Here is a 60,948-nt window from a genome sequence, read left to right on the forward strand (position 1 = left end):
AATAATGTTTACAATCAATGTATAAGAACTTTTTAGAACTTTTCTATTTTATACTTGTTGAACATTTACATTTAATTGTTTTGGATTAGCTATTAGATGGTTTAACTTGTATAACATTATCGCTTAGGTGTTGTACACGATCGTTTAAAGTAATTATCGTTCTCGAAAAGATGTCATAAACGATTGTTTAAATCAAATTAGTAGATCGTCCACGTACATTTGAGACGATCTTTTACGGTAACAACAATATCGTTTACGATTTAAGATCTAATGTTTTTCATTTTCACGTATTCATAGATCTTTTTTTGACTTAAATCAACAATTGTGTCGATTAATTACTATGATCATTTTGAAATTATTGGGTTTACTTAACTAACGATCTTTTACTTTTAGCAAAATGATCGTTTAGAGTAATCGATTAAGGGAAATAATCCTATCCTTTACACTTATCGTTTATAGAAACACGTTGACATATGAATGAAAGTGATTTCAGTTACAAAAATAAGGGATTAAGCCACATGGCGACCATGTGAAAAGTTTAAGCTTTGTGGGGGAAAAGGGTAAATATGTATGTCGTACGATTACGTAGCTGGACAATCGTTTAACATTTATCACCATCATGTAAAACATATAATATGATCATTTACATTTATTAGCACGATCATGTAGGTTTATCGACACGATTGTTTATATTTAAATAAGATATCTTGTAGATTACAGTATCGTGTAGATTATTGCATAATCTTAATGGATCATTTACACTCATCGTGAAATTAATGAAACTAATTTAAGTTATAAGATTAAGGGATTAGTGACACGTGGCGATCATGTTTGAGTTTAGGGTTTGTGGGTGATATTGGTCAATAAGCGTGTTGAAAATAATCAATTCGCATTTATTAAGACGAAAAACTCTTCCTTTTCCGTCCTTTCATCTTCATTTAAAACCCTTATCGCAAACCATTAGATTTAGGGTTTCTAAACTTTTCATTTCAAACTTTTTTCTCTCAAACTTTTCTTCATTTTAAAAAAATAAGGGTTTAAATGTTGCGACAAGATGCTGCTATTTGGACAAAGATCTATAAAATCAAGAAGAAAAAGGAAAAGACGTGCAAGGTGCTTCCAAAAATGTCTATAAAATATTATGGTATGCTCTTATCAACTTTCCTAGATTTCGAAGCATTGTCCTACCCAAGTTGAAAGTGGGCGAAATTCATAAAGGAATCATCAGCTCTGTTTAGCTCAAGAAGGGTTAGGATATTCAAATCCACGTACCCTTTTTTTCTTCTGCAGTGCCTTGAGGAGACAATCCTTTAATTTGACTGTTAGAAACGGTTATGGTGAAGTCATCCAGCCATTGAAGAAGAAGGAGTACAAGAAGCCCCTATAAAAAGAAGAAGAAGAAGCAACCATTGAGGCGGTGTGGTGTATGCTAGTGTGCCACAAGTGACAACTTCTAGTATTCTTAGATATGGTGAATCAAATTTGCAATCATCGTCTTAATTATTACTCTTCAGTTGTTACAAGTCTAAGTTATAGGTAAGTGAGCCAACCAACGTCAGTCTGAATTTAGTTCAAACAAAAAATATGTGTATTCATCGTCTTAATTCCATGTAATGAGAAGACTTGTTAAATGTAAAGACCTTCCTTTGGAATCCTTTGAGTTTCTTAAGAAGGGAAAGAATGTGTAAATGTTTATTGAAATGAATGCAAGCTTATGAAGCTTTGTGAAAATAATGTATAAGAACTTTTCAGAATTTCTCTGTTTTATACTTTTTTAACTTGTATAACATTGTCGCTTAGATGTTGTAAAACGATCGTTTAATATAATTAACATTATTTCTTATATGTTCTAAACGATGGTTTAAAGTAATTAACATTATCGCTTGGATTTTATTAAACGAATGTTTACATCAAGTTACTACATCGTGCACCTTAATGAACAACAATCGTTTACGGAACGACAAGATCATTTACGATTGAGGGTCTAAAGTTTACTGAAATCTCCCTTAATGTTTAGGATCAAGTTAATTGGAAGGCTCTCAACCGTCAACTAGAAAATAATTGTTTTAGCTAATCTCGAGGTAAGAGATTCTACTACTAGACATTCGAACTGAAGTTAAGAGAGACTGCATGTATTTACGATTATGCATTGATTGTAGATGCATAATGTGATGTTATTGATGATGATTGATATTATGTTGATGATGATAAACGTTATTATGTTGATGATGATGACGGATATGTTTATGATGTTATGATGTTTATGATACATGATATATAATCACATGCTTAAGGATGATGTGTAACATACATGTCATGTTTATGATGTTTATGGTGATGTTACATGCTTTTGGATTGTGGTGCGTCTGTTAACTTTTTCTGATAAATTTCTTACCCTATATGTATTGTGATCTTATATACGGGACCACTCACACGATTTAGGGGTGTACCTATGGGTCACATGCATGGTTAGGGGACAGTTATATTGTGTATATGGGATCACTCCCACGACTAGGGGTGTTCCGACGGGACCACTCGCACGATTGGGGTGTACCTACATATTATAGATATGTTTATGAATACTTGCGGTCACTTGCACGACTAGGGGTGTTTCCACAAAATCACTCACACGATTTAGGGGTGTTGGTACGGTCTCACTCACCCAGATGTGCTCCATTAGACACACAATGTTATGATTATGTTTCTAATGGAAAGTTAACAAATCACCTAGCGAGACTAGTAGTGGGTCTCTCATTGGGTATATTTATATACTCACTTTTTTCTATGTTTAATATTTCAGGCTAAGGTAGAGAACTTAAGAAGCTGGCGAGTGACAAAAAAGGATCCATGGCATGCCATATGGGGACATGTTAGCTTCCACATCTATTTATATGTTTTTTAATATTTTAAATTTTAGACATTTTACTTAAGATTTTGTCCTTTTTTTTTCTTTAAAATTGTTAGAATCCGCAGGTCACGTTTAAAAATTATTTTTGTTAGTTTTGATAGTCTTATATTTTGTAAAGATCTTGATTTTATAAGAATTTTAGTCGTATGTCTCTTGGAGAAAGTTTAAATTGTTATTCGTCTTTTAAGTAATGACCTTAACTTAATTTAAAAGTTCAGGACGTTACAATTCTTATCGTTTAAAAAGAACTACACAATCTGTGGATATGATCTAAACAATCGCTTACCTAGTCAACGTGATCGTTTAGATTTGAAACCTTTTTTTCCATCGTTTAAAAAGAACCACATGATCGTGTGGATATGATCTAAACGATCACGTACCATAGTAAACCCAATCATTTATGGTGGTCAACGTGATCATTTAGATTTGAATTATTTTTCCACCGTTAAAAAGAACTACACGATTGTGTTGATACTACCTACACGATCGTGTATCATTTTCTACACTAGCGCGTATCATGGCGTTTAAAAGAAGAGTTACATGTGTACGTGTGGTCGATTAATCGCATGTTGACTGAGGTATTTTTTATATTTCCCATTGTAGGCCTGTGGGCTTTTTTCGTTTTCAAAATTATTCTATACAGTAAATATTTTGTTGATTTGTTATATTTTTTAAAAAATCCCTCAAAGTAATAATTAATTTAATTTAATTATTTATTTTAATATTAATATAATATAATATAATATAATATAATATAATTTGACTTAATTTAATTTAATTTAATTTAATAACTCCCTTACGTAAGGGAGTTATTTGACAGTCTTAAAGAGATGGACACATAATTTTGTGGATAAGAGAAAACTTGGCTTTCGTTGATATATTTTTGAATTGGTATTAAATCCAAATATATAAACAAAAGCAGGGATGAAAAACCCTTATTCCAAACACACCTACACTATATAAAACTCTATGTAACAAACTGATTCTAGAAGCACATGATGGGCTTTACAATAATGGGTCATAAGAAGAGATAAAAGAGAAATAAAACAGGCTTGATGGGCTGAACTAGTGGGCTCTCTTAACACCCCCTACAAACCAATGATTGTGGAATCAACAATAGTGAGCTTATTGTTTAGCTTTTGAAAGTTTGTAGCATACGTTGGTTTGGTACGAACATTAGTTATCTGTTCTGAAGCTGAAAGGTAACGAACTATGATCTTCTTCTTTTGTATCAAATCTCGAACAAAGTACATATCAAGCTCTACATGTTTTATTTTGGAATGTAATATTGGGTTTTCACTTAAGTGGACTGCACTTAGATTATCACACCATAGAAAAGGAGAACGAGGTATATTAATACATAAATCAAATAACAGTGAGCAAATCCATACCAGTTCAATAGCAAGAAGTGCAAGACACCGATACTCTACTGCAATGCTAGATCTGAAAATAATTGACTGTTTCTTTGATCCCCAAGAGACTAAATTGTTGTCAAAATAAACACAAAAGCCTGAAGATGACTTTCTATCAACGAGGTCAGATGCCTAGTCGACATCAACAAAACCAACAAGAGATAAGTTGTTAGAATGTTTAAGCCGCAATCCATGAGATAAAACACCTTTAAGATACCTCAGAATGTGTTTCACAAGTTGCCAATGAGTAAGTTTAGGAGAATGCATGAATTGACATGCTTTGTTTACACTATAGGATTTCTCAGGATGAGTAAGAGTTGCATATTGTAAAGCTCCAACTGCACCACGATACATGCAAGTGTCATGAAAAGATTTACCTTGATGAGCAGATAGTAAAAGGCCACTTACCATTGGTGTTGAGATTGATTTTGCTTCAAGTATTTTGGTCTTATGCAGTAAATCAGTACTGTTTATTGATTGAGATAGAAACAAACATCCATTTGTACGGTATGATACCTCCACTCCGAGAAAGTTGCTAAGTTTGCCCAAGCTTAAAGAGCAAAGTTGTTGTTTAAAGATTTAATCAATTCATCCAAGTCCTTTTCAGAATCTCCCATAACAACCAAATCATCAACATAAATCGGAATATAGCAGCATGAAGAGGGAGTTATTCATATTAAAAGAGATAAGTCAGCTTTAGATGTTCTAAAGCCTAAGGAATGTAAACTAGAACTCAGTTTTTCATACCATGCATAAGGGGCTTGTTTTAGTCCATAAAGAGCCTTTTTTAAATGACAAATCTGTGAATGAGATTCTTTAACTTCAAAACCATAAGGTTGTTCCATGTAGATATTCTCTTCCAACTCACCATGAAGAAAGACATTATTAACAACAAGTTGCCTTATAACCTATCCTTTCATGATAGTTATTCTTAAAAGCATACAAATAGTATCTGGTTTCATAACAGGACTAAAAGTTTCATTATAGTTAATATTAGGTGTTTGATGAAAATATTTTGCAACGAAGCGAGCTTTATACCTATCAATTGATCCATTTAAGTTTCTTTTAATTTTAAAAACCCATTAACATCCAACAATTTTCTGATTAGACCTTCTTGAAGTAAGTCTCCATGTATCATTTTGTTTAAAGCTTGAAATTCTTCTTCCTAGCTTTCCTCCGGTAAGGATGCTTTAATGCTTATTTAGCATCATTAGGTTCATTCTGAGTATAATCAATTAAGATAACTTTAGATTTGAAAATACCATGTTTGCTTTCGAGTCATTATTGGATGAGTACCAAGTATTGATGGTTAAGTGTAATTGTCTAGTCCATCTTGGTGTTGTAATGATGTTTTCCTGCTGCAGCTCTCTTGAGTTATTGATTCTTCCCGAGAGCTCTCTTGAGTACCTGTCTCTACAGGAAACACAATACTAGGATTCAGATGACCAGTGTTATAAAAAACGGTGTCCATGTGTTGCCTCTCTTCATTATGATTCATGGTTGGACTATGAATTATAGATTTGATTGGAGGAGACATGACACTTTAAGTTGGTGTAGGAATGTAATGGGAGGAGAAAGAAGAGTAAGGAAAGAAATTTTCATCAAATAAGATAGTCTAGATCTGTAAATACGACCATCTTGAGATAAAGATTTATATCTTTTATGAGATGAATTGTATCCTAAAAAAGTGTATGGTATGGATTTGTCAGACAATTTGTGGGTTAATAGGGTCTTATGAATGGATAACCTTTATAGCCAAAGGTTTTTAGAGAAGGATAGTTGGGTTTTCAGCCAAAAAAACTTCTCTAATGGACAAAGTTAATTAAGAACAAGTGTAGGTAGACGATTTATGAGATACAAACTTATGGAGAAGGCTTCATCCTAAAAGGATAAGGGTAAGGTGGCTTGGGAAAGAAGGGTACATAAGACCCATGCGTCCATAATATGCCTATGCTTTCTCTTAACTGTTCCATTTTGTTCTGAAGTGTGTGGGCAAGTTATTCTATGCCATGATTATTGAGATAAGGTATGAATGTTATGAACTCACTACCCTCATCAGTTTGAAGGCTTATGATAGATTGGCCTAGATGTTTCTCAATGAGTGTTTTGAATTTTTAAAAGGCTAAGAATGCATCAAATTTGGATTGAAGAAAATAAATCCATATATACCTACTGTAAGCATTAACAAAGTTAATGTAATATCTAAAACCATTTTGAGAGATTTTAAAGGTAGGGCCCCACAGATCATACACAACAAGTTGCAATGGATATGAGTATTGAGTATTGGAATAAGAAAAAGGAAGGGTATGATGCTTACCTAATGCACAAGCTTTACAAAAGTACATTTTTTTTTTATGTTTGCATTGGCATTATGAACAATTTTTATAACAGTTGGGTGGAGGTGGCCTGTCATGCCCCACCCCAAATGTCACACCACGTGACTAGATGGAGACATGCCGCCTAGACATCTATTGTGTATCTCTCCGCGAGATGATGTGTCAAACGCTTAGTAAGCGGAACAACTCTTCTTCTTGTCTCTTCAAAAAGCACTTCCAATGAGCCTTAAAGACCTTCACAAATTTTGCAGCAGAAAACAACTCTTCAACTTAGCTTCATTGCCAAACACTTTTTCAAGTATCACTTAACTTTAACTCTTAGGCGACAAACTCAAAGAGATCAACAAAACAACGAAATAACTTAACTTCTTCTCTTTATTAACTTAACACTTACAAAATTCATACAAGATACAAATTACAACTCTTAAACTTTCTTTTTTGCATAAAGTAAAACCATGTTTGATCTTTTCACATCCTTCTTCTTTCCACCAAGGTGTTGTTCTTCGCATCAAGGTGTTTAGGAGTATTAGACTCCGATCTCCGTCCTTTTCCCTTTTTGTCATCTTCAATCCAACCCAAGGATATCCTTCGAGGTCTTTCTTTTCTTTCTTTGCCGCTAAAGCTGCTTTTTGTGGTAGGTACCTAGAGGTGTAAAGGTGCAACTTCGTCCTTTGCCTTGATCGCCCAACCACCTCTCTTAACATACCGTGTTTGGAGTTATCCTCTCCCTAACTCGGCTCTTTGGCTCTCTAGCTCATCGGGTTTGGCTTCACCAACCTAGGTATTGTTCTTGCCTTCCATTTTTTGTTTGGTTTTAGATATACCAAAATGGTATAGATAAATGATACACAGTGATAGAAGTCTATCATTGTTTATCAGTGATAGATTGTGATAGAAAACAATCAATATTCATCTTTGGTATATTTGTAGATGTTGATTTCTTTTTGCATTTTCATTTATTAGGTTCATCCAATCAACAACACTGAATACAACGTAATGGCTGGTGATAAACCATTCATAGTTAAGTTGAACTTGGGATATTATAGCTGTCAAGTATGTGATCATGAAATTCCCTATTCTCATGCATTTGTTGTCAACATATATGGATTGCATTTGACTTGTTGGAGTTTATTCAAATTGGAGAGTTGTTGATGATGGTGTTATAGCATTACCTCCTATTTTTAAACGTTCAGTAAAAAGACCTAAAAAACTAAGGATTCCATTGATTTGTGAAGTTGAAGGTAGCTCATCAAGATGTAGTATTTGTCATGGCAAAAGTCAAAATTCCAGGACATGCAAACTTTGTAAAATTAATCAATGATGTAATCATTATTGCTGCATTTTTCCTTTGTATTTTCAATTGGATTGATATTATTAGAATTTATGAATGATATTTTTTTCATTTCATTGGTTCTAGTATTGAGTTTGTAAATGAATAGAACAATATCCTTATATCAATAAAATTTTCAATATTTTTGTTTATATTCATCCTTGAATTGAAACATATGATATACAAACTTATATACGTTGATAGATACTAACACCTTTTTATCACTGATGAAACTGATAAAAAGATATTATTGTCTATCAATGATACATGGAGATTATCTATCTTATATTGTAAAATCAACCTTCACTTAGATTATAATTTGTAACATTCATATAATGTAGTTCTTTGTCACTATTGTCTTTGATATACATTAATTTACATCTTTTTATCAGTGTCCATGATTGATAGATAATGATATGTTTTTATCAGTTTTTATCACTAATAGAAATTGATAGAAAGATATCAATGTTTATCAAGTATCTAAAAACACAATGTATTTGAAAAAAGATATTTTGAACATATACTTCAACATATATATTTTAACCCTAATAAGATCACAGTGGATGTATTATATACTTGAAAATTTTGATTAACATCCTTAGTATGAATTCACACACATGTAAAATCAACTTATTGTCACTAGAATTTACATTTTTTCCATGGCCTGAATGTACTTCACTTTCACCATAAACATAATTTTTAAAGTCTAGCTAGAAGCAAGTTTCAAAATATTACATTCACAAAATATATAGTTAACTTCCATCATAAGCAAGATTTTTCATTCTAAAAGCAAGTTTGATGGAAGCAAGATTTTTCATTCTAAAAGCAAGTTAAAAATGGTAACATTCACAAAAGTTTCAAGATCAAGGTTGCGATGGAGATGTTGTTGTTTTTTTAGGAGGAGAGGCAAAAAGTCATGTGTTGGTATGCGTTGGAGGGAAGTTGTGAGGCTAAATCGACAATGAAAAAGAGTAATCGTGGGTCATTTACGTTTTCTTGCATTTTTGGGTAGGCTTCTTGTATTTCACATACCTTGTTAGGCTTGTATTACGTGGCTAAAAAAATTTCTATGAGTTGTAAATATTTTGTCAAATTCTTCTATCTTTTAAAATCCCCTTTGATTACTAGGCTATATGTGTAAGAATCCTAAATTTTGTTTAATAACATTTTCGTTTTTTTCGTTGATGAATTTAACTAGCTCGAAGAGTTAGAATTATCGTTTAAACTTAAAAGATTACATTGTTGAATAATACTCAGTGGCCAAACAAAAATTAAAATTCAAACTTTATGATTTTTTTAATCCTAGAACTTTATGAATTTATTGTTCCTCATATATGATTTGATAAAAAATATAGTTTTTGAATAATTAAATTCAAGATTAAAATTGTCACCTCCATCCCAAATGTCATCTCTTGTGACCAGATGGGGGCGTGCCACCTAGATACCCATCACGTACCTCGCCGTGAGATGATGCGTTGAACGCCTAATAAGCGAAACAACTCACTTCAATAAGGCAAAGCTTTTACTTTGGGCTTTAGAGACTTCCACAACTCATCGCAGTGGAAATACTTAACCTTTATATTTTACTCTGTCACTTAGTTTTCAATACTTAACTCAAATTCAACTACTAAGCGATAAGTACAAATAATAATGTGACGAAATAAACATATCTTCTCTTTATTAACTTAACATTTTACACCAGAATTTGTGCTTAACAATTACATTCCTTTCTTGCAAGGTATAAAATTAAAACCTAAGTTCTAATTCGCACGCCTCCATCCACTAGGGTGCTATTATTCACGTCAAGGTGTTTATGAGTATAAGAACCTCTTTCTCATCCTTCTCCTTGATTGCCTAACAACCCACCTCAAGGACAACCTTTAGGCTTTTCATGTTCGGCTCAGTTCTTTCACTCATTGTCTTGGGTCTCAAAAAATTGCGATGCAGCCCTCGGCACCTCTTTAGAACTAAGTTGTAGCCCTTAGCTTTAAGGAATGAAGTACTTACCTACTGACTCCTTAAACGCGATATGGAAAGACACGACTTGCTCGCCGCACAAGTTTACATAACAACCCATCTTACCCTCCTTTACTTGGCTTCTACGCCTGACATCCTTTCTTTACTTAACTTCAACGCCTGACAACCTGCGCAAGGGAAACTTAAAACATAAGTCAAAGGCTTAGTAAGTGATGGATTTAGGAAATAACGTTTTGGGGAATACAACATTTTCAATAATAAGAACAATCTTAATCTCATGAACACAAGTTCTCAGTGCATCAACACAAATTGTCATTACATCGATTTACGATCACAACAATCACAAACAATCCCACTCGTTTCATTTCATCAAGACATTCACCATTCATCGATCCACATGTAATCACCTAAACTTAGGTTTCACCTCACTAACGTCTCGCGATAGACTTGGGATTTCTATCAACGTCTTATAGTACTCATTCTCTTTTCAGACTTGGGATTCGCTTTCACCAGAATCTCATCGCCTGGACCTGGGATTCACTTCCACCAGCATCTCGAGATAGAACTAGGATTCACTTTCACCAGCATCTCACAATTCATTCCTCACTTAGATTTGGGATTCACTTTACCAGCATCTAGCTATCCAGCACACAACTCATTCTCGCTCAGACCTGGGATTCCCTTCACTAGTATTTACCCACCTAGACTTGGGATTCACTTCACCGGTGTCTCGCGCTAAATCTGGAATTTCCACCGACGTCTTGTGATAGATCAATAACACTACATATCACACAAACATCCCAATCAATAAATGAGATGTGTTAGCGCAACATCTTACTTTCGACGCATAAGCTCACAATAATAACAATATCATACAATAAGCATAAAAAAAAGGTTACGAAGGAATTCTCATTTACAAGGATCATAAATGCAAACATTTCTATTAAAAACAACCATTCATTCATATCATTTGTTTTAACTTTTAAATCACTTACAAACATTGATTCATTTATAAATATCACTCACAGAAATACTTAGCCTCAACTCTTTATCCCTTTTGCTTTCGACTTTCTCTCCTTGCATAGTGGTTCCCTCAATCGTCCTTTTCAACGCACAAAACATTCTTTTAATTCAATTTGTCAGAGTGTTTAGCATCTTATGCCCTTTTCTTCCGGCCTTTGGTCCTATATCATAGTGACCATTTGTCATGTCCTGCCCCAAAAGTCACTTCTCGCAACTAGTGGAGGCGTGCCACCTAGACCTTCAACGCTTACCACACCGTGTAGTAAACGAAACAACTCCTCTTTTTCAAATTTTATTTATTTTTTTACTTCAACGCAGTGCTTAAACGCCAAGCTTTCTTAACACATCAACGGGGTACATCAACTTAAATTTCATTAGCTTAGTCTTAATGCTTAGTTCACTTTTACTTTTCAACCACTACGTGACAAACACAAGATAATACAACAGAATGAATATAAAACTCCTCTTTATTAACTTAACACTTCTACAAAGTTTAGAAATTACAAATATAACTCTTTAAATACTCGATTTGCTCTATCAAGACCACAACTGACTTCTTGTCATCCTTCTTCTTTTACCAAGGTGCAACTCTTCATGCTAATGTCTTTAAGAATCTAGGGCCCCTTTTCTTCAACCCTTCCCCTCGAGTCATCAACATCCTAACTCGAGAGTAGATCTCAGTGACCTTTTCTCTCTACACTGTCAAACGCTGCTCTTGTTGGTGGTACTTAGAGGTGTACAAAGGTGACACTTTATCCTTCACCTCGGCCGCCTATCCACCATCAACCTTGTGGACAACATTTAGGCTTCTTTCCCCTGATTCAGCTCTCTGGCTTCCCTGACTTAGCCTTACCAACCTGTGTATTGCACTTGCTTTCCATATAAGCTGGGTCATCTGCACTAAGGAGCGATGCGCTTACCAACCAGCTCCTTAGACTCGAGATAAGATGACACGGATATCATGTCGCATAAGGCTACAGAGTAACTATGTCTTCCGTCCTTAATTAGGCTACAACGTCTGACAACCTGGGGAGGGGAAAACTTAAAATATAAGTCAAAAGGACTTAGTTAGTAATGGGTTTGAGGAAAATCTTTTGGGAAAAACAACAAGATTCAAATAATAAATAATAATAAGATCATATCACAAACAAATAATTATCATCGCATCAAACTATAACAACCGTCACCACAAGCACAAATAAGTTCCACGCGTTCAAGCCAAGACGCATTTCAACTCATTGTCGGAACTTGTAATTCTTCCTACACTTGAACCTAGGATGTAACGACCGAACTCTTTATACTAAATTAAGATCATTACTAATAATAATACATAAAACTTGTTTGATAAAATGAAAGATAACTCTAAATTTTTTTATCGAAAAACCTCAAATTCTCATTTATAAATTATAAATAGAAGTATGTAGAAATAAATCTCTAAGAATAAAATTATAGTTTGGGCTCTATCTAATTTTAAAAGAGAAATAATCACAGAATACAAAAATATTGAAATCAAAACTGTAAAGTAAAAGCGGAAGCAAAAAGTTTCTCTATGGCCAGTCGCTGTTACTTCTTGTCATTTACCAGTTTTCCTTTACCTCTACCTTTATCCCTACTTGAAAAATTAAATATAGAAAGAGTGAGTATAAACATATACTCAGTAAGGGACCTACTACTAGTCTCACTAGGTATCTGTTAACTTTCCATTATAATCCTGTAAAGAAGTACCCTTAAACTGGCGTACTCCCAAACACATGCAATCTAATGATCTAGTAAGAACATATCTAGTCTTCAGTAATCCTAAAGGAACCCCTAGGACAAAACTGGTCTTTGATGGATACGAAGGAACACTTAGGACAAACTGGTCTTCAGTGAACCTGAAAAAACACTTAAAACAATTGAGTTGTAAGTGACCCCGTCGGACAACTCCTAATACATAACATTTCATGATAGACTGATAACCCCGTCGGACCACACAGATATAAAAAGGTGGTGATCCCGAGGGACATCCATATGGGTATGACCCTAATAGATAAAGTTAACAGAACACCTAATCTATAGCATGTAACACATCATAACATCATAAATATGACATGAATATTAATCATAACGTCCTTAATCATGTGATTAACATTTCATGCATTATCATTAACACAAATCAGTCATCGTCAACATAAATCAGTCATAACTATCAGTCATAAACCTAAGTCATCAACATCAACACATTATGCATCTTAGCTACATTAATGCATAATGGAAAATTTACATGTAAGCTCTTGACTTCAATTCAAATGTCTAGTAGGAGAATCTCTTACCTCGAGATTAGCAAACAGATAATTATGCCTAATAGCAACAGTTAGAACTTTCCAAACAAACAAGTCATAAACATATATTAAACTAAATTAATAAATTCCTCAGCTGGCTAAAAGCCCAAAAAATTCAATTAATTCAACTTACCCAAAGTTGAAGTAGAATTCAAATTATCCTTAATATGGGAAAATTCTACAACACAAAACTTCCAATTTAATCTAGCCAAACCTTCATGAAAAAAACCCCAACTTAAATCCAAAATTAAATTATTTAGAATCAAAATTAACACCTCATGAGTATTATCCAAAACCCACTAAAACTTACCAAAATAGGTGGAAAAAGGACCCTAAACTAGGTTGACAGTTCGACTAAAGGGAATCGACTCTAGTGGCTAGAGACTAGCACGCGCGGCTTAGTAAGGAAGAGGGCAAACGCATGCTACTTGGCTGAAAAGGGAAATCGTCTGAATGGGAATGGATGGGTGGCTCGCATGTGCGGCTTGGATGATAAGGAGGCTAGTAGCAGCTTCGATAGATGGCTTCCACAGCTAATGAAAGAATCGACCCTGTTGATGCAACTCAACTTTGTCGCTTGCAAAATGTGACGATTAGCGATTGATGACGGCTTATCGATGGCGATGTTGCACGGCGAAACGACGCAGTGAAAGACGATGCGTGACGATCAGGAAACACCCTTCTGCGGTGGACGGAGGCTTACGAATGGCTTACGTGCGACTAGGCTTCAACGACAACTTGAATGGACGGGCTTCATGGTGATTGACGATTGGAAGGAGGGAGATGACGAGCGATAGAGACATTCAGAGACGGTTGATGCGCGACGGAAGGTGGAGGAAGCAAGGGCGACGTTGGAGCTAGGGTTTTGACTTGAGGAAGAAGATGAATAAATAGCTTTGCACGAGAAACGAGGTCTTATTTAATAACAATAATATATTATTATTATTATTATTATTATTATTATTATTATTTACAAACTTACTTTTTCTCTTTTTAAATTAATCCAAAATAAAACTCTCTCTTCATTAACTACCCATCAAATCTTCTTTTTCTCTTCTCCCCAAAATATAACATATTCTTTAATTAATTATATTGTTCCTATAATATAATTATTCTTATCTTCAACAACTTATTATATATACACACATATATAATTATGCATAGTTCTGTACACTTTACCAATATAATTAACCAATAACATTCAACTTAAATCAAATCTTTCATAACACCAAAATCTCATCCAATAATTAATTAATTCTAATTTCCACAAAGTCAAACAATTCCAACATAATCAAAATTTAAACCAAGATAATTAAAATTAAAATTACCTTACTTTGGGGTGTTACATGGTATTCACATTCAACCAGGGTCATGCGAGTTGCCTGGGATTTCCACCAACGTCTCGTAATATTCAACCTTTTCCCAGACCTGAAATTCACCTTCAATTAGTGTCTCATACATCATTCCTCTCCAAGACCTGAGATTCACACTCGACCAATGTCATGTGATAAGTCTTATCTTCTCTCGATACGCACCCATTACAAACAATAAACAGAAACGTTAGTTTCCCAACTTACTTTTCTTCTATGATATTACAGTAGTGACAATATCATACAATAAGCATTGATGAAAGAATACTTTCAGATGATCGTCAACAGAATACCTTTTTCACTTATCAAATTTACAAACATAACATTAACTTTTTATAGAAGTCATTCATAAAATCTTTCTTCCATTGATGGAAGATTTATAGATATTCTACTTATGAGAGATATTAAAAAGCAAACATTTGTTACAAAGATACTCGTTTTGTTTATGACGAATTACTTGTAACCTTTATTCATAATTCATAAACAAACACAAAAAAGAATCATCAATAAATGACAACTTATAAATGACGTCGAATCTTTTTTTGTCACTCATGAATATACTTAGCCTCAACTCCTTCCTTTTCTGCTCTTGGATTCCTTTTCTTGCCCAATGGTTCCTTCCACCAGTCGTTTAACATTCAAAATCCCCCTTTCTCATTTTCATCCGAAAATCTAACTCTTTCGAACAAAACTCTCCTTTTCCTTTTTTGTCTTTGGCCTTTTTTTTATAGTGACATCTCACATCCAAGGGTCACTTCAACACTTTACACATGTCACCTTGCCGATTCACCATGCCATGTAACTAACCCAAACTCAACACGTAGGCTAAAATGCCCGTGACGATTGGACGCAACCTTATCTCCTTGGAAAGTCAAACTCTTTAAAATGCCTGACTATCTTTATCTTTTCAAGAAGCAACATACATTTATTTTTCCTCATTAGAGTTGTCTAGTCTTGTTAACATAGCACCTACTTTTTGCCAAATTCCCTTAAGCATAAGTACTTCTTCTCACATTATTGCATTAAACGCCTAACTCTTGACGTCCAGCACAGGCTTCTTCCTCATTATTTATTTTTCTTGCGTCGTTGACGTTCGTGGATAACTTATGATAGGTATTCCTCTTTGTGTCACCTTTTCTTCTTTTTGCGTGCTTCCTCGCGGGATGTCCTATACTTTTATCTGAAATGACTTCTCAGTAAGAATTCTCCTCAACCGGACTTCCTTTCTTCGGGTTAGAACCTCATGCATACTTCTTTTGCGGAACATATTCTACGATCATAAATCTCTTTGTTTAGTATCCGTGTTAGGGTCTTTATCGCGTTGGTGGTATGCGATCAGAGCCTTACACCCTTTCACATCAATGGGTCATTTCCACGCTTTACACGTGTCATTTTACCACTTTGTCACTTCGTGATTAGACATTTTCCTTGAAACGCTAACCTTATCTCCTTGGAATGCTCAATCTTTTGTTGTCTGACTCTCTTATCCAGAAACAACAGACATTCACTTTCTCTCGGAGGGTCGTTAGTCCTTTCAACAAAACACCTACTTCATTGCAACATACTTAGCCGTAGGTACTTCTTCCCGCATTACCATCTCAACGCCTAGTTCCTAGCATCAAATGCATGCTTCTTCTTTGCCAATCAATCTCATTGCATCGCTTACTCTAACGTGAATATTTCTCTTCACATCACCTTTTGATCTCCCATCACATTCTTCTTCGCAGAATACCTCTTATCTACACTTGTCAAATAATCCTATCTAATGAGGCTCCTCTTCGACATGACTCCCTTTTTAGATCAGGGCCTCACATAAATACTATTTTATTTTAAAATGAAGTTAACATATTATGATGAAAAAATCATGATTTTTTTTTCAAATGAGTTAACAATAGTACAAAAAAAAATATATACAGGGTCTAAAATAACCTATTTTTAATTTATATACTATCACTATAATAATTTGCACTCAAAACACTTGCTATTATAATACAGACTAAAAGAATCAACACCCCAACACATAGACTATTACAAATCAGAACATAATAGTAAGCATCCAAACACACAACTTATTATAACCACAACTAAAATAACTCACTTTGCACTACAAATGTTCCCTAATATTGTCCCTCTTAGAGGGATAAATGAGCTCACACTTAGGGAGCCTAAGTATACTTAAGGAGGAGGCTCACATTTAAGGGGGGTCTAGATGATCAATAAGTTAAAATCTACATTAGTCACTGTAGTATAAGTATTGCAAATAAGTAATATGTTGTAAACTGCCTAATTTTCAAAATTAATAGATTATGTTTACTGGGCACACTAACCCCAAAAGTAGGTGGTATATTACTAAATGGGTTATCAACTTCTACGTCTTTTTTTTTGTTTTTAATTTCTTTTACTGGTGGTGTTTTAATTGTTGTCTATCTTCTTTGTGCAAAGAAGATATATAAGAGAGTGTGGCGAAACATTCAAAGAGTTTTTTAGTGACTTATCACACTAGATAAGAATATTAAGAATATTTTGTTATATTTATAAATATATTGTCATTTAAAATAATTTGGGTACCTCGTAAAATTTAAAAAAAAAATCCTACACTCGTCTTCTAGATTCTTTCCCTACTCATATTTCTTTTACCGTGCGTTTTCTCCCTTCTCTTCTTTGCCGCAGCCGCACGCCCCATCGGCAGCTTCCTTCTCTCCTATCAGTATCTCCATTGCTTCCCAACGCCACCACACTCATCAACCTTCCATCCCCCTGCTTCCCATCTCTCTCCCTCAGCTGCTTCCGCCGCCGGCCGCCGGCACTCCACCACACACACAACTTAATGTCGTTTTCTTGGAAAAGAATTTGATTGAATTGAATGGTTTGAATATTTTATGAATGTGAGACGGTTCAGCTGTGATTGAAGTTTAGGCTCAAAGAAATGGTGAACAAGTCGCAAGCATTTTCTTGGTCGCGTCTCCTTCTCAACCAGGTCGTTCACCAAAACCTCATCAAAACCCCACTTCATATTTCCCGCAAAATCTCCTGTCTCCAACGCTTACCTATCGATAAAATTTCGAAGATTTCGTTGACGCGGTGTTACTCCACTGCTCATTCTAGAGTTGTGCACGATCTTCTCGCTGAGGTGGAGAAGGAGAAGAAGAGAGAAAGGGAGATGAGGATAAGGGCTGGTCTTGATACCAAGGATATTGACAATGAAGATGAAGAGGATTATATGGGTGTTGGGCCATTGATAGAGAAGCTCGACAAGAAAAATTCAAGGGTCACTGGGGACTTGAACGCCTATGAAGAACCCTCTGATTCTGATAGTGATGAAGACGATGAAAGGTTTAGTACTGAATCTGTCAGAAAGAGGTTTCAAAACTTTCAGAGGAAATTCGAGAGGCACAAGGAATTGCTGAAGAACTTCACTGATGCTGGTATGACCAATGATGGAGAGTGCCTTCGTTTCCTACTTGTTTTAATTTCTTAACATTGGAAGTAGTTTTTGTTAATGCATATTGGCTCAAATTTTGGAGGACTCCGAATATAGTGGCATCTTTTAACTTCTGTTTTTCTTAATTTTTTTTGTTGTTTTTTTTCGTTATTTGATACTTTGTTGCAATGGATTAAGCGAAACATGAACAAATGTATTGAAATGTTGCAAGAGTTCAGCAGTTTTTGATGGGGTTCTTCGATCTTAACATTGGAATATGTTCTCTCTTTCTTTCTATCTTAACCAAAAGAAAATTCATTTGACCATTTTTTTCCTTTGTTCAACATTTTGGACTTGTGTTAAAATATGCCAACATCGCCAACATGTGTTTGACAGATAACATCGATGATGCTTTCAAATGGATGAGTAAAATCGACAGGTTTGAGCAAAAACACTTCCAGCTTCGTCCTGAATATCGGGTAATTGGTGAATTGATGAACCGCTTGAAAGTAGCGGAGGGCAAGGAAAAGTTCATGCTTCAGCAGAAATTAAATAGGGCTATGCGAATTGTGGAGTGGAAGGAAGCTTATGACCCAAATGATCCTGCCAACTATGGAGCCATTCAACGCAGACAAGGAGGTCCATCAGTTAATCTTGAGGAACAATCAGAATTTGCAAAACAGAAGCAAACCATACAGGGGATTGATGATGATGATGAGGAAGAGTTTGATGACATGAAAGAAAGGGATGATATACTACTGGAGAAGCTCAATGCTATAGATAAGAAACTCGAAGAGAAGCTAGCAGAGCTGGATCATACCTTTGGAAAGAAAGGAAAGGTTCTAGAAGAGGAAATCCGAGATCTTGCGGAGGAGAGAAACTCGTTAACTGAGAAGAAGAGAAGGCCACTTTATCGAAAAGTATGTTACTCCTCAGCTTGTTTGTGTGTGCCTTTTACTTTGTCGTCTTCTCTCTTCTTTTGGCAGTTGATAGTTTCCAACTAAGTTTGCAGATTCAATAGGTAATTGTTTTTTCTTGATCATCAAATTTCAATGTCGTGCTCGAGGATTCAAAGGTCTAAGATGAGGCTTTCTCTCTTACTTTTGCTTATTCTTAGGACCTGACAAATTTGTTAGAAATTAGGCATGAGCTTTTCTCTGTTTCCGTAAATCTTTATGTTGTGTGTGTGTGTGTATATATATATATTTATGTATTTATGTATTTATGTATTTATGTGTTTATGTGTATATATATGGCTTTTTGCTTAGTTTAAATGCAAAGTATTTGTAACTATAGCTCTAAAAAGAGCTTCTTTGTTTCTGATTTGCGGCCTATTGCATTTTTTTTTGACAATGTTCCTATACCATGTTTTGGAAAAGACAAGGAAAAAAAAGAACCATATGTTTCGGTATCAAATACAATTTAATACTGAAACTGATTGAATGTCTTAAATCACCAATTCAACTCAAAAGCTTAAGTTGATGGGGTGAAAGAAAATTATCTAACAAAATGTAACATTTCATTATTTGTGATTAGATTATTGCTCAACAATTTTATAATTTGGGTTCAGGAAAAACACTTTTACAATTGGGTTTATTAACACATATACGAAGTATACTTTTATTGTGATTATTCTTGGAAGTACTATTGATCCAAAAATTTGTAGGTACTTTTATCGCTGACAGGCTGAACAGATGCAATTGTGGTGCATTTTATTGTCTGTAATGTGGGCGGAGTTCACAATTTTAATTGTTATTTTCTTGAAAAGAGCATACAATATTATGTTACTGGTTTATATATCTTTATACTTCTTCTATAAATTATTATTATAGTTTAGGAAATGTTAATATTTCACTTTGGGCGCTAGTGACGAGTTCTTTTTATATTCATTAGGTCATATTTTCTAGATTAGAGACCCTTCTTCTTGGGTGGTCCTTTTGTGGGCTTGAGTTTTTTGGATGCCTAAGTATTTTTTAGTTCGCCTTTTTGTCAATAAAGAAAAGAGTGTTAATATTTGAACTTTTTAATGGAAAATATTAACTTTAATTGTTACATAATGATGGCAGGGCTTTGATGTGAAATTAATTGATGTGAACAGAACTTGTAAAGTTACAAAGGTATGCAAAACCACCCTTCTAAATATCCTATTCAAATAAATAGTTTTTGATGATTGTACACTTTGATCTAGGGAGGAAAAGTTGTCAAATACACTGCTATCTTGGCTTGTGGGAACTACCATGGCATTGTTGGTTATGCAACAGCCAAAGGACCGGCAGTCCCGATTGCTTTACAAAAGGCATGTTGCTTGTACTATTGTAGATTCCTTTTCTTTCTCGTTTGGTTTTATTGAAATTTGAGAATTTCATCAAATGCTTAAAGTTCGAGTTCTTGAATGCCACAGAGTGAATTGATTTTTAAGGTGCTCAATGAGTGTTTTGCTTGAGTTGCTTTGAAAATATTTAGCTATGTTTTATCTGAAATCAAATAGTCAATGGATCGAAGCATCTGGATTGATCTATGTAAATGAGATAGAAATTGAATATGTGGTGATGCAAAAGTGAGAGAAACAAAAATTTATAGAAATATTTTTATACTCTCAATTATTGTTATTATTGTTTTTAAAATGAAACAGAAACTGTTCATTGATATATGAAATGGGTGACAAAAGAAGTTAGTTTGAATAACATTTACAAAAGATTGTGGGGAGGAGAAGGGAGTTTATCAAGGGCCTCGAGGAATGGTAGAGTTCCACTAAAAAAATGAATTTGAAGTCTTAATTAGGACTCTAGTTTGAGACAAAGACAAAGGTTAAGTGGGCTTAAGAGGGGGATGAAAGTTCTTTTTTCCATAGTATCACTAGAGGAGGAGAAAAACGAACTTGATTGAGTTCTTGGAGCAGTGGTCGTGGAGGAAAGGGAGATTGAAGAGATTTTTTCATTTCTCTCTTGACTGAGCCCCCTCCTAGTGTGTTCCTAGACCTGTCCACAATGGTTTAGATTGGTGCCCCATCCTAGAAAGGGAGAGAGAAGAGTTGGAAGCTTCTTTCACGTTAGAGGAAATTCAAAAGGTGGTATTTGGCTTTAGGAATAAATCACTTGGTCGGGCCACTGACCTCAACTTGGAGATGGGACACAGCTCCATACTTTTGCTCAGTAAGTTGTTATCTTTTACTTCCATACCTAACTCTAATCAATTTTCTCTCTTCCAAAAAGACTTAACAATTGCCATTTAACCAAAGAGTAAACCAAATTCATCACCGGGACTAAATTGTCAATCATCACCGACCCAATCTATCTGACCACAAAGATCTCTCCATCAACCCTCTCGACCCTTTTCGTGGCTCCCCTGATACCCTTTTCTGTTCCTCCTCTCACTTGTTATCAGTCTACAAAACACAATGGTATTGATGACCTTAATCATTAATGGAAGAAAAGTGCACAAACCTTGACAATGAAACTGATGCAGAAAAAGTATCTTTAGACTGTTCTTAGTACCAATGTCATATTCTTTCTTGGCCAATGGAAAACAAATTATGTAAAGGATATTAAGGAATTAGATGGGCTTGTTTCGTCTATATGTTGAGTTTTCTTTAAGACCCAAGGATGGGTTGACCTCCATTGTATGGTCATCATCTCATAGAATTTATGAGGTTAGGGTGCTTGGAAAAAGCATGTACTTGTGAAAAACCTTATTTTAAACCATATCCTTGTTTTGGTTATCTTACAACAAACTAAGCTTCAGTTAGTTGATAGAGTCACCATTAATTCCCTCCAAAGCTGTAGGCGCATTGGTTAGACCACTATTGAAGGGTTGAGTGCCTTGGGAAGTATTGTCATCATTTGAAACGACTCTTCCCACACTTCAAGGGTGGTCATTAAAAGGTGTTATCTCCCTTACCATTTACTTCTCCCTTGCTCCTTTACCTCTTTTTTTTTTTTTTTGGACAGAAAAAACAACTTTCATTGAGAAAAAATGAAAGAATACTAGGGCATACAAAAAATAAAATAAAATAAAAACGAGTCCACCAAAATACCCCGACCAAATCAAAGGGGTCCAACTGAGTAAAATGTTACCAATGAAACAATTCCAAAAGGTCTTCGAAATCGAAGTCCAAAAGAATATATGAAATCTAATAAAAGACCAAACCTCAAAATGATCCCTTTCCATACCATGAAACACCTGATCGTACATCTCCCCCAAATGTCCCACAAAATAGCACATGTTCCTGCAAGCCATTAAAAACTCCCCATCTCTCTGAAGGGTGGATGGAAGAGAAACTCCTTGATTGTCGTACGAACACCTTGATGGCCAGCATGGCTCGCACTGAACTCCTGCAAAAAAAAAAAAAAAAAAAAAGCTCCACACATCCCCAACATACTGGCAATCCCAAGAAAAATGATTAAGGTTTTCCTTTGCCTTCTGACAAAGCATACAACAAAAAGGCACCACAAGCAAAGTCCTCCTAACAAGCCTATGAACAATGTTAACCCGACCTAGCAAAACTTGCCACTTGACTTTCTTAGGATACTTTTGTCAAGATTTCTTTGGCTCACTATTTTATAATTGAAATATTTCATCACGACAAGGATGAAAGAATTCGAGGGCGTACGAAAACCTACGCTAAACCCCTAAAGAAAGGGGTTACAAAAGGGGTTACAACTGCTTTCTTTGACTCAGCTTTTGTAGGGCTCTCCTCTGGTCTCTTTGGAATGAAAAGAACACACTCACCTTTGGGGACAAGGAACATTATTTTGATAGTTTTGTTGAAGATTTCTATTTCTAGAAGAGCATAGCTGACATTTTGGATGCTGAAATCATGGTTGAAATTGAATTTTAGTAGAGATTTTTATGAGAACTTGAAATCATAGAATAGGCCAAGTGTCTTGCATGATCTTGGAACAGGATGTGCAATCATCAATCAAGCCTAAAGCTAGGATAGTGTTAAGCCGCCATTGCTTTTCACATATAATAGAAGAAATAAGGGTAAGTTGGCACGTGAGAAGGAGGACGGAAATAAGGGAGGAGGGGACCATCATGGTGGGCCCAACAGTTAGTTAGTAGTGGGAGTTATAAGCCGTGGTGATAGGAGAGAGAAGGTGTGCAGAATTTTGGTGAAGGAAAGGGGTGCCTCACTCCTTGAGAGATAGGAGGAGCAGAAGGATCAGGTTCCATTGTTCTTTGTTATTTTGTATTTTCGTTTCTCTTGTTCTTCTTTTCTGTTTTTGTGTTAGTAGATTGTTTTGGTTAGGGAAGGAGTGTTTTCGTAGTGCTTGGATTAAGAACTATATTTGCTTTCTTATATTGTTATTACGTTCGAGATATCAATAAAGTCGAAACACCACACTGGTGTTCTATCAATTTGGTAGAGCAACTGAATCTAGGCAAGCGAGGTGAAGAAAGGAGATGATCGGCTGGATCTTGTTGAGCAAGAAATATTGGAAATGAGAACAGAGATGAAGAAGTTACCTACTATAGAGATTGAATAGACCTTTGGGTTTAATTCACATTCAAGAAGAAAATGCAAATGTTGAGATTGAAGCAGTATACCTGATTTCCCTTTTCAAAGTGGAAGGTGGTGATTTTAGTAATTTCCCTTGCTTCTCTCCAATCAAATCAGCAGAAATTTCAAAGGAATTGTTGCCCGTTATTAACGGCTGTGAAGTTGTGTTGGTTTAAGTAAGTCTGTCTCTGTGTAATTCATATGCTCAGAATTTTCACCCATGAAGATCATTTCTTGGAACACAAGAGGCCTAAAAGACCCATCCTAACATTCTGCTCTTAAGAAGTTTATAAAAAATCATCACCCAGACGTGGTACTGATTCAAGAATAAAAAATGAAAATTCTGGAATTAAATTTCATTAAAAACAATTTGGAGCTTATGGATATAGGTTGGGAATCACTAGATTCATTTGGCGCATCTAGAGGCATCCTTACTTCAAGGGATAACAGTAAAATCACAGTGATGGAAACCATATGAGGGCGATATTCTCTCTGAAGGAGGATATCCTAGGCAGAAATTGTTTTGGCAGCCAGTTGTAGACAGAGTTTACAAAAAATTGGATAGATGGAAAAGGTTTAATATATCAAGATGTGGAAGACAAATTATTTGATACTCAGTATTGGCCTGCCTCCCAACTTACGACCTATCCATCTTTGTCATTTTAGAAAAGGTAATCTTTGATTTTGAAAAGCTAATTCGAAAATTCTTTTGAGAGGGGAATTCGAGAAGCAAGATCAATCATTTGGCTTCCTGGAAAAAGGTCAAGCCTTCTAAATTAGATGGGGGCTAGGTTTGGGCGGCTTAAAAAATAAAAACAAGGCCTTCCTTGCTAAATGGGGCTGAAGGTTTCTGAAAGAAGATTCCGTGTTGTGGCAACAAGTATTAAAAGTATCCATGGCTGCAAAAAATTTGATTGGCAGACTCTAAACAAATCAGGAAACAGCCTTTGAAGTTTGTGGATCAGTATCTCTAGAGTATGGGAAAAGGTGGTTGAGTTGGCAACTTTCGAAATAGGGAACCGAAGGAGAGTAGCTTTCTGAACACATTCGTGGGTTGGTGATCTCCCTCTTAAATCTCAGTTTCCAAATCTATTCAGATTAGCTCAGCAGCCCAATGATTCAGTTGCTCCCTATGGGGACTATTTCACTAATTCTTGGGCAGATTGCTAAAAGATGAAGAAATCCAAGATTTCCAAAGGCTATTAACACTCAAATCTCTGAAAGATCTAACGGATTTGGATGATAAGCGTAGTTTGGTCATTAGAATACTCGGGCCATTTTTCAGTTAGGTCCCTTTTGAAGCACCTCTCTCCCTCCTCTCCTTTTGGAAAAAGATTGCTTTAAAGCACCTTGGAAAACCAGCAGTCCAAGGAGAATAAATCTCCTGGTTTGGATTATGGCAGTTGGTTCTCTATACTGTTCCGAGACTATGCAAAGGAAGCTTCCCAATATGTGTTTGTTGCCATCAGTGTGCCCCCTTATTCATTTTCTGTCCCTTCTCAACAATGCTCAAAACAGCACCAATGTGTTCCAATTATGAGGGGGCCTTATCAAAAAAACCTTTTCTAATTTGGGTTAATTTGACAAAAGCGCTTCTAGCTGAGATTTGGTTTGAACGCAACCAACGCATCTTCCATGACAAAAAAAAGGGTTTGGGTTGACATCGTAGACACTTCTAAAAAAAACGCTGCAACCTGGTGCTCTTCAAATGCAGAATTTGAAACTTACTCCATACAAGATATTTGCCTCAACTGGACTGCCTTCATCTGAAGAGATTCAATGCAGTTTTCCCCTGATTGCTAGTTCATATTTTGAGATTTTGTAGTTTTGAAGGGCTTTTATATATATTTCTACTGTTGAGTTATTACTTTTCAGCTTTGCTTTTGTCTACAGTAGATAGCTTATATTGTTATTTTGGTCTTTACATGACCTTAGTACTGTTTTTGTATTTTGGATATGATGAGGGTGCTAAAAGGGTGTCAACCTAGTTAAGATGTCCGGATGCACTTACTGATTCTCTCTCTCTCCCCCCATTTCTAGGCTTCTCTATTATTCTCACTGTATAATTCTCTTGTATTTTGAGTTTATTAATAATAAAGAAGTTTGTCTCCTTTAAAAAAAAAAAAAACCTCCCTCTTGAGTACTCTCACCCAAGTTCTAGATCAATCCACAAAATATTCTCCCCACTCACTTATGTTCCCTTTATTTATAACATGTAGTAACAACCCTTATTCAATGACTACCAGTAACTCCCTATTTATGTAATTACCTTATGCCCATTAACTAACACAAACTTAATATCTAGTACTTAAGGTTATCCCGTCCTTCAAATACACCTTATCCTCAATGTGTGTTTACAAACTTGATCACAAAATCATACACCTTTTTCTTACTTTTAATATAATAAAAACACAAAACCAACATCCTTCTTTTTAGTCTCCAAAATGAATTGGAGTGAAGCCCAATAAGCAATCAAACTACCGCATTTGCTTTAATTTGAATTTGAAGCTTTTCTTCTCTTTGTGTCGATTGCATGTTTATTGGTAGGTTCTTCTCTTTTTTTCTTCATGCTGTCCCATTTGACCACTCGATTGTTTTTTTTCATGTCTCCTTGCGTTGGTATTTTACTCCTTCCCTTCCTCCTCTCACTAAGATTCAACATTTTTAAAGATCGAATATTCTGACCTTCCCCTTCTGGTTGTGTTTTTGACTCTGTGTTTGCGGATTCTTCTTTCTTTTTGTCCCTCTTGCCTTGCCATTTGCTTTTCCCCAACTTTTTCAGAGGGATACTTGGGTATGATTGTCGTCTTCCTGCCACTCTTCGAACTTGACCAGATAGCTTTCGAATCAAGTTTTCTTCTTTGCTTTGATAGCTGCTAATCTTTTCTCTTCTCTTTCCGCCCATCTTTGCTGGTATCCCTGATCCTTTGTCTTATTTCTCTCATTTCTCTTTGTATCTCTAAGAATATGTTAATTCCTTGATCACGATCCATTACTAAAATTGATGTTCCAAGATGAATGGTTCTGATACCAATTTGTTAGGATACTTCCTAACAAGAACAATATTCGAAGTTAATGAAATATAACTATAAAGAAATTCAAGATAACCCTAAGTATAAGGCACTTGGAACCTCCCTCTTGAGTACTCTCTCACCCACGCCCTAGATCATTCCACAAAATAACCTCCCCTCACTCACTTGCCCTCCCTCTATTTATAACAAGTATAACGACCCTTATTCAATGACTACCAGTATCTCCCTATCTATGTGATTACCCTTATGCCCCTTAACCAACACAAACTAAATATCTAATACTTAATCCTTCAGAAATAAATCCGGTTACTTGGAAGGAGCACACTCATAGTTTACAACTACATGTTATCTCTCTATCTAAATCAAACCAGTGCATAGTACTTATAATTTCAGCTTACATTGTTAATGTGTATATGATGCTATTAAGCAGGCGTATGAGAAATGTTTCCAAAATCTTCATTACGTGGAACGGCATGAGGAGCACACAATTGCACATGCAGTACAGACGGCATACAAGAAAACAAAGGTATTCAACCATTTCTAATGTTCTTCTTTCTGCATCAAAAGTTCCCTCGACCTCTAATCATGGATTGAAGGGTCCTGCCCCCTCCAGCACCGGGAAACACTAGAGTAAAAAGTAAGGACACTAAATCATTTCGCAGTATTTACAATTGGAGGCCTAACAGATAAATACCACACCGGTGGATGCAGCTGATGGGTTGCAACCCAACAATGTATACTGACTGCTGGACGACTCTCTCTTTCTCTAGTTTTAGATGATCCATATGGAGTCCTTCCAACAAAAATTACCTTTTCTTTTATTGCTTATATTTCATTTGATGGAAATTAATGATTCCTTTCTTAAATCTCCTTGTTTTTGTTGTCTGTTAAGGTATATCTTTGGCCAGCATCAACTACCACAGGCATGAAAGCAGGGAAAACTGTTCAAACTGTTTTGAATCTGGCTGGTTTTAAAAACGTCAAATCTAAGGTAATATATTCCTGTCCTCTATTATGGAGGTTAACGTAAAATGTATTTTTTCTTCGTTCCTCTGCTGCCTCTAACTTGAGTTCAAATAACAGGTTGTTGGCTCAAGAAACCCCCTGAACACTATGAGGGCCCTCTTCAAAGCTCTAAATGCAGTAAGTAGCCATTGAATTAAGATTGTTATCTTTGCCTTCCACAAGGGACATTCTAGTTATGTTCTGATCATATGTCGTGTTTCTCCAGATTGAGACTCCGAAGGATATTCAAGAAAAGTTCGGACGGACCGTTGTTGAGAAGTACTTGCTATGATAGGAGGTTTTCTTTTTCCTCTTTCCTTTTTGTTTCTAATTCAAAAGTTGCCGATTCTCAAGTAGATATACAAAAAGGAATTTTGGTATTTAAGTTAAGACGTCGAGGCTGTAACTTCTGTTAAAGGTTTGATCGTTTCCCTTCTAAAACCCAAGGGCATTATTTTTTTAACCTGTAGGACAGATTACGTTCAAGTAAGAGCTGGTCAATCTCTTTTTACATCAATAATCAAGAGAACATCATTTTCAGCATTCTTTGTATTCTATCCCCCTTCTTTGTGATAGGGGTGTTTGTGGGTTAAACCTAATTATTTGGGTTGTATATTTCTTCAACCCAAATAACTATTATTCACCCCACCAGGTTAGGTTGGCTTGGGTTACTAGCACGTAAAAATTTTAGTTAATTATTTTTATATATTGAGTTAAGATTAACAACTCAAACTCAATCCATAAGATCTTTTATTTTTTTTCTAATCAACCCAATCCTAATGAATTGACAACCCAACTTAGGTTGCGTTGAGTTGATCAGGTTTCTTGGTTCATCAATTTTTCTTAACACTGCTATATGTAACATGCATAGGGATAGATGCATAGGGATAGATGATGTAGTTGAACCCTTTTATATGGGGTGACTAACATATTTAAAATTACTTTGGTCATTTACACCTTTTTAACTCAATTTGGATGATATAAAAGTTACATTTAAAAATGCATAGTTAAATTAAATTTAACTTAGGGTGATTTTGAATATGATAAGTTTGAATTGATTTTGAATATGATAAGTTTGATTTTAACAATTTTTAAAAAATCACTTTCGAACATGTTCTAGAATATGTTTGGAGTGATACTTGAAGTAGTGATTTCAGAATATGATATTTATAAACAACTGATTTTGTAAAAATGATTTTTTAACAATTCCAACTTGTAAACGTGATTTTTAAATACATTTTGGAATTACTATATGTTTGGCTCAAAAAGTAATTACCAAATTATATTTTATATTTAAAAACTATTTAACCATCTAATTATAATTATAATTATTTTTATTAATTTTCTTGTACATTTTATTTTTTAAAATATTTTTGTTAAAAAGTTGGTCAGCTACGGTGATTAGAGGTTGAGTAGTGGTCGTGGAAGTTGGTTAATGATGGTGATTGAAACATGATCGTTAATAGTTCGTGGAAGTTGGTTAATGATGGTGATTGAAACATGGTCAGTTAATAGTTTGGTGGAAACGATTGTCATGAATATGGTTACCCAAAGTTGGTCATTGACGGTTGTATGAAAACCAACTATCAAAGATAGTGGTTGGAGGTGGTCATCGAGAAATGGGTGGTCAGACACAACCAATGATGACCGCTAAAAACCATCACTGAATTTGATCGACGACCATATGTTGTCAAAAAACAGTTATTGGAAGTTGGTCGAAGATAATTGTCAAAAAACAATCTTCAGAGGTTGGTTGAAAGCGGCTTCTGGAAAGCAATCGCTAGAAGTTGGTCGTCGTCGATCCTTGGAAAACAGTAGACAGAAATGTGGTGGAAAGTTGTTCGACGGATGTTGTTAAAAGATGAATTTAAAAAAATTGGTAGACGGTGGCTGTAAAAAGATGATTGTCGACAACTAGGTGGCGACGATTGTCAAGAAGTGATCTATTGGAATCAGTGGTGGCCGACAACGGTTGTAGAAAAACGATCATTGAAGATTGGCTGGTGACCATTTCCCGAAAAAGGTTCATCGGAAGTATTTTGGTGGCGGTTGCTGAAATGCGATTGTAAAAAATTCCCAACCACAATGCCGTTTTGGGGAGTCGTGGTCGGAGTAGGGAAATCCCCGTTTGGAGATTGCATCCCCACGTGGAAAAGATTTTCCGAATTTTTTATCTAAAGTCATTTTTATTTAAAATAAATTTGAATTAATAATAATAAATATTTTAATTAAACGAAAATAAATAAGCCAACGTTTCAAATTTTAAAGTAAAAAATAATTTAATATAAAGTAATTGGGGCAGGGTGGTGGGGTTGAGGTTGGGGTGGGAATATATTCGAGGACCCGATTGGTGTCCCCAGTTTGACCTCGTTCTTGCTCAAATTGAGGATTACCGGATTGGAGAGGATGAAGGAAGCAAATATGAAATTAGGTACTTTAGGTATTTCAAAAACTATATAAAAAAGGTGGTGATTCTCGGATAATAATCTTTCCACAGTCACTAGAGAGACGATACTCTAAAAATCAGTTTTGAGTGAATTTTTATTTTTTTTAAATCGATTTCATTAGGTAATTGCCAAACACCATATTTTGTGCAAAAGTATTTTTGACTAGTGAAAAAGTGATTTTAAACACACCCTTAATTAGTATAGGCAATTGTTTATTGTCTCGTCTTCATTTGTTTTTACTTTTCGTCTTGGATTCTTTGTTTTGTTTTCTTAATTCAGCATAGTGAGACTTGTTTTGTTTTGTTAAAATTTCTATTGACCTCAAAACGTGCGCGAGGGCTCGCTCACTTCTTCCTCTCGCCTCTTACTTTTGGCCCCTTGTTTTTTCCTCTCGTTTTTCATTAGACACAGCCACAATTTTTTTTCTTAAATATTTTTTCCTTGCTCTTGCTCCTTCATCTCACTCTCACTTCTTCTTGCTTATTGCCGAACAAAGAAGGAAGAAAAAAATTGCAGAGGGAAGAAGGAAAAAAGTTGTATAAAGCAGAAGGATGTGTGGTAGTAAGATGAACTAGTAAAACACAAAAGATGAAAATAAATGGAAAAGGATTGTTTTACCAACAGAATAAATTGTAGATTATTTCTTTTTTCAAAAAAAAAAAAAAAAAAAAAAAGCTACAAAACAAAAACAATATTCTTTGAGTTTCTTATGATAAAAAAGGGAAGAGAGAAATAAACGAAAAAGAGAGAAGATTGAATACGTAATGTTGAACTTGAACTTGAGCTTGCTTGAAGTGTTAGGGGAATGATTAAGATTGTTTTTGTCCTTGTTACGTTTTTCAAGATTAAGTTTATAAGCACTCTAAGTTTCTATGTTTTGTTATTTTTTTTCCACTAATATTTTAAGTAATCATACTAAGATTTGAAGACTAAAAAAAAACTTGTTTGGGAATTCAAATGTTCCGGGAACAAAAATGCAGCTTTATTATTTGAAAATTTAGAGCATAAATTTGAAAAACAGAAAACAAAAATGGAAACCATTATCAAAGAAGGCTTAAACTAGTTAGTCAAATGTTCTTTGACTTATTTAAATAAGTTGTTTAAAATGAGCATAACTTAACCATGGTTGATATGCATTTTTTATTTATTTTTTTGAAATAGAGATTCTAATCCTTATTTCCTTGCTTCTACTAATATGACTTAAACTAGTCATCTAAATATTAGCTTAATCTAAATAAGCTATCAAAGTGAGCATAATTTACTCAATAATTTACATGTATTTTTGAAAGGCTGCCTCAAGTGTTGAACTTTAAATTATAAAGCAATAATCTTCAATTCAATCTTTAAAAGTAGTTTTAGTGTGGTTAAAAGTGAAAACCACTTTTTCATGACCTATTTGGAGGTGGTTTTGTAAGTGTTTTTACAAAAAGTCAAATAGCATTTAAAATGCTTTGTACGTCAGTGTAAAGTACTTTTGGGCTAAAGTAATGGTTAGGAAAAGCACTTTAAAACACTTTTTTGTGAGAATTCAGAATCAAACAACTTTAACCATAATTAGCATGTTCATTTATGTGAAGTTTTAGGCTCACATCCAAAAGTTCTACTCTTCTTGTATTAAAAAAACTAAAAACTTAAAAACATAAAAACATGGGTGACGTTCAACATTTATCAATAAAATTCTTGTAATAAAAGAAGATGGGTAAAAGTAAATAATTAATGGATAACAATTTTAAGTATAATAACCAAGCATGTAGCAACATTTTGAAAAAAAATGTAAATATAATAAAGTCTATTGGTGATAGTCTTCGACCGTTTGTAGACTTTTATGATCTATCGATAATAAATCAATGTTGTAATATAGTTTATTAGCGTTAGATTCTGACAAATTTTTCTATATTTGTGTTTTTTTAAATGTTATTATCTATGTTAATATTGTGAATCCAATTGTTATATGGGGCACTTGCAAAAATGGCAAAAACAAGTTATAATAATTAAGTACATAGCACAAAAATTTATTGTTTGCATAAATAGCAAAAACAAAGCCCAACCCATGTATACAAGATATAAAATGTCACAAATGCCTTTGTTACTAATCTACATTTGATACATGTTATACACTTGATACACACCCAATACACCTAATATCTCTTGGTACACCTAATATTCTTTGATATACATTTGATACTTCTTGATAACCTTTGGACCTTGATACACTTGATACACCATGATACTTTTTGATACACTCGATACCATTTAATATACCTAAAACACCTGATATTCATTGTTACACTTGTTTCTTCTTGATACACTTGATACCCTTTAGGCCTTGATATACTTAAAAGCTTCACTCTAAGTTTGATACATTTGATGCACTGCTAATAAACTTGTTATGTTTCATTGGTATACTCAACAAATTCGATATGTTTGATGCACGTGATATGTTTGATACACCTGATGTACTGCAGATACATTTAGTATTCTTCACTTATACATTCGATTGATTAAATCCACTTAATGTGCTTTAAGTCCTACTTATACACTTGATACAATATCGATATACACTTGTAAACTTGATCCATATACTTGATAATGATTCACTTTACTAATATGCTGATATGCTTTAATAATATTTTGTTGATATACTTGATAATGATACACTTATTTATATTATTTATATACTTAATAGTATTATAATAGTCAACTGCGTAAAATTTAAAAAAAAATGAAAATCACGTAGTAAGTATATCAACCTACTAATACATATAATGTAAGTACATTACAACATTGATATAGAAAACTAATACAAAGTAAAACCAAAACAAAATTAACCAATGTAAAAAAATAAAACAAAATCATTTGAGATCGTATTCAACTTAAAATACACATCGAAAAAAGTAGAGAAAATCACAAACAAAGTTAAATTAGTCCAACCAACAACCATTATATTTCATATTGCAATTAATGTACTATCGGTATCCTAAAATCAAGATTAAGATAGGAACAACAAATTGTTTTTCCCATTTAAGAAATAATGGATGATTATCACATTAAAAATAGGAGAATAAATAAGTTATTGAATGGTAGTTTGGGAATAATAACCAAATTTAAGATGGGGAATATTTTAAAAAGTGAGAATTTTGCGGTATTTGCAAAATTCTAAAACAACATGCTATATTTACTATATCATATTCTCATAAGGCTATCCACTGCAATTTTCGTTGGTATATTTGTAAATGTCCCTTAAAAACATCTTAAAACACATGAAGATAAAAGTCATCACTTTATGATTAGGGAGTAAGCATGTTTATTCAAGCTTGAGTTTTGGTGAGAATTGAAGTCGATTTATCTATAAAATAGGTTTTTAAAATCTTAAATCAGAATAATTTTTTTTAAGTGATTAAGAGTGTGTATGGATTGCATTGTCAAGTGATTAAGTTAAGAAATAAGTTATTTTGGAAAAAATATCATGTGTTTGCCAACTACCTAAAATAAATTTTGAAATAATGAATTTATAGAATAATGTGGTTTAGGATAAACACCTAAAACCAACTTTTAAAAAAATAAATTCTGTGTGTTTAATGGTTAATATCCTTAAGTTGGTCATTTTTTTGTGGTTGTTATTGGCTTATTTTTGTCAATTGTTTTATGATAACCATTACCAGTCAACTTTTGTCAATCGTTTTTCTATGTTTGTTATCGGCCAATCGCTTGTTATCGGCCAATCGCCAACCAACGACTATTTTATCATTTTACGGTAAATGTCTCCGACCACCTCAAACCACCATCATCAATGATCGTTGACGAATTTCTATCAAGATCTCCACGAACAAATTATATATATATATATATATATATATATATATATATATATATATATATATATATATATATATATATTACTCTATTACAAATCAAATAATTTTTTGCCTAAGAACATGTTCGGAAAAAAAAGTTGCCAAAACACATGTGCTTTTCTTTCAAAGAGTTTTTAGAAAAAATGTTTGAATGAAAATGCATTTTTTAGAAAACATTTTTCTCTTAAGTCATTCCAAACAGGGCCTTAAAGCTTAGTTCAACAAAAAATAACAAAAAATCAAATTGATTCAATAAAATCAACATTGGAGTAGATTTGGACTATAAGACATAATCGACTTTAAGTGAATCTACAAACAATCAGATCAGAAGAGGAATGAAACTCGAGCTCAAAAACCACATTCACAAGGCTTAATTGGACATGGGGAAGAAGAAAAGTTTTGGCTAAAGACCCAAATTGATATAGGCAACCTAGACGAAGGTTAAGACCGACCTCACACCTAAGAAATGGAGTTTGCATAATGCATGTGTCTCGACCTATTTGGGGTTAAAGAAGAGCAAGACTTGAATAAGACATGAAAAAGACATGTTTGACTCGAAAATTAACTTAATTTAATTTTGACATCAACACACAAAATCACCCTATAAACCTAAGGATATTTTCAAACTTTATACTTCAAAATTAAAGAAAGTGATATATATATACCTCAAATGAAATATGAGGTGTGATGATGATGTGTAAAGGGAAAAAAGAGGGATAGGAGGAATTTGATCTTAGTAGCTGTCCACTTCCTTTTGGACTTATATTTTATATGTTCATGTGGGAGTAGAGAGTATTCAAATAATCACATACCTTTAACTTTATCTTTTTATGATACTTGTGGGTTAAACATGAGTTTGGAATAACAAGCAGCTGTGTGTTCCACACTTCAACTGTGAAATGGAATCTACAACCATTTTGTATTACTCTTTGCTTCTTCTCTCTAATTCTCATTCACAAAAATAAATTGTTTTGATTATAATTTTAATAAATTTATAAACTTAAAGTTCCAGAGTTGGATTTGTACAAACTAAGTTTTTGGATCGTACACAGACTTATAAATGGTAACTTGTGGGTAATAGAAAGTTTATATTTCATTAACTGAGTCTTGTGTTTTTAATAGTTTATATTTCAACTTCTTTTTTTGTTTTTCTTTTAGTTAGATTGGTATCTATATTTGTCCTTTACTTGAAATTCAGTTGTTTTTTTTTTTTTTTTTTTTTTATAATTAAAATTATATAATTCTCATTGTATATATTAAAATGAATTAGATTCTTTATTATCATCCCAAAATCCCAAAATATGTTTTATATAAATATTACCACTTAAAGTAAATAAAATATTATTACTGATATAATCAAGGTTAACAACGTATATGTATGTGGGTATACATGGATATATAAACATGGTAAATAGTGAACTAATTTCTTGTTATATTGTGATAAGATTATTAAAAAACAATCGGTTGATCATTAAAGATGGTTTTCATTTAAGTTGTAATTTAATGTGGTTGTTAAAATTGGACGTGCAAAAGTGATTGGACGCTAAAGGACGTTGACAACAATGTTCAATAGATACAGTGATTGAAAAAATTAGAGAGATGAAGAGTTTATGGTAAAATTAAGGAGGATATTTTTGCAAATCCAACCCAATGCCATACATATCCTTGAGCCAAACATCCCAAAAATTAAATTAATTCGAACACTCGTAATATAAATGTCATTTTCTTTTTCTTTTTTTTTTTTTTTTTTTTTTTTTTTTTTTTTTTTTAAAAAGAAATGTAATTAAATAATTTAAATCGGCTTAATCCACAAGTAAAGGGGCACCGTAAAAGTGGGAAAATAAAAATATTAAAAAAAGAATGATAGTAAGAAGTTAAGAACCACCACGTGGACAAACAACAGCATCATCAGCTTCCTAAGAAGCAAGATATGAAATGACACTCTAAATCGCTACCACCACCACCACCGCCGCCACCATCTCCGCCCTCGCACCAAGTTTCCATCTTTGAAACTTCTGCCTCTTTCTTCAATTTCGGATCCAATCTTTTTTCCTATTCTCTACGATGGCCAAATCGAATTCCGATAATCCGATCCGGAAGGTTCTCGGATTGGGATATTGGGTTCAGGGTTTCCGTTGTTTCCCGTGGATGGCGGTTAACTTTTTCCTCAAGGACGGCCTCAATGTCGACCCTTCTACTCTTCAGCTTCTTCAAAATTCCGCCAATCTTCCTATGGTTGCCAAGCCTCTCTACGGGATTCTCTCTGATGCCGTTTACATTTCCGGCCAACATCGCATCCCTTACATCGCCATTGGAGGTGAGTTCTTCTGAATTGCTTTAATCTCTGTTTCGGTTATTGGAAGCTTTTTTTAAAAAAATTTTTTTAACTCCGATCGTGGCCTTTGTTCTGTGCCTGAATTCGATTGTGTTCATTATTAGGTTTATTTGTTGTTGTGGAAAATCTGGAATATGTTTATGAAACAAGTTGAATTCTCTTGTTTCTACTTTTGAAATCATTTTCGGATTACTCTTTGAATTGTTTAGAATTTTGATGAAACAACTCTGCAGTGATGGCGTGCAAGTCCTGAGGCCACTCCTCAATTACTTAGGCTTCTTTCATACCCATTAACCTTATGAACACTATTCTCACCTATCGATTTCTTTGTCCGTTGTTTCAAAACCCATGTCAAGTTATGAAAGTTAGAAGTGAAAGTAGTTTTCGTTTTGAGATCTTAGTTTAGAATCCAAATCTTTACTTGTAAAAGATGTAGACCACGATTATGAAATAGTGAGAAAAGAATGACAATTTTCAAACAGCAAAAATGAAAAACTAAGCCCTCCTTGACCGTTTGGTCTTTGATTTTCAATTTTTGAAAATGAAGTTTATAGACCCCCTTTTCATCTCTAAGTTCCTTGTTTTGTTATCTAATTTTTACCATTTTCTTAAAAACAAAACCAAGTTTTGAAAACTAAAAAAAGAGTTTTTTAAAAATGTGTTTGTTTTTAAAATTTGGCTAAGAATTCAAACTCTTTTACTTGGTAAATATCCAAATCAGAAATGAAAGAAAATATGTTTAATGTGAGTGAGGGAGTCTTATAAAAAAAATGTTCATTGTGGGAGTGCTTGTAAATAAATTACATCTAGCACAAGAGTAAATATTTGATGACATATTAACGAAGTTAGTCAACCATTTAGGCCAAAAGCACTTTACATTTGTTTTCAAGTACCTTAAGGTACTTATGACGTTTTTCAAAGCGATTTATGCTAATATCAAACGTGATGGTTTTTGTGAGGGAGATGCCTTCTGGCACACATAAAGTGATTTTCACCATGCCAAAGCCCCTTCACGTTATTGATTTATAAAACAATACTTTTACATAAATGCTACCCTTTTTGGATAAGCAAGGTTGGCGACAGAGAGGTAGACAGAAGGCAGCCTTCTTCCAGTATCGTTAAAAGTAGCTTATTAGAACTGTCAACTGAATTGCTTTTTTATTGCGTTGCCTGTTCATCAATTTCTCTATAAACTGCTTCACATGATTGCTTTTGTTAACCATAGGCTTCCTGCAAAAATGCATGATATAAATCTGTACTTCACTGCTGATTGAATGAGTTTTTGGAGAAATGAATTGGTATTGCCACTGATATGTATTGAATAGTAATTAAAAGATGGTAGGACTGCTTTTAAGGCATTAAATTATGTGCTGGAGTCTTAGGAAGCTTGGCACCAAACATTTATCATGAGTTGTAAATGTGAGTTGTTCAAGTTGCTTATCAATATGTACGAGATTTTAGCTTCTGTTTGATAACCATTTGAATTTTTGGATTTTGAAAGTTCAATTTGTTATCTTACAAAATATGTATCCTAGTTTTCATATTTCTTTTAGTAAACATTTTGATTCTTAGCCAGATTTCCATAACAAAAGCTACCTTTATAAATTTCAAAACTCAGACTTTGAACTTTGAAAACGCCCTTATTAAAGAAAGTAGAAAATATGACAAAGCAAAACCAATGAGTGGAAGTAGTGGTTACAAGCTTTATTTTCAATGACCAAAAACTAAAAACTAAATGCTTATCAAATAAAGCTTTTAATTTGTATGATATTTACTTGAAACTCTCTAATTGTTTGGTCAACTTTGAAAAATTATTGATTCCTCTTATGGTTTATGTTGATGCAGCTTTCTTACAGGCAGTGTCATGGTTACCCATAGCACTTATGCCACCATCTAGGATTTCAGTTTTCACCATTAGCATATATCTTCTACTTAGCAACCTCGGCGCTTCAATAGCTGAGGTTGCTAATGATGCCATTGTTGCAGAGGCAGGAAAACAGCCCACTTCTTCCAAGAATTCTCGAGCATCTTCCTCGGGTGAGCTCCAGGCATTTGTTTGGGTTGCATCTTCTGCTGGTGGAATTCTTGGAAATCTTCTTGGAGGCGTTGCTATTGATAGGTTCTCACCCCAAGCAATGTTCCTATTCTTTGGCCTTCTTCTTTCACTTCAATTCTTCTTAACCATCATTGTTCGTGAACGCTCTCTTAATCTCCCTCAAAGCTCAACGAATGCTGGTATCAACAAACAACTCTCAGAACTCGCAGCCGTGCTAAAAAGACCTGAAATTGCTTATTCCATAATGTGGCTTGCTGTATCTTACAGCATAACACCTGCATTGACAGGCACCATGTTTTTTTATCAGACAGAGCATTTGAAAATTGAGTCATCTGTTTTAGGCATCTCTAAAGTTTTTGGCCAAGCAGCCCTGCTGTTATGGGGCGTAATTTACAATCGCCATCTGAAGTCAATCCCGTCTAGGAAACTTATTGCAAGTATTCAGGTTTCAATGGCGGTGTTTATGATCTCAGACATGCTGTTTGTGAAGGGAGTCTATCGAGAAATGGGCGTGCCAGACTTCATATACGTTGTTTTATTCTCTGGACTTTCGGAGGTTCTGTTATTCTTCAAGATCTTGCCATTCAGTGTTTTGATTGCTCTGCTTTGCCCACCAGGATGTGAGGGCTCTCTCATGGCTTTTGTAATGTCAGCCATCGCCCTTGCGTTCATCGTGAGTGGATGTCTCGGTGTAGCGCTTGCTTCTTATGTTGGTGTAACCGCAAATGACTTTTCTGGCCTTGCTCGTGGTTTAATAATACAAGCAGTGTGCACTCTTCTGCCACTGTCTTGTTCATGGTGCATTCCTGATGATATCAAAGCCAAAGACAGAAGAAAAGACTCCAAAAAACAGCTGTAACACTGTGGAAGACTTGATAGCATGGTCAGTGAATTCAGATATACAGATATATACACTCCATTGCATATTTATTTTCCGTTTGATAACGATTATTTTCATTTTTGCTTTAAAATTTTTTATTTTTGTAGATTAAGCGCACTAAGCTTTATTCAAAACAAAGAGAGTTATCAAACGGGTGCTAGTATTCAAAAATTTAAAGTTACTTTGATGATCCTACCATTTAGCTTTTTGAGATGGGTCTAGGAATGTATAGTAATTTATCACGAACATCTCCGTTAGTTTTATATGGTGATGTAATATTTCGATATCTAAATAAACTGTCCTTTTAGTATTTTTTGTCTCCATAGAATAATGGATCGAGAACCTATAAAGTATTATAAAGTACAAAATGGTTAGAAATATTTTTAGTATAGAAAATATGTCGGTAACGATAGATATGGAAATATTTTGTCATTTTTGCTGTATCCAACATACGTAAATAAGTTTTCTATGTTACTTTTAAATCATATTTTATTATCGGGTAAAATGTAATTTTGGTCGAAGAGAATTATGGTTCATACCTATCTGGTTTTTTAAATTTCAGAACAAGCATATTAATTCTTAGGTATCAGGATAAATAATGAGTTATTAAAATAATTCGGGAATTATAATAGTTTGAGGATTATAATAGTTTGCGTTTAGGGTGCCTGTGTTTGAAATATTGAGTATTATAATCTAATCTGTGTTTGGGGTGCAAAGTTGCAGACTATGTTATTATAATATGTGTTTGAGTGGAGGTTATATGATTATTATAATCTGTGTCTTTTATTACTCTTTTTTTGTCGTATAATACACATTTTTCTTAAACTAATTTTATTAAATATTTTTAATTAGGATGTTTATTTTACAAATTTAGCTTTAACATGAATTTTTCACTACAAATCAAGAAATGAATTATCCTTTTATTCGTAATTTTATAAATATGATCAATAAACTACCAAATTTATTTTATAAATACGATCAAGAAACTACCAAAACTAGACATGCATCATACACGTAATAAGGTACTAAGTTTCGAAATTTTTACATAATTTCATTTCGTGTTTCTATCGATCATAAATCACTTCATCATAAATTAAATTATTAATTTTTATAAGTTATTATTTTTTTAAATTTTTTTCCCTTATATTTAAGCACATGGACTAACATCTCATTCTCTAATTATTTATTTTAGTACCATTCTCAAGTAATTATATTTTCTCCATATTTCGTTCGATAGAAACAAGTGAACTTAGAATTTTTTTAACAGAACGACAAATATACATTGTCATTGTTTTATGTATAAATTAATTAATACTCTAAAATATCATTTGACCTTTATTGGTTATGTTAATTAGATTTCACTTTTTAATCTTCTTATCTTTTTACACAATTACTTTTTATCGACTACAAATTCTCTCTTAAAGTGGTATAGAAAAAGTATTATACCAAAACTAGAAGATTTCTTTTTAACTTAAACTAATTTGAAATTTTTTTTAGTGCAAGATGTCGACTTCCTAACTAATTATAGAGTTTAGCATTCTTTTGTTCTTTTTTTCACAAGTTCAAATTTCTCGTTTCTAAAAATGGAACTCAATTTTAATTTATTTTTCTATTTGAGTCTTAATCTAAGCACTGTGAATACCGACATTCAAATATAATTTTTTAAATAAGCCACTGAGATTATAAAAATGTGATCGTTCAATCAAACTATATAAAAAAATCTGTAAAAAACATTTCCTCCTCCGTTTTCTTTTTTTTATTAAACGTTTTCCTTCTTGCCTCTCACGCTCAACCTCTTAGTTTTCCTTTTCCTTCATTCATTTCCTTCCCATTGGAAAAAAATCAAACTCTAAATCTGGTTAAATTATTGAATACGAAAAAACAAGAAACAAAACATTGTGGAGATCAGGTACTCGAGTGGTCTTTCGTAATGTATTTCTAGGGTGGCTTTTGCTTGTCTATTCCAGCAAAGAATTACTTAGGGGAAATTAGAAAGAGAGAAAAAATCCCCCCACATCACAACAATTCAAAAATTACAAAACAACAAAGAAATCCAATTATGTGAATTTGGCGGTGGTGAAACTCTCAACTATGTAAATCTGACGGTGGTGAAACCCAAATATGTGAATCTGAGAGAGGATGAACGGAAAAGGTTCTCGCCAATGATCGACAGCAAGTTGCGAAGGACTAAAAGACGAATCATGATGAGCATGAGGAAGCCACATGCAAAAGAAATAGAAGGAAAACTGAGAGGCTGTGAGAGGCGTGAGACACGAGAAGGAAAACTCTTATTAATTAAAAAAAAAAAGGAGAATATTGGAAGAGTTCAAAGATATAAATGACTTTCTCATTATATTTATGGTATTTATATACATACGAGAAAGAGAAATAATTAGTTACAATAGGATCAGTTATCAAACTGATTAACAAGATAAAAACAGAATGTAACTGTTTAATACTCCCCCTCAAGGTGGGGCAAATATGTCTTGAACGCCCATCTTGCCTATCAATGGAAACAAGATGCTTGCTCAGAGGCTTTGTAAACACGTCTGCAAGCTGATTGGAAGACCGGACTGGTAACAGTTTGATGGATCCACCTGTTATTCTATCTTGAACAAAATGACAATCTAGCTCGATATGTTTGGTTCTTTCATGAAACATGGGATTGTTTGCAATGTAGATGGGAGCTTGATTGTCATTAAGAAGGTTGGAGATGGAGCTTTAATTTGTAGTTCATTAAGAAGGCTGCGAAGCCATATGACTTCACATGTAGTGACGGCTAGAGCCCGATATTCATCTTCTGCAGATGATTTTGCTACTGTTTGTTGCTTCTTTGATTTCCAAGAAACAAGAGAGTTTCCAAGGAATTAAACACAGAATCCTGTGACTGAGCGACGTGTGTCTAGACATGAGCCCCAATCTGCATCAACGAAAGCATTTATTGAGAAGTCTTGAACTTTAGGTAGCATGATGCCTTTTCTTGGGGATCCTTTGAGATATTTGATCAGGTGGTTGGTTGCATTCATGTGATTTATGGTTGGTTTAGCCATAAATTGGCTTAGTTTGTGTACTGCAAAGGTTATGTTGGATCGTGATATAGTTAAGTAAAGCAGTTGACCAATAAGATGTCTATATGGAGTGGCGTCATGTGGAAAATGTCTTTATCAGAAGCATTCAATTTTGTTGTTGGATCCATAAGGACAGACGTTGGTTTTGCACCAAGAAGGCCTGTATCTTCAATAAGTTGAAGAGTATAATCTCTGTGAGAGAAAAAGGCCGGATGAGTTTCTTGCTAATTCAAGGCCAAGAAAATTTTTTAAGGGCCCCAGGTCTTTCAAGAGGAACTTTTAGTTAAGTGCTCTTTTTAATTCTTGTATGTGAAGTGCATTTGCACCGGTGATGATGATATCATCTACATAAGCAAGAAGAGCTATGAATGAGTTATTTTTGCCTCTGATGAATAGAGAGTAGTCAGCCTTTGACTGTTGAAATCCCAGAGAAATTAGAAAAGTTGAGAACTTTGTAAACCATTTCCTTGAGGCTTGTTTTAATTCATAGATGGATTTAAGGAGCTTGCATACTAGTTTCTCCCCCTGAATTTCATATTGTGGCTTTAGCCTAATGGTAGGTCCATATAAACCTCTTCAAACAGTTCTCCATGTAAGAAGGCGTTGTTTACATCAAGTTGGACTAACGACCATTCTTTTGAGACAGCTATGGTTAGTAAGGTTTTAACAGTGACCATCTTGGCAACAGGTAAGAAGGTTTCAAAGTAGTCAAGACCTTCTTGTTGAGTATATCCTTTTACCACAAGACATGCTTTATATCTTTCAATGAATCCATCAGCTTCATGTTTGATCTTGTAGAACCAACGACAACCAATGGTGTTTTTGCCTTTTGGTAAGGGAACAATGCTCCATGTTTGGTTTGTATCCATAACTTCCAGTTCTGCTCTCATAGCCTCACGCCATTCTTGGGATATTACTGCTTCATGGTAAAAACTTGGTTCTTTTTTAGTGGAGGCTTGAAGGATAGAGTATATATGTGGGGGATAAGGCTTGGTATGACAAATATTGGTTTATGGGATATTTGGTGGATTTCTGGGTAGGTGGGGATTGTGTGGTAAGTAGGCTGCAATGATATGCTTGTAGGTAGGAAGGGGGTTTGGTTATTTGTGTAGATTTTCTGATGGTGGTTTCTTCATTGGCATTGGGTTGTCTATCTTGTTGAGATATAGTAGTTCCAATGATGTCACTATTTCCAGCCATATTTTCATCGTTCATCGGCTGTTGATTTTCAAAATCATTAGATTTAGTATTACTATTATTAGGGTCTTCATCTCTTGTAGGTATGATATTGGTTTGTAGGGTTGGGGTTGGGATTAAAAGGGTATGTGAATGTAAGTTACATTCATGGAAAGGTTTTGGTAGTGAGAAGCCCGATAGGGGATCAACGGATATTTGGTTTTTGGGGATGTTATGAAAGGGAAAAGTAGTTTCATGGAAGATTACATCTCTTGAGATGAAGACTTTTTTGTGTTCAATGTCATATAATTTGTAGGCTTTCATGCCTTGGGGATAGCCAATGAAGACAAAAGGAAGAACTCTGGGTTGGGATTTAGAACGGTTGTGGGGTAGTGATGATGCATAGCATAGGGATCCAAAAACTTTCAATGAGTTGTAGTCAGGGGCGGTGTTGTTTAATTTCTGGAATGGGGATTTTCATTGTAGTAACCTGGATGGGGTTTTTTTAATCAAGTAAACAGCAGTGAGGATGCAGTCTCTCCAAAAGTTCAAGGGAACTTGGGACTGAAAGTAGAGAGCACGGGCTGTGTTCAAAATATGTTGATGTTTTCTTTCAATGATAGAATTCTGCTGTGGGCATTGAACATGTGAGTATTGATGTATCACTCCTTTTTTGTTTAAAAAGATGGTGAATTTGAGTTCAGGAGGATTATCAGATCTCACTTACTTGATTGTTTTGTCATATTGGGTCTCTATGAGTTTGACAAACTATGGTATGATGGAGATGACATCAGATTTGAGTTTGAGCATGAAGACCCAAGTGTAACGAGTGGCATCATCAACAATGGTGAGAAAATAAGAATATTCAGAATATGTTTCTGTTGAGAAAGGTCCCCAAATATCTACATGAATTAGATCAAAAGCATTTGAAGACAAATGGTTATTAGAAGTAAAAGAAAGCTTTCTTTGTTTTGCCAGAGGACAAATAGTACAATGAGACATTTTGTCTACTGTGGATGGTTTTAAAAATAAAGGAATTTATCAAGAGCTTAAGGTCTCAGTAGAAAGGTAACCCATCCGTTGGTGCCATAAGGATGCTTTATTTACAGTGATAGTACAGATGGATGGAAAACATATAGGTTGGTCAAGGATCTATAGTCCTTGGAAAAGTTTAGCACTGCCAATCTTCTTCGAAGTGTACTTGTCCTGAATGATACAAATGTCAGTGAAGAATTGAACAGAGAGTGAAGATTCCTTTGTAATTGCACTTACAGAAAGTAAGTTGAAGATGAAGTGAGGCATATAAAGAACATCTTTCAAAATAAGTGTATCAGACAGCTTTATAGCACCAATATTCTTAACTTGATAAGTATTTTTATTTGGCAGGCTAATAGAAGCAGAGCATGGTTTAATGTCAGTGAGAAATTCTTTAGAACAACATATGTAAGTGGATGCTCTAGAATCAATAATCCAGTATGAATTAGAGAGGGTACCTGCTATATGATTGGTGGAATTATTTGATGGAGTTGTAAGTTTAGACTAAAGTTGGTTAAGAAGATTTTGGCATTGTAACAAGGCTTCTGTTGGATTTGTGACGCTGTTCAAGTTTGTAGAAGCATTACTGGTTTGAGCTGTGACTGAATTTGTGTTGTTGCTCAATACAGATCTGGAGTTACTATTTCTGGTTCTCTGCTATTTTGTTTTATATCTAGGGGGATATCCATGTACCTTATAACATCTATCAACAGTGTGTCCTGGGATATTGCAGTGAGTACAAATAGGTTTTTCCTTGCGCTATTTGTGTGTAGAATTATTTCTGGGGTTATTTGAGGATATAGCAAGGGCAATGGCTGGAGTATTGATAGCAGGGGAGAAAGAACCGATAGCTCATTGTTGTTCTTCTTGAAGTAGAAGGGAAAAGGCTCGAGAGATTGATGGAATAGGTTCCATGAGGAGTAGTTAGGTGCGGGTTTGGGGCATAAGAATCATTCAATCCAATGAGAAAATCCATGAGATATTCAGTTTGAAGAAAATTTGCTACTTCTTGATTTCCTTCACAACGACAATTTTCACAGGTATAGGCAGATCTGTATGAGTTTAATTCATCAATCAAGGTTTTAAACTTGGTGAAATTCATGCTTACCGATTCTTAATTCTGAGAAAGGGTTGCAAGTGATCTCTTTAGGTAAAAAAACGAGGGGCATTCTTCCGTTGAAAACGTTCCTTGAGGTCAAGCAAAATACTTCTTGTTGAATCTGCAAAGAGAATACTAGCTGAGATTGATTTGGATACTGAATTCAAGATCCAAGAGATGACAATGTTGTTGTTTTTGATCCATGAAGGGAGAAGATCGTCATTTGGTCGGGGAAGGGTACCATCAATAAAGTCGAGTTTATTTTTTATTGATAATCCGATGATCATCGTGCGGATCCAAGAAACATAATTTTCTTCTGTTAATGGCTTGGTAACTAGTACTAAACTAGTGTTGTTGTGGTGTAGGTAATAAGGATTGATGTATCCTTGATTTGGGTTTTGATGGCCATCAGAAGTTGGAGGAGGGTTTTCTTGGGTCTGAGATGCGGTGGATGGATTCAGATTGGAAGTTTGGGAGTTTTTTGGTCGGCCATAAGTGTGTAGCAGGGGAAACTGGTTGGGAGATGGAATGAGTCGGGGAAGAATAAGAGAAAATTAATGAGAGAGTTATTGGATGGTGGGAAAAAAAGTAAAAAAAAGAAGGGAGGGGTTAAATCTCTTCTGCTACCATATTGGAAGAGTAAAAAGATATAAATGACTTTCTCATTTTATTTATGGTGTATTTAATGGTATTTATACACATATGAGAAAGAGAAATAATTAGTTACAATAGGGTCAGTTATCAAACTGATTAACAAGATAAAAACAAAATGTAACTGTTTAATAGAGAACTATAGAAAATATTTCCTCCTTCTATGGTTGAAATAAGGGAAACAATGAATGTTTTTAAGCTAGTTCCTCCTTAATTTCTTCATCTAAATTGAAAACCCTCAGACTATGGAAACCCAATTAGAGTTCCGAACTTTCTGAGGCGAATGGTACCGCAGAGGACGACATGGAGTACGTCGGAGAGAGGTGGAGTACGGAAAAGAGAGGTGGACTTTGTTGTGCTCGCCAAGGTGGAGTACGAAGGAGAGAGGAGAAGTATGGCTTGGAGTTGGAAAAGTGAGAGGAGGAGCATGGCATGAAGTTGGGGAGGAGTGAAACATTATTGTTGGAGATTATAATAACCCTAGTCCCCAATTAGACAACTTTGTAGGTCAAAGCCATACAAACCTTAATGTTTGCAAAATACGTCTATGCTCATAGTTCTTAATGTTTGCAAAATGCTTTCCAAATGGTTTCTAAGTTAATTTAAGTTAATGGAGTGTCTTTTTTAGACCATTATGTTTTTTAATTGGTTGAAAATGGTAAATTAAGAATTAATTTTTAAAACTTTAAAAACTTAAAAAATCTGAATTAACAATAATTGTATCTTGCGTGCACCCTGCATTGGCCTGACCAAATAGCTCACGCAAAGTCTCATCCTTCACTATAGCCAAAATCATCTCCATTAAGTTCAAAATCCTAAACAATGGAATTTTGTAACCATTTTGTGCATATCTTCAAAGATTTCTCTTGAAGAAGACGAACGTTGTCTGAAGGGATTTGTTGATTTGAAAAAGCCAAGTGTAGTTCTCCACGAGGTAGCAATGGTAAATTTGTATTTATAGAAAAAGAGAACTCACCTGCAAGTAATGAGAAACCTGGACACCGGTTTGTATAAGCCATGATCACTCCAACGTTTATGTCGGAAGATTGGAAGAAGAAGAGAGTTTTTTATCTAGTTGGAGTTGGAGAACTTACCTCTTCACTTCCTCTTATATATTTATTGATAGGGTTCATCTTCTTTTATAATCCTCGTATGTTTAGGACTTCTTGTTGAGTTGCACATTTCTTCCAGACCAAAGGTCGATTTACCTAGTATTCTTACCAGATGTTTTAGGGTTTAATCCTTTCTTGCCTAGCTTATACCAAGCTTTCAGCCTCTTTAGGCCTTCGATTAGGCTCGGCCTCGGCTCAGCTTCAGTCTTGTTACTCTTTCAACCCTAATTCCTTGAATATAACCTCAACAGGATTTTCTCCTAATTTGCTACTAATTATTATTATTATTATTATTATTATTATTATTATTATTATTAGTATTTTACTTATTACTTTTAAATTATGTATATTTTTTCAATTACAATAAAGATACGATTTTTAAAAATTATTCTAATTTAAAATATAATATAATTATTTAAAATAATAGTAGAAAGTTATTCGAGGAACTTTTTAAACCTGTTTCTAAGAACTTAGGAATTAAAAAAGTAAATTTTGAAAACTCAGAGACCAAATGAGTTTATTCTAAATAAATTTGAGAGCTAAAATTGTATACTTTTAAAACTCAAGGACCAAACACATTCGACCAAAAGATTAATTTTTTGAATATGAAAAAGATAACTAAAAATGAGTTGAGAGCATGTTTAGTTTTATTTTGGGTAGGAGAAGTAAAAAGTAGTAATTAATGTCTTAATGATGCTTTGAAACTTATTATTTTGTTATAATTATTTGGGGTTTTTTAAATATAAGAAACTGATACATTTTATAGAACAATTTCGAAAACAAAAAAAAGTCAACAGGCCCACAATAAAAATACCAAAAATACCCTTGTCGATTAATCGACCACAACGTGCATGAGTAATTTTCTTCTAAATGATCGTGCACTACAGTCTAAATGAATGGTATACAATTTCTTAGGTCATGATACACGATCGTGTAGTTCTTTTTAACGATGCGAAAAAGGCTTTAATTTTAAGCGATTGTGTTGACCATGCTAAATAATTGTGTTAACTATGATAAGCGATCATAATTTAGGTCATATCCATACGATCGTGTAGTTCTTTTTAAACGATGGGAGAAGGGCTTTAAATCTTAATGATCATGTTGACCATGTTAGATCGTGTTGACTATGGTAAGTAATCGTTTAGATCATATCAACACGATCGTGTAGTTGTTTTAAAATGATGGATAAAATGCTTCAAATCTAAATGATCGTGTTGACCATGCTAAACGATTGTGTTGACTATGGTAAACGATTGTTTATATCATATAACCACGATCGTGTAGTTTTTTAAAGAATCTGAAAGGAGTTTCAAATTAAAACATTCTTGTCAATCATGATAAACGATCATATTGACAATGGTAAATGATCGTTTAGATCATGTCAAAATGATATTTAAACGATCTTAATATTCTCAAATATGAGGAAGATGTAGTAGCTTTAGAGAATCTTGCCGAAAATGGTGAAGATAAAATATGAGATTTGAATAGAAGAATAAATCGATTAAAAATAGAAGAAAAAAATATGGAAAAGTAAATAAAGAAATCTAGGAAGGGAAGATGAATAAATTTCAAAAAAGAAGAAGAATGAAAAGTGGAAATCGTCCGCAATATTCAATGACAAATCTGAAAATTATGAAAATATTGTACCAATTTTATGGGGCTTTTTTATTTTTTTTATTACGTGGGCTGTAAATATTTTTGTGTTTTGTTACATTTATGAAAATTAACCTAATTATTTCTTGCATGGTTTTCAACTTAGAAAACTAAAATGAAGATAAATGGTACAAGTAGCAGATGGACAAAAAACACCTAGTAGACCATAAATGTTGGCATTTATAGCCACTCAATAAAGTTTTGTAACCAAATAGATATAAATAATTAAAAGTGGAAAAAAACCAATTATTCTAAAAGAAACTATTATTTCTTAGAAGAAAGAATTTGAAGAAATTGTACTCAGAAATGGGAGGAAAATTAAACTTTAAGGGTGTGTATGGGCCCTAGATTTGCAAGGAGTGGATGAGCTAAAATCCCATTGTTTGGGGTCCGGATTATGGAAACACTAGTATTAGGGTTTCCATAATCTTCATATTTCCTCTCAACCCTTTCCGTAATTTGGCTCACTCCCCCCTAATCCTTCATGGTTTTTGGTGTCATCCTTCTCCTTCTCTACGTAATCCTTCTCACTTCTTCCTCCTTCTCATGTTTTTTCTCTTTTTCCATCTCTTTGTTCCCATCCTTCTCCGAGTTTCAGATCTCCGTTGTTTTCCTTTTTGTTTTCGTCTCTGAATCTCAGATCTTCGTCGTTTTCCTTCTGTTTTCCTCTCCGAATCTTAGATCTCCGTCATTGTTTTCATTGAATGGTTTGTTTTCAACCCCTAACCTCTAACTCCCTTCTTTGTGAATGGGTTTGTTGAAGGCTAGTTTTCCTAGGAATAATTTGTTGTTCAGTAGCTGAATATGTGTGATTCGTATTTGCATGATAAAAAAAATGTTTTTATCCATCATTAGTAAGTTATAATGAATGAGAAAGAAGTAAAAAAACAACATACAATACAACAAGCATGGAATCAATAGTTGATGTCGAGGGACAAACTCAGGACAAAGTTGCCCAAAGATGAAAACAGAAGGAAAATGTTTTAAAACTTAGCTTTGCTTATTGATAGACTGTATAATGTTGATTAATAGTATAAATGTATAGTCCCTTTCATCTTCAATACCAACTCGATCCAAACTTTTAGCATGTACAATTTGCAAAGCCTGAACGAAAACAAAAAATTTATCAATTATAAAAACTATCCAAAGTCAAAGGTTAATGCACTTGTACAAATAAATTTTTCAATTTCACCAAGAGAAAAAGAGAGGCTGATGGAGAAGAAATAACTTTATTAATAATTGAGTTACCTTGCAATTTCAACTCGTCGCTTGGCTTGCTTGAGGATTTCGGAAAGCTTGCTGCTGCAACTGGTTATATTTAGAATTAGCAGTGTTGTTTGTTTAAGGTGGTTGAAGACCATGAATAGATCTTTGTGAGTAGCCCATTCTACTTCTCTCTCTTCTTTGCCATAATCGTTCTTTGTTGTAAAAGCGGTCTATCCTTTAAGGAAAAAAGAAAAGGCGAGTTGACTTGAAATGGGTAATTTGAGAGGTTATATGAATAATTTATGTCATTCTTTCTGATTATAAAAGATAAAAGTTTCTTTTTGTCCCTCTATTTTTTTTATTTTAGTTAATTTTGGTTTGTGTATTTTCAAAATAATTATGACTAGGTTGAATATATCCAGTCCTCAAGATTCTTGGTTTCATTTCCATGGAAAAAAAATGGATCAAAAAACCAAAAATACATGGACCGAATAAGTAGTATTTTGTCATGTTCTCACCCGCAATGCCACCTTTTCATGTTACGGATCCAAACGCGACTTGGGCAACCTTAACATCTTTAAGTGAAATGCCAGGACACCGGAGACTTAAAACTTGAAGTTAAACTCAACTTAGACTTCAACAGCTTAAGAGCATGCAAGGTGATAAACTTCGATAACACTTAAACTTGAGAAAACTTAAACCGATTTCATGCAAGGATGCACCTATCAGTCTAGTGCTCTCGAAGGATGCACCTATTAGTCTAGTGCTCCCGAAGGATGCACACATCAGTCTAGTGCTCCCGAAGGATGCACACATCAGTCTAGTGCTCCCGAAGGATGAACACATCAGTCTAGTGCTCCCGAAGGATGCACATATCCGTAAGGCACACTACCCCATAGATGAAGCTAACCGTTACCCCTCAGTCCATACTAAACCGTCCACCACAGTCACACCTCAACGGCATTCATATTACAGTTCCGCCATAGGCTTTGTCAGTCAGATAGTATAGGTTTAAACAACTACACCCTCAGTTGCTATACGCGTCACCAATTCGCACACCATTAGGGAAAACCCTAGACCCAATCAACTAACCAACCAAAACCGGACTCACTGTCCTTCCCCGTCCAAACTCCATGATCAACATCCAGACCAATGATTACTACATACTGAACCGTAACTTCAAGGTCCATCAATATAGAATCCCAATCTACAAAGAGCAGTCACAGTACCTTTACATCAGACAAAATATAATAACAGTGCTTAACAGTCAACACACATACAGTTATTCAGTACAGTCACTAACGTGTAATCCCCTGTGGATTACTACGTTTCCAGCCTCGATCTGAGGTCCAGTAGTAGGAAAACCCTTACCTGATACTCGGTTATGCCCCTCGATCGAGTCCGCGCTCAACGGATCCACCTAAACGAAAACACGAAGGTTTTAATCGATGACACTAGCAGAAGTCATTTTAAAATGGTCCTAAGCACATCCGTTGACTTACCCGAGGAAAGGAAAGCTATCTCCAATTTAACTTGCCGTGGGACCGTAAACTTGAGCGTCAACCCCTATTACCTTCAAGGAACGAAAGATAGGGCCCAGTCTTACTCTAATATTCAAACTCGACACGGTTATGGCAACACTGGGTAAATTACCAAAATGATACTTACCGAAGACTCACCGTGACTCGGAGTGGAGGAAGGAAGGCTTAGGTGGCTCGGTGAACAGGGAGCTCGGCTTGGCTTGGAGGTGATCGGCTCGGCTCGGCTCGGCTCGCGGCTTGGGTTGGCCGGCTCGCGGCTCGACTCGGCTCGGTTCGGCTCGTTGCTCGGCTCGGCTCGGTCCTCGGCTCGGCTCGGCCCTCGGCTCGGCTCGGCTCGGTCCTCGGTTCGGCTCGGCTCGGCTCGGCTCGGTTTTCGGCTCGGCTCGGGTACGGCTCGCGGCTCACACTCGGCTCGATCTTCAGCTTTGATTCACGGCTCGGGTCGGTTTGAATGAGGGTTCCGGTTACGTGAGGCCGAGAGGGATATCGGAAATGGGGCGTCGCGATGGCTGTCCGATTGCGGAGACGGAGACGACGACGGGCGACAACCCAGAGATGAAAACGGAGATGAAGTCGGAGACGGGGATGGAGGCGGCGGCGTGAGCGGAAGAGAGATGGTGGCGACGGAGCTGAAACGAAAGAGAAAAGGAAATGGGCTGCGGCGGCGGCGTGAGGAAGAAGAAAGCGAAAATGAAAAGGGGGGGTGTGTGTGTCGCGCGTTTTAGGGTTTAATTTAAAAAATTATTATTATATATATATATATAACTTTTAATAATTATAATTAATAATAATAATATATAAATTATTATTATATACACACACACACACATATATATATATATATATATATATGTTAACTTTGAAAAATTAAATAATAATAATAATACTAATAATAATAATAATAATAATAAAAGAAAATATTAATATTAAATTATATATAAAGATAATAATAAATAATAATAATAATAATAATAATAATATAATTACTATTATATTATTACTATATAAATTTACAAATATAAATTTCAGAATTTCAAAAATAAATCCAAAATTTAAAATTCCCGAAAAATTATATAAAACGGTAAAAGTTTACCTCGAAAATTCGGGGCGTTACACGCAAAGGATTTTACTTAAAAGGAAGGCATTGATTACAAAGAGACTTTCTCTCAAGTTTCATCGAAAGTTTCTTTTAAGGTAATCATGGCAGTGGTAGATCATTTTGATTTAGAGCTACATCAGATGGATGTGAAAACTACGTTTCTCAATAGAAACATTGTTGAGACGATTTATATGGTACAACCATAAAATTTGAAGAAGTCTATAATGTACAAAATTTGAAGAAGTCCATCTATGGTCTCAAATAAGTCTCTAGTCAATGGTATCACAAATTTCACGAAGTAATTACCTCTTTTGGCTTTAAGGTGAATACTGTGGAAGATTGTTTATATCAGAAGATCAGTGGGATTAAATCTATTTTGCTAGTGTTATATGTTGATGACATACTCATAGCAAGTAATGATGTAGGTTTATTGAATGACACTAAGAGGTTTCTCATAAGGAATTTTAAGTTGAAGGATCTCGGTGATGCTTCTTATTATTAGAAATTGAAATACTATGAGATTGCTCTCAATGTATTTTGAGATTGTCACAAAAGAACTACACTAAAAAGTTTTTATTAGATTTGACATGAAAGATTGTGCACCGAGAGATATCCCTATTGTTAAAGGTGATAAGTTTCATTTGGGTTAATGCCCCAAGACAACACTCAAGATTAAGGAGATGCAGAAGGTTCCCTATGCATCAGTTTTTGGAAGCCTAATGTATGCTCAAATTTGCTCGCATCCAAATATTGCATTCATAGTTGAAGCATTAGGCAAATATTTGAGCAACTAGGGGATTGATTATTGAAGAGCAGCCAAACGGATTTAAGGTATTTACAAAGAACAAAAATTTATATGCTCACTTGTTGGAGATCATAAATTTTGAAGATTATTTGGTATTCTGATTCCGAATATGTTGGATGCCAATACACTTTGTGATCCACTTCAGGCTATAACTTCATGTTGGTTGAAATAGTTCTATTTTGAAAAAGTGTTAAACGAACACTCATGGCTTCTTCTACCACAGATGTGAAGTTTATAGCATGTTATGAGGCATCTAGTCATGGAATATAGTTGCGAAATTCTGTCACAAGGCTGCAAATAGTAGTTGGCAAAGACCAATAAAATTATTTTCTGACAATGACTCAGTAGTAATGTATTCCAATAGCAACATAACCAATACAAAGTCAAAGCATGTAGACATAAAGCTTCTTGTTGTGAAAGAAAGAGTTCAGAGTGGTCACATTTTGATAGAACGCATAAAGAACAAATTCAATGGTGATAGATCCATTGACTAAAAGTACAACACTAAAGTTTTCCATGAGTATGTTACGCATATTGGTGTTAGTCAATTTTCTGATTCCATGGTTTAGTAGGAGTTTGTTGTTAAAGATGTTTTTTTACCTTTAATTTGTTTGCTTTCTATATAGAATAAAGTTAGTGATTTATATTTTATTATCTGAACTTATTTATCATACATGCAGTTTTACAAATGCGGTTTAACATAAAGTTTTTTAAGAATGATCTCACTAAAGAATTTGGATCAGTTGGAAATAGAAATGATCTAGATCACTTTGCATTTAATTTCCATAGTATCCATCCATACTTGATCTATGTCATTGAATGTATTAGAATTGGTGATCAAGGAAGGTTTAGTTACAAGGATGGTGAAAAAAGCCGCCTTGGTTCCTTGCTGATGCAGGAGATGGACCAGATTGAAGTAAAGAGGAATTCTATTTTTAAAATAACCTGTTTATGTGTGCTTAAGGTTTATGTGATTTAATTATATAAAGAATACAAACATAGCCCAAGTGGGAGATTGTTAGACGTATTTAAATGACATATATAATTAAATTCTAGGCTATGTATGTGAATTAATAATTTATAACATTGAGTTATTTTATTAAATTAGGTCTATTATGTGATCTATTTAATTAAGGCCCAAGATTCCTAATTGAGTATGGACTAAATGTGTAGAAGCCTATTCCTAGATTGATTAAGATTTAATGAGGATCCTAATTGAACTAGTATATAAAGAAACTAAGGGCTATGGTCTCCAATATACTAAAACAATAAGTACTCATTCTTTCTAGTATCCCATGATCAAGAGAACCCACTAAGGGCATTCCGGATTTTGGTTGAGGAAGACAATAGTCATTTTATAGCCATTAGATAATAGCCATTTTATAACCATCATTAATTACTCGAAGATGAAATCTGGTATGCAACTTATTCTTGACAATGGAATCTGGTACGTAGTTTATTCTTGACAATTCCACATGAATGATCATGGGTTAATCTATTATATAGATTTAAGGTATTTATTCTAACAAATTCTAAATTCATTTCCTGTTGCTTAGGTTGTTGGCTCAAACACATTCAGCCAACTTCTCAATGCCATGTGGTCCACAGTGTCACAATTGTAGCCTTTCAAACACGATTATGTGGCACTTGTTCTGCTCAGTCAACAAGCCAACAGTATAAAATCCAAAAATTACAGACAAACTCGTGGTATGATGTAGCCTCCCTTCACGTTCTTGAGAAAGTTGTTTTATAAAATGTGAGAGAGAAAGGAAATCATTGGAAACATCATAAATGAAAGTATTGAAGATTGCCAATTGCAAAGAAAGCTTAGCTTGCAAAGAGTGCAACAAGGCTTGGTTGGGGATTCATAAATGAAAGTATTTAAATATTTCAATTCTTCCCAAATTTTAAGAATTTTGTTTAACTCTACAATCCTCAAATGTTGCAAAATCCACCATTGTTATTCTCTTTAAAGCTTCCAAGTTTTATTGTTTCCATCTTGTCTTTAAGAGAATTTTTATTGTATTGTGAGGATTATTTATTGTGAGCATAAAATTGTATACTCACTCTTTTAGAGAGTTTTCTTTTGTGTAATTTAAAACTTCAACACAAACTTTGTGATTTAGTGTGAGATGCCTTATTCTTGTTATGTGTTCTGGAATAGGTTGTCTTATACTTGTTGTGCATTCTGGTATGAGATGTCATATACTTGCTGTGTGATATGGTATAAGATGCCCTTTGCTTGTTGCATAATCTGGCATTGGAAGACACATTATGCATGACATAATTAATGAAAAATTAGTTGTATATATGCGTTGAGGTTACTCCGCACATCCGCAACTTAGCAAAAGAGTGTGATAAACGCTTGAGGTGAGGAGGATAAAAATGATGGAAATTAATATTTGAAATGATTCTACGTTATGAACTATAGGCACATTATGAAAAATGATATGCGACATGGTTTAAGATGAAATGATTTTGCAAAGCAATGATTTCTCTGAAATTTATAGGTAATTGCCAATGAGATTTGAATGTGTAATTCACCTAATGCGCAGCAAAATGATATTCTAATTTGAACTCATATTTCTATTGAAACGCATGCGTATTTATATCGTTTGGTATCACTACAAGAGACGGGGGTACTCCCAACGCACAAAAACGTCGAGAAAAGTGAAAAAAAAAACGTCAGAAAAGGATATGCCGACATTTTTCACAGCGTCGGAAATAACGTCGGGAGAAATGAGTCGGGAGAGGCATTTCTGACGTCGTGTTGGTACAGCGTCGGGAATGCCTCTCCTGACGCCATGACATGTATCGGCCAAAGTGGCGTCAGGAATGCCTCTTCCGACGTTTTTTTCCCGATGTCTTGTGTGCGTCAAGAAACCCTTCCCCAACGTGTCTTATGCATCCTAGTCCTGATGTTTCATCGCGTCGGAGATTCCTTTTTATACATTTTTTTAAAATATGTAATTTCTAATTTTCTTTCCTTAAAATATTTTGCTCAAACATTAACAATGACATTCGGATTGCTCAAATATTTTTCCTGACGTTTTGGATTAAATTAAAACAAATTCAATATAAATTAATAAATTAAAATATACAAACACTTAAAAAAAGATTTAAAATTAATAATATGAATAAATTTAAAAAATATTAGTAAGTTTAATACAAAAAATGTAGTTCTCATAATACAAAAAAATGTAAACATAACAAAAAGTCTTCCAACGAAGCGCATACGCGTCATTCTACACCTTCGGTCCTACAATGACATAAAAGTAACTAAGTTAGTACATATATTCATTTTACTGTATACTATCATTGCAAAAACTTAAGAATAATGGAGACATATATACGTACCGCAGAGCTAGCTAAGGATCATGTGGTGGTCTTTGTTGTGCACGAGTGAAGTCTTCTATCAACATTTTGAAATCTAGAAATCAAATCAAAACAAATAAAAAATTAAGTCTAAACTCTGGCATCCAACTTCTATTTATTTATTTCAAGATATCTTAATTTAGAAGTTTGAGATATAATGGTTGAATTTTTTTTCTCTATTCTAAGTTACTATCAATGCTCTATGAATCTTCAAAAAAGAAAAAAGAAAAGAAAAACTTATAATAGAAATTTGGGTGGTTTGTCACACTATTTTACATCTTCTTTTGATTGTTTCAAGTGCTGATTTTGTTTTGAAAATGTAAAGTAATTCTGCAAATGATTATTAAAGGTAAAAAACAACAAAGTTGTAAATTTTATGTGTTTTTTTTTCTTTTCCATACTTGCAGAGTAGAGTGATTATTAGAAACAAACAAACAAAAAATTTCACATGTGATTCATGAAAGAATGATTATCGAACAAAAAAAAAAGAGAGAGAGAGAGAGAAAATTGGGACAGCCAAAAATTGAGGAAAAAAGACAACATTTTTTTTGTTCAAATTACCATAAAATTCATTCCTTCACTTAACTCTTTCATCTTTACATACATTTTTATATAAATTTTTCCTTCCATTTTGGTATATAAGCATAGCCCCACATTTCTTTCCCTTTGCCTAATTTCTCTCTGTACTGTTCTTTCTCTACAACCAAACAAATAAAAACATACCCTTCTCCTTCGAATAAATCCCTTTCATTTTTAGTTTTTCTTCCCAATTCAATTTTCAATTTAACTATAAATCATAAACCCTAAACCCTTCAAATTTCAATTCAACCACAAATTACACACATTCTATACAAAAATACATTTAACAAACAAAAATCTATTCTAAAACAAAATCCTAAAATAATTTTCTTAAAAAAAACCCTAAAACTTATATTTAAACTAAACAAACTTTATATTTAAACTTACCTAAGGTGGCAGACGGCGGCGAGGGACGGCAACGACGACGGAACGGATGGCGGCGAGCTGCAGACAGCAACGAATCTTTGTTTCTCTCTTCTTCCTTTCCCTTTCGTTTTCAATTTTGTGTAAAATAGAACTGAAACGTTTAAAAAGGAGATCTCTCAACGCAGCACGAAAAGGTCGGGAGATCCCCTTTATGGCGTCGGGAATAAGGGTATTCTCAAGGCTCATTAAAAGGTTTTTCCGACGTGCAATAATGCGTCGGGAAAACCCCTTATTCCCGATGTCGTTCCCGATGCACTGTGCATGGCGTCGGGAATAAGGTTTATTTTAATTTAACTTGGTCTTATTCCTGACGTCGTTTGGTCGACGTGTGCTTGACGCGTCGAGAATACCCTTTTTCTCGATGCCACTCTCGATGAATTGTGTGTGGTGTCGAGAATAAAGTTTCTCCGACACGACTTTCACGACGCGTCTATCAGACGTCGAGAATACCTTTATTCCTGACGTTCTTTGTGCCGACGTCCTTTTTCGCGTCGAGAAAGTCCCTATTTCTTGTAGTGTATTGTGAAGAAAATTTGCAACGTGTCATGGTGAAAGTGTGCTTATTAAATGTAGTAAACCCCACTCACTAGACTCTTTTGTCTAATCTTTCAAATATTTTGTTTTAATTTCCCCCCCCCCCCCCCTTCCCAGTAGCAAAGAACACTAACGTTTGACTTGTCGTCTTGATCGCCTACTGTTCCATAAACACGCCACATCAACTTGTCATTAATCATTGTAAACTTGCATAGCACATATAGTTAGGCAGGTGTAGAACAAAATGTTGTTTTGAGTATTGTATATTTTTAATTGTGGACTTGCGTAAAATGTAATCTTTGTTAAATATGAAATGAAGTACTTGTTCCAAAATGAGTTCTAGTCTCGCATTAAGATTGATTTTTGTGTTCATTCCGCGTACTAGGCGCTCAGTATGTTGTATTGCTGGGAGATACGAGTTGAGTATTTAGGTGGTCACGCCTCCACATGGGCGCATGAAGTAACTGTGGAGCAGGGTGGGATGTGACACAAATATTGATCCATGTATATCTCCACCTACAGTCAAGGTTCATAAAGTAGTTTAGGATGTTAATTTATTTGATTTAGGGTTACTAAGACAAAACTCATAAATCAGCTTAGGATGTCTCTACATATAGTTCAACACTTATTGAAAATTACAGTAATCACACTTTATTAAATACTGGTTAATGAATTACATTTCCAATAGATAATGTAAAGATATAGTTCAACATTTTAGGACATAAAACCCAACCTTAAGTGCTCCATATTTTATATATATCAAGAGCTTAATATTTTATAAATTGATTATGAAAATTGATGGTATACAATTGACAACAGAAGGCTATAAAACTTTCAATAACATAAAACAATGCTATAAACATCTCATAATAATGCATACAAGTGGCATATATAAAATTATAATAGCTTCGAGAAAAATGCTATTTGAAAGTTATATATAGCTCCTTTTATTAGTTACAAAAACCTATTATAGCTTTATTAAGTAATTATGCTAAAATATATTATTCATACCTAGCAAGGTAAATATGCTATATTTCTAAGTTTCTTCATAACAATCAACATAGCTAACAAAAAAAGCTACCAAAACTCATAGACATTTAATAATATAAGCTGTCAAGACCTTTGAAAAAATTATAAAATGTCAATTATAAATTTTGTTCGTTAGGTATAATATATTTTATTTCTTGTAATAACATCCATGTTAGCCATCACTTGAAAATTGCACGTTGCTTAAGAAGGTGAACATGACATTAGAGAGCTTGTCATTATGTAACGCCCCAGTAGATTTGAGTTCCATTGTTCACCTCAAGAGTATTTTATATTTTAAAAGTGGTTATGAAATGAGATTTATTTTGACTTACACTTAATTAAGGTTAAAATTTTCCTTGGTTGGGTATTTAATTGTTGAGGTTTAAGGGTGAAATAAATTAATTAATTGTGAAGCAACAAATTAATTAATGCCTTGGAAAGGGTCAATGGTGGCCTTAATGAAGAGAGAGAGAGGAGAGTTGCCATTGGACTAAAGTAGAAAAGTAATTAATAATAAAAGGAGAAAAGAAAGTAATTTGGTGTGGATTTTATTTTATTTTTATATCCTTTTTTATTATTCTTTTATCCTTTTAAAAGGGGGGCATTGGGAGGCGTGAAACTCATCACCTTCCCAAGAAAAACCCTAGCCCCACCTTGCTACCACCATAGCCGCCGCCACTCTCCGCCGCCGCCGCACGCCGCCGCACGCCACCGCACGCCACCGCCGCCAGCTGCGAAAATAACCCTCGGAGCCGGCCGTAGTAGAGCCGAACCACCATCCCAGCCGCGCCGCGTCTGCAAGCCGAATCCGGAGCCGCCCTTCATCCGCGCAGCCGAGCGCCGTATCTGCAGCCAGCCACGCCGCGCCGCGTAGATCCGACGCAGCGCAGCCGGAACTCGTCGAGACAGCCGAAGCCAGCCAGCCGCGCCGCTCCGATCGAAGCCGAAGGGAGCCGCTTCGATCCGCGCACAGCCGTCTCCCGCAGCCGCCACTCGAAGCCGATCCGCCGCGCGTGCCTCCAGCCGTCGAAGCCGAACCCACGTTTCGGCCGACGCCCGAACCCGAAACCGATCCACGCCCGCTCGCCCGAAACCGACCCGCGCCCGCTCGCCCGAAACCGAACCCGCTCCACGCTCGCGCACGCCCGCTCCGAGTCGCAAGCCGAGCCCGCGCGCGGGCATCCCACGCCACGAGCCGCGCCGGTCTGCACCACGAGCCGCGCCGCGCCGCCTGCACTGCAAGCCGAGCCGCGCCTCCTTGCTGACGCGAGCCGAGCCGCACGCGCAAGATCCTTGCGCCAAGCCGAGCCGAGCCGATCTCTGTCTCCTTCCAGCCGAGCCGCCAAGCCTAAT

The 60,948-nt window shown here is 34.7% G+C and overlaps 2 protein-coding genes across 2 annotated transcripts; both read left to right on the forward strand.

The window, feature by feature from the left end:
• The first annotated feature begins 17,286 nt into the window (after positions 1 to 17,286).
• LOC103501082 (probable 37S ribosomal protein S5, mitochondrial) lies at positions 17,287 to 28,178 on the forward strand. Its single transcript, XM_008464570.3, has 8 exons — positions 17,287 to 18,102; positions 18,495 to 19,018; positions 20,165 to 20,215; positions 20,287 to 20,394; positions 27,061 to 27,156; positions 27,523 to 27,621; positions 27,714 to 27,773; positions 27,862 to 28,178. The coding sequence occupies exons 1-8, from the start codon at positions 17,604 to 17,606 to the stop codon at positions 27,925 to 27,927; spliced, it is 1,503 nt and encodes a 500-aa protein (XP_008462792.1). The 5' UTR covers positions 17,287 to 17,603; the 3' UTR covers positions 27,928 to 28,178.
• Positions 28,179 to 35,823: 7,645 nt separating this feature from the next.
• Positions 35,824 to 39,517, forward strand: LOC103501083 (probable folate-biopterin transporter 7). Its single transcript, XM_051091693.1, has 3 exons — positions 35,824 to 36,253; positions 38,117 to 39,210; positions 39,315 to 39,517. Exons 1-2 carry the CDS (start codon positions 36,001 to 36,003, stop codon positions 39,184 to 39,186), a joined length of 1,323 nt encoding a protein of 440 aa, XP_050947650.1. The 5' UTR covers positions 35,824 to 36,000; the 3' UTR covers positions 39,187 to 39,210; positions 39,315 to 39,517.
• The last annotated feature ends 21,431 nt before the right edge of the window (positions 39,518 to 60,948 follow it).

The sequence above is a fragment of the Cucumis melo genome, chromosome 11, assembly GCF_025177605.1.
Source record: "Cucumis melo cultivar AY chromosome 11, USDA_Cmelo_AY_1.0, whole genome shotgun sequence".
NCBI lineage: Eukaryota > Viridiplantae > Streptophyta > Magnoliopsida > Cucurbitales > Cucurbitaceae > Cucumis > Cucumis melo.

Bases quoted from the DNA above. Each gene is read 5' to 3' on its own strand.
- LOC103501082 (XM_008464570.3), top strand. From the start codon at position 17,604: ATGGTGAACAAGTCGCAAGCATTTTCTTGGTCGCGTCTCCTTCTCAAC. The intron at 18,103-18,494 runs GTATGACCAATG...TGTGTTTGACAG, and splicing joins GAAGAACTTCACTGATGCTG to ATAACATCGATGATGCTTTC. The intron at 19,019-20,164 runs GTATGTTACTCC...TAATGATGGCAG, and splicing joins GAAGGCCACTTTATCGAAAA to GGCTTTGATGTGAAATTAAT.
- LOC103501083 (XM_051091693.1), top strand. From the start codon at position 36,001: ATGGCCAAATCGAATTCCGATAATCCGATCCGGAAGGTTCTCGGATTG. The intron at 36,254-38,116 runs GTGAGTTCTTCT...ATGTTGATGCAG, and splicing joins CCCTTACATCGCCATTGGAG to CTTTCTTACAGGCAGTGTCA.